The 72,089-nt window shown below is 32.4% G+C and overlaps 2 protein-coding genes and 1 long non-coding RNA gene across 4 annotated transcripts; 1 reads left to right on the top strand and 2 right to left on the bottom strand.

The window, feature by feature from the left end:
• Positions 1-361: 361 nt before the first annotated feature.
• Positions 362-1,965, bottom strand: LOC11435531 (uncharacterized). Its single transcript, XM_003620331.4, has 3 exons — positions 1,826-1,965; positions 1,648-1,726; positions 362-1,061 (listed from the first exon to the last, which is right to left on the bottom strand). Exons 1-3 carry the CDS (start codon positions 1,829-1,831, stop codon positions 583-585), a joined length of 564 nt encoding a protein of 187 aa, XP_003620379.2. The 5' UTR covers positions 1,832-1,965; the 3' UTR covers positions 362-582.
• A 31,033-nt stretch (positions 1,966-32,998) lies between these two features.
• On the bottom strand, positions 32,999-42,603 carry LOC11437150 (DEAD-box ATP-dependent RNA helicase 10). 2 transcript variants are annotated; one of them, XM_003620325.4, is made up of 14 exons: positions 42,364-42,603; positions 41,040-41,189; positions 40,505-40,634; positions 40,321-40,390; positions 40,097-40,159; positions 38,616-38,690; positions 37,380-37,499; positions 36,924-36,965; positions 36,303-36,377; positions 35,093-35,239; positions 34,765-34,902; positions 34,449-34,560; positions 34,259-34,347; positions 32,999-33,322 (listed from the first exon to the last, which is right to left on the bottom strand). In XM_003620325.4, the coding sequence occupies exons 2-14, from the start codon at positions 41,173-41,175 to the stop codon at positions 33,203-33,205; spliced, it is 1,317 nt and encodes a 438-aa protein (XP_003620373.2). In that variant the 5' UTR covers positions 41,176-41,189; positions 42,364-42,603; the 3' UTR covers positions 32,999-33,202. The 2 variants fall into 2 exon arrangements, with proteins under 2 accessions (XP_003620373.2, XP_024642406.1); XM_024786638.2 differs by having other exon boundaries at positions 42,368-42,602.
• Positions 42,604-66,400: 23,797 nt separating this feature from the next.
• Positions 66,401-68,590, top strand: LOC112422570 (uncharacterized). Its single transcript, XR_003012993.2, has 2 exons — positions 66,401-67,386; positions 68,137-68,590. It is a non-coding gene; the product is annotated as an uncharacterized lncRNA (long non-coding RNA).
• Positions 68,591-72,089: the final 3,499 nt, after the last annotated feature.

Genomic DNA, 72,089 nt, shown 5'->3' with positions numbered 1-72,089 from the left:
AACAAACTTTCTTGTATTCTTTTCTTTCTTATCTTTGTTGTTTTTGTTATACTTATGGTATTGCTTCGCACTTAACTCTAGGTCTATTTGTTGTTGCTACTATTTGAGATTATTTGGTCATTGATTACTACTTTTTTTTGCTCCACACATCTAAATTTATGGGTGTGATTTTATTATTCGTATTCACAAAATATTTAATGACATTAATGACAAGAGAGGAGATAAAGATATCCTCCTACAGTTTATTCTCGCTTAAATATGAAGAAAACAACAAAGTATATTCCTTAAAAAAAATAAAGGAGTATGTAAAATTTACATGATAAATGAATACGAACAAACCAAGAACACCACATTCTTAATAGTTTAAACGGGAATAGAAGAAACAAAAACAATTAAATTCTTCACTAATTCTTTGATCATTATATTTAATGACAAAAACTAAAGAGATGCATTTCACATCTTTTCCTCTCTAAATTTTCGTCACTAATTTACATTTATTTTACTTGCAAGATATCCTTACTCTTGGATATCATATACATGACGCAGCAAGTATTAGGGTTTGGATCATAAACAACCGTACAATTAGGTCCAATAGGGTTTACAATAAGGTTGATATGGAGCACAACACTTAGAGCATGTGCACCATTGAGGACATCGTTGGAAGCATGGTGAAGTAACCTTAGGTGTGCAACCATTGCACTTATTTCCATCACACTTTGAATTTCCACACTTAAAGCTGCAAATAGTAACACAATTTGTGCCATCACATTTTGAACTTTCACACTTTGTGCATGAATTACACTTACCATGACAATTGAAATTGTTGCACTTGCAAGAACCGTGTAAAACAGCATGGCATGCCTCTATCATCTTTTTCTTTTCTTCTTCTTTTTCCTTTTTCTTCTCTGCCTCCGTTTTCTTTTTCACCTCCTCCGTCGTTAGAATGGTGACATTGTTGAACTTCTTCTTCAGCTGGTTTGCTAAGCAAACTATGTCCACATTATCACCGGTCACACATACACGATCCTTATCATCTCCTTCCAATGACACCGAAGTTACACCTATATATATATATATATGCATTGGTTTGGATTTCGGTCATATGATTCACACCAAATAAAAAAAAAAAAAATATGACTCGTTAATTTCATTGTATAGAATTAAAGACAAAAATTGAAGACAACTTCATTTACTTAATTTTTTCAAACTCCAGTATTGCAACAAAACTTAATAGCGATAATTTGGTTATCTCCTTTGAAATTGTTTTGTCGAGAATTTGTACTAACACACCTACTCTTGTAAACATTTCTTGACGAGACCTACTGTCGCGCCACTAAGACAACTCATTTGAGTTACCATGCGAGTGTGCCCGCATGCGCACACACATATATAATCAAACTAGACTCAAAATTATGCTCAAACACGCTTATTTTTTTAGAGGGTGCGAAGGTGACAAGAAAGAAAGAGTGAGAGTTTACAAATATAATTTGTTTTTTTGGCACAACAATGAGAGTTTACAATTTAATAAACAAAAAACATGAGATATAAGGGTGAAACATTGAAAAAATAACATACACGAGAGAAGAAAATAAATTATGGTAATCAAGTTAAGGTAATCAAGTCCCCTTAAACATGAGATTGGCATACCTTTGACCTCAGCAGCAGTTTTGAGGGCTTTGGTTCTGCATTTCTCATTGTCCATTGACAACTTTATAACTATTTTTTGCTGTATTTGTCATTTCACATATAGCTTACTAAGAAAATTATGACAAAGAAAAAGACAAAAAATAAAAGAAAACCTCAAAATAATGTGGTCAGAACATACCTTCATTCTTGCTTAATAATTGAAACAAACAATAACTTTTTGCTTTTTGTTTTTGTGATTGGAAACAAGTAAAGTGGTTGTTGAATAAGTACTTAGTATTTGTACGTTTTATTTGTGGACTTTGACTCATAAATTAGCTACTAAGTCACTGTTATGTGAAAGATTCAATAAGTTGAAAACAGAAATAAAAAGATAAAACTAATAATAATGACAAAAATCTTTGCATAATTGAGGTTGTTGGATTCAACTTTCTTCATAGTCGACTTGTCTTTTAACTTTTTGTTGTTGTATATAACGAATCAAGGTGTTATTAATTATTACTAGAGTTTTGAATGTTTTGTTTTGTTGTTCAAATAAATTAAAACACTTAGAGTATGCAAGAAATACCAAAATGCAAGTAGTACTCATTCACTAAGGTACAAGATTTTTATACTTTCTTTGCTCAAAAAAAAAATGATTTTTATACTTTTTTTTGTGTGTTGCCAAATTTGTTGATTGGCTTTTTTTATGAAAGCAACACGAAGAGATTGGAGAAGACTTTCAATTGATGATAAGTTCTGGAAATGCCAAATTCTACCGTACTATCATACAAGAGACTTTAAAATCGTTATTTAAAAAACAAAAACACCAAAACCAATTAATACACACACATTCAATTTTGTTAAAGAAAAACTAAGAATGAACTAAAATAACATTAACTATTTTTTTCTTGCTAAAAAAATCACTTTAACTATTTTGTTTCTTCTGAATTGATCATAAACCAATCTCACGTTGACACGTGGCCCAAACTTACACCATCTTAAGGTTTCACGCCTGAAGAAACACGCCAACTTTAGTGCATTGCATCGCATACGAGCAAGCCCCCGTGCGAGGATCATTGTACACGTGTCTTTTAACCTTTTCTAATCACACGCCGCAAAACTCGGAGGCGGTTATTCTCAACGCGCGCCTATCTAAAGGTGACATTGCTTCATCCTCAAGGTATGATTCACTTTTCACAATACATTCTACACGCTCTTTATCAGTTTCATTACTGACTTGAGCGTTGGAGTGCTAACGTGATTGCAGACACCTTTCGTCCCACCGCGAAGACTCATCTCCACCTTACCGGAGCACCTCCCGCCACCGTTGTTTCTTATCCATCCTCACTGGACATATCATTTTTATTGTGCATATTATAGCTAAATAAATATAAATTATGCATAAACAAATAAGTAAATTTCCAAAGAATTTTTTTTAGTTTTAATTTTTTTTTTTTAAATATCAAAAAAATCAAGAAAATGCTTAAAGTTGATTTTAAAAGTCATAAAAAGGTAGCTTGTGTTATTTTAATTCATTCTTAATTTCCTTAAAAAAAATTAAAAAACATATTTTAAATGTTTTTTAATGTTTTTCTTAAAAATGACGGTTTTAAAAGCGTTTTTTTAGACAGCTTAATATAGAAGCTCCCTCTAGAAATTCCATCATTTGTGGAGATGATTATCTGAGATTTGACTCATCTAAAAAGGATCGGTTAGAAAGGAGATAAAGTATCTGAAGTGTGGACTACATGTGTTTTTTTTTTTAAGGAAATTGCAATAACATTTATTTTAATTTTATTACATACTTACTTGCAGTTGGGGTCCTTTTCCTCCATCTTTTCTCATTCAAAAGCTTCTCAATAATATACTAAATCTTATCTTATAATCTAAATGTCAAACAAGTTGTTCTAGGTGTAAAACATTGGGGGTTGGTACCCCACGAACTTATTTAGTTTGTTTTGAGTAAATGAACTAACTTTTAATTTGTTTTTTCATCGCTAAAAATTAAGTACTATTGTCTCGTACAAAAATAATTAAATAATTTTACCAGTAAGGAATCAAATATGAAGTTAGTTAGTGGATGCGTTAAGGAATCAAATAATTAAATAATTAAGTACTATTGTTGAATGAATGTTTGATCATGTACAGGCATTCATATTACGTTGAAAATGAAAAAACTCAAACAACTATTTTAAACTGTGAAGACTCAAAGAGAATTGAAATTCATAGAACTGGCAAAGAGAAAAAGAATAAAACTAATGATAAGAAGTTGGCGAAGAGAAGTTGAAGTTGGCAATGAAAATTGTTTCCTCACTTGTTCTATTTTCTTTTCTTTATTATGTACTTTTGTATTGAGTCATCTCGAGTTGAAAGTGTTGTGAACACATTCTAACCAGCACAAGGCTATTTGAAGATATTGTTAGCCAGTTATTATGGGTTTTAGTTAGTGGATGCGTATAAATATGTTTTGATGTTACTATTTTGCATCAACTTTCACATTTGTAAAATTGTTTACTATTATCAATACAACGACTTTTTTGAACTTTTTCACTATTTTGTCCAAGGATGTCTGTTTCTCAACAACAACAACCAAGTCTTATCCCATTAAGTGGGATCGGCTACATAGATCAAATGACGTTATAATGTTCTATCATAGACCGAATTTGGATCCAACTTATTGACTTCTAAATCCTTTTTAATGGTTTCTCTAATAGTCTTCCTATACCTCTTATAACTTGACTCTACTCCATTTGATCTACTATTCTTACGACGACATCTACGGGTCTCCTCTCTACATGCCCAAATCATCTAAGCCTATTTTCTACCAACTTTTCTACTATATAGGTGTAACCCCCCCCCCCTGCTACACTTACTTGATTCTCGTGTTGATTCTTAACTGTCCAACATTATGCACCATACAACATCGTCGGTCTGACTGTTGTCTGATAGAACTTTCCTTTCAACTTATGTGGTACTTTCTTATCGCTCAAAACACCTGAGCCTCTTCTCTATTTCAACCACCCAACTTGAATACGATAAAGGCTGTCTTCTGCATATCCTCATCCGTCACTTTAATCTGATGATAGCCTGATCTCAAATCAATCTTGCTAAACACACGTGTACCCACTAACTGATCCATCAAATCATCAATTCTTGGAAGTAGATACCTATTCTTTATTGTCACTTTGTTCAACTGCCGGTAATCTATACACAACCTTATGCTACCATCTTTCTTCTTAACTAACAACCCGGCGCTCCCCAAGGTGAGACACTCGGTCTTATAAACTTCTTATCAAGCAAATCTTCCAACTGCTTTTTCAACTCATCTAATTCAGAAGCCGACATACAGTAAAGCGCCATAGACACATGCTTTGTACCCGGAACAAGATCAATCGAAAATTCAACTTCCCTCTCCGGCGGAACATCAGGAATCTCATCAAGAAAAACTTCTGGAAATTCGCACACAACTTGCAACTTATCAATTACTGCTTGATTCTCAACAAACAAAGACATCGAAACTCCATCACGCGTTAACTGCTTCAGCTGCGTAGTAGTCAAGAACTCAGCTTCACTCTCTTCTTCAGCAGAAGAAAAATGCATTTCTTACTAAAACAATTAATGTGAACATGGTTATACTCCAACCAATTCATACCAAGTATTACATCCATTCCACTCAAAGGAAAACAGACTAAATCAACTTCAAAGTCTCGACCAAACATCGACAACGAACACTTCAGACACACTAGAGAAGTAGTAACCAAACCCTTAGCTGGAGTTTCGACAACCATTTCCCCATCCATACATGACATAACAAGACCCAACTTAGAAGCACAATCAGTAGCAATAAAACAACGCGTAGCACAAATATCAATAATAGCAATTAAAGAAGTACTATTAAAGAAACATGTACCTCTGATCAACCGATCCTCATTCACTGTTTGTGTACCAGTCAAAGCAAACGTTTTCCCACTAGCCTGAGCCTTCTTAGGCTTCTTGCACTGCGAACCAATGTGACCTTCTTCATTACAGTTGAAACACATCATATCATCATGCTTGCACTCTGTAATAATTTGCCCTTTCTTACCACAACAAAAACACCGTTTCGCATCACCAAGACAAACATTACTCTTGTGGCTCTTCTCACCACACTTGTAGCAAACAACCTCAGCAGGAGTATCTTTCTTTCTAGGCCTCCTCTCATCATTCACCCTTTGCTTACATTTATCAGCAGGAGCGTTGTAAGGCTTTGGACGATTCTGCTGACTCTTACCCCTCCGCTCACTCATAACCTTGTAATTAGCTTTGGTATCTTCCTCATAGATCCTGCAACTGCTCACTAATTCAGAAAATTGACGGATCTTCTGATATCCAATGGCCCGCTTGATCTCAGCACGCAAGCCATTATCAAACTTAATACACTTGGAGAATTTAGCAGTGTAGTGTGGATAAAACTTAGCCAATTCCACAAACTTAGCAGCATACTCGGTCACCGACATGTCACCCTACTTCAACTGAAGAAATTCAATCTCCTTCTTCCTGCGAACATCTTCCGGAAAGTACATGTTCAAGAACTCTACAACCCAGGTAACAACTTCACCTCTGTAACACCCCGTTTTCCCAACGTAAAAATTTCATTTATTTAATCAGAGTAATTCATATAAACGGAATGTCACACTTCTTTTCTTAAAATCATAAACGGAATAATAAACTAATCATCCTTCAAAATTCAATAACATAATATTTAATACTTCGCAGCGGAATTTATTCGAACATCTAAAATAATTTTTGGCACAAGGGTCTCAACATAAAATCTTTTAAAATTCTTCCAACAACATGTTCATGATAATTCATAAAATAATACGTAAGGAATAGAAAGCAACAACAAAATTCTCATCCTGTTACGTATCAGAGCACCTAAGACACACAAGAGAGAAACCTCATACGACATCAACTATTCTTGGTTACCTGCAAGTTATCCATGGTGGGCAACATTTAGAAGGGGTGAGATTTCACATAACAATAATATTAAGCATATAATTCAGCAATTATATTTAACAACCTAAAATCATCATAATAATCATCATAGACAATAATATATCATTTATCACATCTTTAATAGTTCATATAAAGAATCACAGCTTCAACAACTTGGTAACTTAAACATCTTTGACTCGACAAATGCGACTCCAACTTGACTATACAACTTAGACCTCTTATATGCATGTGGTACCAATACGGGGCATCAAGTCTCAATCGCTATTTGAGTATTATTATACTTACGGAGCATCAAGCCCCAATCGCTGGATGCTAATGCATGGACTCGACCTCTTAAACATCTTAATTCAACGACCTCTTAAATAGTCCAATAATTTGGAACATCATCATCAACATCTTAATCAACTTAGACCGACTCATGCAGCTTAGTTAAATAACAACAGCAACACAGCAGTATACAAAAACAGCATGATATAATAATATCAAATGCAAGTCAACAACGTCTCAATTATTCACATATAATTCAAGTAATGCATATATAATTATATCACAATATAACAACATCAAATGGTAATCAACATCTTAAAACATCATATATACATATAACACTTCATCAATCATGAACAATATCGTATTCACAAACATATACATACATATACTAATTCATCAATCATATTCAATTATTCACTGTGACCTACGTGAAGTAATTTTACCATAACTCAAGTTCTATAAATTATTTTGAAGTCAAACCAACGGCATTAGAAAGCTAACATCCATACCTACAACTTTCGTGTTTACACCTAAGACCAATTATGTACCAATCAATACCAGTTTTCATTTCAAATTCGGACAAAGTTGTGCTGAAATTCATAAAAATTCACTGTGACCTACGTGCAGTAATTTGACCATAACTCAAGTTCTATAAATCGTTTTGACGTCAGAGCAACGGAATTAGAAAGCTAACATCCATACCTACAACTTTAGTCTTATCACCTAAGACCAATTATGTACCATTCAATACCAGTTTTCATTTCAAATTCGGGGCAGAGATGAAAAGAAAAAGCAACCTATATTATTCAACTTCACTTTCATTCAAAATCATCACAATCATCACTCTTAACTCTAATTCTCAAATTCTCAAAAACTAAACCTACAACATGTTAAATACAATTTTCAGAATCATAGACTCAAGATTATTGCATGTTAGTCTCACCCTTACCTTAACAATGAAAATCGCAGCTTTCTAGGTTGTTCTCCCTTCTCTTGGCTTTTTCTGCCTTTTCTCCAAAATTGATCGTACGTTATGTTTTTCTAAACTTGGTCTCTCCTATTTATAACTTTTCTTTTCTATTTTATCTTATTTCTCTTTCTCCCCCAAAACTCTCTAAAATCTCATAACAACCCCTAAACTCAATATTCTATTCTAATATATATATATATATATATTATAAAATATTTCTATAACAAATAACAAATAACAAATATATCTCTATAACAAATATATTTCTATAACATATATATTTCTAAACCAAATAGCATATATATTATACTAATAAATACCAACATATAACATAACAAAATATCACTCATCAAAATAAATCATATAAATCACACAAATCATATAAGTATATTCTAAATTCATTAAATTAATCAAATAATTAAAGAGGGCGTTACAACCTCCGTTCTCTAGGATTGGTTGAACACTCACCCACCAATCATCAGCTTCTTCCGCTAATATGTGCGTACCAAAGCACACCATCTGAACCTCACTGCATTGCATGACCCGGAAAGTTCTTTCAACTTCTTTGAGCCACGTCTGAGCTCCATCAGGATCATACCTTCCCTTGAAAGTAGGTGGATGATTCCTCAGAAAAGTTTCTAACATCCTAACTTCGTTATTACCACCAGCATTAGGTTGTTGCCCTACAGCTTGAGCCACAACTTCCAATGCAGCAGCAATAGCAGCATCATTCCTTCTAGCCATCTTAGTTCACTACACAACAACCATTAATTAGAAAAGAAAACACAATGACAATATGCAATCGTCACACGACACAACCGACTCAACTACTTGGCTGGACGGACCGACCTTCTCTGATACCAATTGTAACACCCCATTTTCCCAACATATAATTAATATAAAATAAATCAGAGTTCATCGCAAACAAGATGTCACATTTCGTTCTTCAAAATAATATTTAACACAAATAGAGTTAAAATCCACTCTTTATTTAAAACATCTGCTTCCAATAATTTTCAGCAATGTCGCAGCGGAAAATAATTATTCTTTCAACAAAATTGGCACTAAGGCTTCATCATAGACAACGTCATTAAGTCAAACAAAATTGGTCCAACAATAAATTCATAAAGAAAAATACGTAGCAAAGGAAATGAAAATCAAAAGTCACCATCTTGTTACGTATCAGAGCGACCATAAGACGACGCGTGAGAGAGTCAACTCACATTAGCAGCTAATCATTGTTATCTGCACGTTACCCACATAGAGGGCAACATTCAAACAGAATGGGTGAAATTCACATTCAATAATAATAGGCATATAATTCATCAACGGAATTTAACAACATAAACAACAACAATTAAACAATGTTAATGCTTCATATAGTTTCTAACTCATTAATTATTCGGCAACTTGACAACACGATGACAACACTGACAACTCGACATCAACGACAATGCAACGACAACAACATCAACTTGACAATGAATTATGCATGTGGTACCAATCAGGGCATCAAGCCCCCAACTTATAGAGCATAGGCTCTCAATGTGGTATGAATGATCAAGCATTCAATAGAGCATCAAGCCCCCAACTTTATATAAATGATTATACATTCAACAGCGCATCAAGCCCCCAACTTTAAGGAATATGCATGGACTCAGCAACAAATGCAACAACAACCAACAACTTCAGCAACATCGACAACAACTTACAACTTTAACGACATTGACGACAATAATGGCAATGACAATAACAATGACTTTGCATCATGATATCATAATTCATCAATCAAGGATATTCATATAATAGTTCAACGATCATAATTCATCATACATCTTCGTAAAAACATATTAAATTATCCACAAAAGATTTTCATGTCAAACCAAGGCTACTGGAAAGATAACACAATTATCAACAACTTCCATGTTTATAGCAAAGACCAATTCAAAACAGAAATGTGTGAAAAAAAAAAAAAGCAAGAACGCGAAACAGTGGATGTTGTCACTGTGCAGCTCGCGAGACGAGCCATTCTACTCGCTACGGCGAGTTTAACTTTTGGACCACTCGCCATGGCGACCAAGGTACTCGCCGTGGCGAGCTAAAACTGATGGCTCTCGGGAACTTTGATATTTTTCACTCAAAAATCCCATTTTTAACTTCCCTATGTCCAAATTTGATTCCAAAACTTGCCTAAACATTTCTAAACATGAAAAGGTACTCAAAACCATATAAAACACGACCCAAAACAACGTTTACAAAAATCATAATTTTTCTACTAAGTCACTCGCTATGGTGAGCAACCCCTCGCTGTGGCGAGCGATGAATGTGGCTACTCGCCATGGCGAGTTGTGTTAGATCAAACTACGAGAACAGGGCAGTTTTTCATCAAGAACCCCAGTTTTCATCAACCAAAACCCCAAAACTGATTGGAACATTGTGCTATGAATAACCTATGATCTGAACACCAATTGTACACAAATTCAATGAATTTTCTACTCTATTAACAACCAAATTACTAATTCAAAACCTAATTCCAAAATTCACAAACAACATCATGCTAAACTCAATTTCAAAATTATACAACCTAAAATTAGAGAAAGTTAATCCCACCCTTACCTTAGATTGGTTGATTACAAGGTTCTACAAGCTTTCTCTTCTAGGACTCTTCTCTTATCTTGGTTTCTCCTTTTTCTCCCAAAAACTTGTTTTTACGTGAAAACTCTCTGACTCTTAGTTTTCCTATTCTTATTTCCTTAACCAATTCTCTTAATTCCACTAAACTCCTCTAAACTCTAATTCAGCCCCTCAAGTCTAATTATTCTATTTTTAATCATATTCTACTAAATAATAAAATAAAACCATTTAATAAAATAACAACATACCACATAATCAATTAAATCATATAATTAAACTCTAAACCCAATAAAATAATTAAATAGATAAATAGGGCGTTACACAAACTGAGGTTGAGAGGATAAGAATCGAGCAACAAAGGAAAGGTGTTGAATTATCCGGGCTAGGAAATGATGTCCTAAGAGGCAACCACATATCCGAAGTGAATAATCAAATGTTTCGGAACATGATGCACATTTCCACCTCCAAGGTCCTCCTTATGGGCCTCAATGATAATGTGAGCTTTCCTCTTCCTCTCTTCCCTTATCTCTTCTCTCTTTCTCCTCCTCCTCCTACTCCTACTTCTTCTTCTTCTTCCCTTTTATATTTCTTGTTTTGAATCATTGAGGACAATGCTTCTCCCAAGTGTAAGTTTGTGTGTGTGTGTGGGGGGGTCTAATAAAGTGTCTTGAGTCGTAATGTTCCAAACTCCCTTGAACTTTATTCTTTTGTTTTGTTTAATTGCGAAAGACATGATTAAGTAGCTTGTTTTTATTGAGAATTATGACATAAATTTTTAGTTGTCTCCTCTAAATTGGTTGTTTCTTGTACATGAAAGTAAACTCTTGTGTTTTAAGTTTTCTTGATATACACATATCTTGTTTTATTGTGAATAATTCTCCAATGAGAAAAACACAAGTTGCATCCCTTGAGAAATTGTATGAATAGGTATTTTAAGGAGCACGTTCTGACTCTTAAGGTAAATTAACCCTCAAAAAATTTCAGAGTAAAAGTAGTATAAGTTAGTGTGGGGGAGTTTATAAAAAAACAAAATAATTTCAAGGTTACATCATTGAATCTAGATTGGGGAAGGAGGTAGGCCCTCCGACTTCCTACGTGCAGGTGATGTTTTAAGGGGCACCATTGAATCTAGATTGGGGAAGGGGGTAGACCCTCTGACTTCCTACATGAAGATGTTGTCTCCATAAATTAATAAAAATTCTACTGAAATTCCAAACATGTGCAAATGGCAAATAACAAATCATCATAAATACTCCCATCTCTCTTATATGAAATGAAGAAAGAATTTTTCTCGGTTGATTTAGTCTTAAAGTTAGAACGTGTTTCCTCATAAAATCTATTTTATACAGGCGCAATAAAAGGGTTGGACGATATAGACACACTCAATTAGAACTTGATTGTTGGGTTGAATAAAGATTACAAGAAATGCTTGAGTTTGTGATTAGTGTACGCTTGAAATAAAAGCCTTTGGGGAAACACAAATTTTAATTGAATTGTCATATGTTAAGTCTTGCTTATGCTACTATGTCTATGCCTTTTGCTTGAGGACAAGCAAAGATTCAAGTGTGGGGGAGTTTGATGAGTCAATAATTAGTTATTTTAGTATAATATTTGGTTTCGTTTTATTTAGATTTAAGTTTATTTTATTTAAATATTATTTCCTTTTAGAGCATTTTACTTCAATTGCATATTATTATATTTCAGGAATGAATATTTGATGGATTGAATCTTGGAGCAAAAGAAAGGGGTTTGGAGCTGATTCGGAGCAAAAATACGAAGATTTGGAGACAAAAATATGTCTCCCCCAAGTCAGAAGCTTGGCACGACACTTGCTAACATTGGCACGGCCGTGGCACCTCCCAGGATCTCCTTTTGCTGCTTTTGCTTAGATTTTCAGCTACTCTATTTTAGTTTTACCAAAAAGCCCGTCGTTTCTTGTGGAACATTCTAGTGATGTAATTGCTTAGATTTCAAGTCGACTGTAAACTATAAATAGAGTAGCTAGCATCACAAATATTCATCTTTTAATTTTGGAATTCAATAAGTGACAATTGTCTTTCTTAATAAAAGTTCTTTTCGTTTCTTTTATTTTCTTGTTATTTTACTTTATGATTTTCTTCTTCTTCTCCATGTCTACGATGAACATGAGTGAGTAGACTCTTCTTGTCTTGGGATTGTTGGATAAGTCTAATTACATAATCCAAATCAAACCAAGATTTAAACCTTAATTTTATGTAATCCTAATTTCTAATCTAAATTCACCGTTTTAACATGAATTAACCATTATCAAACTGTAGAAGCGAAAGTGAAGAGTTTGATAATTGTTAATCCATCATCTCAAATATCAATTCATAAAACGGAAGTGGATTTTTGATATTCAAACAAGTGAATTTAGACAAGGATTGTAAAGGCAACGAAATAGTATTTGCAATCATTGAGACATATAAGTTTCGAACTTCAAGGAATCTAATAGTATTCAAGTCATCGAAATAGGCTTGGTTGATAGAGGAACCAAAATCTAATCATAATCAAGTCAGCAAAATAGGCTTGATTGCTAGAGGAACATAAGAGAAACTTGTCTTTAGAAGTTAGGTCTAACATAAGGTTCTAGGTTTAATAGTTTGGATTGTAAAGGGTTTGTCACCATGACGGACTAATGATCTCAATGCTCTCTTTTATTATTATTCTCAACCGTTAAAAACCCCAACTTTGCAAATTGAACTCTCTCTAATCATCAACTAAAGTTAATTGAATTAAACAACTCCCTGTCGGAACGATACTCACTTTTTACTACTTCGATTGAACCGTGCACTTGCGGTTTTATCCCATCAATATGATCTCCAACTTTCACCTCCAAGGTATACCTACTTCTCCTTTTGCTAAAGATACATTCTATATACTCCGTCTTGCTTCTTCTCAAGCGAAAACCATACGCTTATAAGGCTTGCCTCTAGGTCTCTAACCTCCCGTTCAATTCCTCCCTCGACTCACCAAGCAAGACTACATCATCTGCAAAAAGCATACATCTCAATGCTAACTCTTGGATGTATTCCGTCAGTACACCCAAAACTAAAGTAAAAAGACAAGGATTTATGGTTGACCCTTGGTGCAATCTTATTGTTATGGGAAAATCTTAGGTAACCTCATCATGCATCCTCACACTAGTCAAAACTCCCTTATACATATCCTGGATAGCTCTAATATAGGCAATCTTAACCTCTTTCTTCTTCAGGACTTTCCACAAAATCTCTCTAGTATCAAACGCCTTCTCCAAATCAATGAAAACTAAGTGTAAGTCTTTTTTCTCTGTCCGATATCGCTCCATCACACGTCGAAGTAAGTAGATTGCTTCCATAGTCGACCTCCTGGCATAAAACCAAATTGGTTATCCGTAACTTGAGTCTCATTTCTTAGTCTTCGTTCAATCATCCTTTGCCATAACTTCATGGTATGACTCATTAGCTTAATTCCCCTATAATTTGCGCATTTTTGTATATCCCACTTGATTTTCAAAATATGGATCTACGTTAATTTCACCTAATAAAAAATGAGTTTTCAAAGAGAGTATTTTGGTTTTTTCTACATTATCACTTGTTGAATTTGATGTAATCTATCCATATTAAAGAAAAATTCATTTTTCTTCATCTTTATTCTTACAATCAGTCATTTTTATCCGAAAAACATCAAACTTCTTTATTTTCTTCATTCTACATTTAATATTCATCTCTTTCGTTTTAGAGTCGAATCCTATCATTAAAGGTAAATTACCACCCACAATTCATCAAAGAAGTAAGGTAGATCTCACATAGTGTTTCACATTCGCCTTATGTCAGTTTGCATTGCACGGTAATATCGTCGGCACATAACATATTATATTAAGGGAAATTGCTTTTGATCATTTCTTCTCCTCAACTATATGGGCTATATTTATTATTTTTTTCCACGATTACAGCACCATCTTAATTATTATCTTCAATATTTTAATTTTTAGTCTTATGATATACGTATTACAACGCCGTTTCCATTTTCTCATTTCATATTTCTTGGCATTAAATTACTTCTTCAGTCACGAGAATTCTTTGCTCAAAAAAAAAAAATCACGAGAATTCTTCGATAGGATAAATTTAAAATCCTAGTTGCAGGATTGAAATTTTCTTGTTAATCTTAGTCACGAGTTATTAATATATTCCCTCCATTTCTAATTATGAGCAAAATTGATTTTTTAGGTTCATATGTGATTTAATATGAACCACATACATCATTAATTAAATGAATCTAAAAAATCAATTTTGTTTATAATTAAACAAAGGAAGTAATATGTAACTCAACTAACTAATGTTAGTGGTGTCTTTTTTTATATGAAAGTTTATTGAAATTTCGAAGGAAAATAATAAGCACCATGACACTATAAATTGTCTTGAAAAATAGCTAAATTGGCACATCATCATCATCATCGCTCTCTAAATAGTCCCAAAATAGCTTATCTTTTCAATTTTTAATACAAACTTTTTTTTTTCATTCTAATTATACCCTCTAAACACTATCGCTTACATTGCTCTCAACTCAACATCTTTTATATTAGGATCTTACTAATCAGTGCCCTCAAATTTGTATTAAGAATTGACTATTTTCAAAATTGAAAAGATCAACTATTTTGGGACAAATTTTCTTTAAGAAAAGGTCAATCATTTTCGGGATTGAGGGAATAATTCATGAATTTGTTTTCAAATCACGGTGTGGACAATGAGGTTGAATTCGTTTCAAACCATGGTGTGGACTATGAAGATGTTATTCTAAGTTATATTACTTTTGTCTCAAATTATAAATTATTTTGGAAAAAAATTACAAATGATAAATCATTTTACAATACAAATAAAACATTAATGTTTTTTTTTCTATTGCACCATTTACTATTTATTACTCTCTTCTATCAACTCTTTTTAATTTTCCCCCTATCATTATAAAGAATAATTTTGCAAATAGTCTTATAAAAAACTATTTATAAACATTAATGAATGATATATTTAAAAAAAGAGTAATAATTGCATCTAGAAATTTGTAAATATATAAAACATTTTTTGTAAAATAGTCTTATAAAAAAGGTCTCCGTGAGCATAACTCAGTTGGCATAGACATGCATTATTATATGCAGGGGTCAGAGTTCGAACCACGAACACCCCACTTATTCACCTTAAAAAATGTGAATTATAGTCACTAGACTACTTGTCAAAAAAAAGGGCGGTGTGAGTACTAATTAATGTTACTAATGGGTTTCTCTGTATGAAATTTCATGGAAAGTTCGTAGGAGAACACGACTATAAATTGTCTTAGGTAGACTACTAGCATATCATATGTTAATTCTCAATATTGTGGGATGGCTTATATCTTCAACCTATTCTCTATTTCGTTGCGTTTTCTCATTCTTATGATAATCGCCTTTGCCTTGTTTGTCCAGTTGGCTCCATTTGTTAGCGCAGGTTTGTCTTTGTCCTCATTGAAAACGTACAAAAGCATGCATGCATGCATGCATGATAGTAATGTTTAGAAAGTAATTAAATTTGTTTAACCTAGAATTATGTACTTTGATTTGTTGATTACATAATATGCATATAATGTATAATTGAATTTGTAGATATGAAGATCAGGAAATTGGGAAACTCGCCAAGTCCACCTCCTCCTCCAATACAAAACGAACACCAAGGCCATCCTTAGAAAACTTACAAAAGATTGGCGTCTCTTGGGAGAGAGACTAGAGTTTTTAAGGGTTAAATGTTGAGAGTTTTTAGGTGAGAAAATAGGGTTGTGAGTTCCCAAGACCATCACGGTTAATAGAAGACAAATTTGAGTTTATTTCCTCTTCCGTTTGTATTTTATTTATTGATTATTTATAAATATTAATACAATCAAATTGTTATAGAGGGAATTTGATTGATGTAAGTAGCATAGTTTTGCATAAAATCTTATTGTGGAGTTGGTTACTAGGCCAAAAGGGAATTTCTAAAATGTTCATAGATCAATTTTATCAATTTTAGAGAATGGAAAAAATGATTGACCATAAATAAAATTGATTTGCAAACATTTTAGAAATTATGCATTGCATAGTAGTATGAAAAGAGATAAAATTAATTTAAGTAAAACTTCAAAATTGAAGGATAGAGGGTAAATAGTCAGCAAGTGAATTTCTATGAACTAATCTAATCTCAACCATTTGTATTGATCGAACGGTTAAGATTAAACCTCACTCATCTCGCATAGTAGAAGTTTCTCTTACATGATACGCTTCCACATATATATATAAAATAAATAAAACTATGTTAAATTTGTTGTAAACTTATAATCTTTTAATAATAATAATAATAATAATAATAATAATAATGATAATAATAATAATAATAATAATAATAATAATAATAATAATAATAATAATAATAATAATAATTTAACAATAAGTGTTGATTTCTATTCATTTGTCTTCTTTTTAATAATAATTGTAGAACAACTCTTTAATCCACTATCAATGAATATTTAAAAGATATAGAAATTAGTTTTAACAATAAGTGTTAATTACTACTCATTTGTGTTCTTTCTGTCAACTGTCAACTCACAAGAAGATCTCTCAAAAAGAAAGGAGAGAAAACTTGAATCTTTCCTCTAGGGAAATCTCTCCACCCAACGTGTGCTTAGAATGTGTTTCACAACCTTTTTTTCTCACCTAAAAACTCTCAACATTTAACCTTAAATTCTTCTAATGCTTTCCTCTTTTGGTGATACTCTAGTCTCTCTCCCAAGAGACACCAATCTTTTGCCTTTAAGTTTTCTAAGGATTGCCTCGTTTGAAATTATCGAGAAATGAGCTAAAAATAGATATTTATAGGTAACTTATAAATAGAATAAAGTCAATATATCACCATAATTCTCCACCTTGACTTTAAAATAGTAATGATGTCAATTTAAGCATAAATCACCTTTGTTACTAATCATTGCTTCCAAATACACTTTGTAATCCGACAAGATTTACCCTTACCTCTTCAACCATTGATATGTATTCCACCCTCTTAAAGATTTTGCATCCAACTATCCTAGGATTTTTAGGCTGCTCTAAAAGTTGCAAAATCTAACTTTTGTTGCATTCAATTACCATTTGTAGTCCCATTAGTTTTCAAACATGATTTTACTTGATTTCAACTAATTCCTTGAAGATACTTGGTTCCAAATCTTACACTTGTTGTTGTGAATTTGAACCTTCGTGAAAAACTAAAGATAGAACATGTGGAGAAAATAATAATGGCAACAAACAAACAAACCAACCAAGTAGCAATATTCTATCTAGAAAAATATATACCAACTTGCGTGTATAGAAAATCCACAACCAAAACAAAGAACAAAGATAAATATAGTAAAAGAAAAAACTCACTAAGACTCTTACAAGTTCATCCCATATTGACCTACATTTAGGGATATAGCAGCTCTTCAACCCACCATAAATGAGAATTTTCAAGAGATACAATGAAGGTACAAGAAATTGACTTCAGCAATATACCATAATTTCTACCCTTTTGAGTTTCTTCTCTCAACCTGTGAGAAGATCTCTCAAGAAGATAAGAGGGAAACCTTGAATTCTTCCTTTAATGAAATATCTTTAACCATTGTATTTAGAAAGTGTTTCTTAGCCATAACTTCTCACCCAAAATCTCTAAGACCACGATCCTTAGTTTTTTTTTTTTTTTGAAGGTCCCCTCTTTTGAAGATACTTTAGTTTGTTGTAATGATATTAAATAGAGAATGCCATGTCATCAAATGAAGCTAGCAAACTGTCATTGCAGTAAAGACACGTGGGCAAGTATTGGATGAAAAGTGTACATCAAGGAGTGAACAATGCATATATAAGGGAAAGAAGGCATTGAATATGTGATGAAATTCTGATTCTCCTTCTCCTCTGATAGTTCTTATTCCCCTTTATCCTTTTTTATCTTTCAATTTCACTTCTATCATCTACTTGAGGATTATTTCTCTTGTGTTGCTTAGTTCTCTATAATAGAATATCGAATCCATTACATTTGTCTCCCCTAAGACATTGACCATTCTTTAATTTTCCTAATGATCCCCTATTTGTTGCCATCAAGACATGAGGTAAAAATCTCTATTTGTAGGAAATGATTCTAAACGATTCTGAACGAGTTCGATCAATTTAGAGCATGATCGATCGATTCTGAGCTTGAACGACCATTTTGAGCGTGGACGATTCAGAGACGAATGATTGATGCAGTAAGCAATTTGAAGATCAATGCAGTTTGTGAGGGTTGAGTTCGATGGAGTTCGATTCAAACCTTGAGATCAATGATGTTTGCGAGATATAAGGTCGATGAAGATTGAGATTTATGAAAGTGATGAGTAAGTTTGAAATCAATGAAATGAATGTGTCAAGTTTGAATTTGATCAAAAGAAAATGAAGTGTGTGACTCTGATCTTTTTTTTTTTTTTGAAGGAAGTGTGTGACTCTGGTCTGTTTGTCAGAAATATAACAATAATAATAATTAATTAATTAATTAATAATATTACAATAAATAAAATAGAGTTTTAGTGACGGTTTTCTATATGTCTGTTGGTAAGAATTGTTCCGCTTTGGAAAATGGCCTTAGGGATAGAGCACTTTTTTTGCATGATCTTAATTTGCTAGTTTGAAATTCAAAGTTGGAAATTTAAAGTCAAAAATCATGTATTATAGAGGCACTTGAATGTTTCATACTTGTGCAAGCATATAAGGTGGGAACTCGTTGAAAAGTAAATCGACTTTGTTGAAATTTGTATGGCTCATCGATATAAACTTTTGACAAAATGCTTTGGAATATTTCATGTTTGGCTTAAGCTTGGCTCCCTCCACTTGTAATGAAATGTAAGTAAGAATGAATTGAAGAAAATTTATGTGTATATATATATATATATATATATATATATATATATATATATATATATATATATATATATATATATATATATATAACTTTTCATAATACATTTTGGTTTAAATTTATGTATCATTGAAGTAGTGAATATTTTGAATGTGGCATTGAACGTTTGTCTTGAATCATTTTTTATCATTATTGAAATGTATAATTCTAGTTTTTTAAATGGTTGCTCGAGCTATTCTCTTTCAAATGTTTATCCCAAAATCATATTGGGGTGAAGTGGTTTTAACAGTTGCTTATCTAATTAATCGTGTTATATTGGGGAAAAAATCGTCCTTTCCACTATGGTGGCGTGCCACAAAACAAAAACAACATATTATACTCACAAAATTTCAACGTACTTCAAATAAACACAACAAATCACATCATCAAACTCAAAAGAACAGACCTTGATCAAAATCTTTGTTCTCCTCAATTTGATGATACTTTTTTTGTCTCCAACTATGTTTCAGTTTCGACAACATCATAGACATTTTATATAACTACACTTACAATGGCACTCAATATTTACCTAAAAAATATCTGTGTGGATCTCACAATCCTTCTTTCCGTTGTTACGGCAATGATATGTTACGGCAATGATAGGTCTGAAGAGATGTGAGAAAGATATTGAAGTGCCGATAGGACCAGATTTTCTTGAAGATATAGATTATTTTGATCATGACGATCTTGATAGAGGTTTGGATAAGGGATTTGAGGTGGAATACGGTGTGAATGAGGAATGTTTAAATTGTTTGGGAAATGAATTCAAACTATCCATCAATAATAAGTTTGTTTTTTTTTTTTTGAGTCAATAGTAACTTATCTTGGCATAGTTTGAATTCTTTCAATCCAATCTTTCTTGAACTCCCTGTGCTTCCTAAATAGTACTCCTTCAATCTCGAATTAATTGATCTAGTTCGTCGTTTCACACATAATAATATAATTGTATAAATGAAAGAGAGAATAAAATTTTATTCAAGCTTGGCGGTAGAGGATGGGGGTTCTTCGAGGTATCATTTTAGTTGGGATGTTGTTGATTCCCCTTGATGCATATCCTTGCTCCTGGCTTAGCGAGAAAAAAAATAGAGAATAATATTTTTACTAAAATACCATAATCAAATATTGATGTATTTATCATTGTCATAAATGTAAAATAAAAGACATTGAGTTGAGAGTGACGTAAGTGATGCTATAAATAGAGCATACAATAGAAGGAAGAAAAAGAATTTAAGTTTATATTAAAAAATGAAAAGATCAACTATTTTGGGACAAGTTTTCTTAAAAAAAAAAAGGTCAATCATTTTCGGCGTTGAGGAATAATTCATGAATTTGTTTTCAAATCATGGTGTTGACAGTGAGTTTGAATTGGTTTCAAATCATGGTGTGGACAATGTGGTTGAATATGTGAAGATGTTATTCTAAGTTATACTTCCTCTGTCTCAAATTATAAATTATTTTACAAAAAAATATCAGAAATGATAAATTATTTTAAAATACAAATAAAACTTTAATGTTTCTTTTTTTATTACATCATTTACTATTTATTACTCCATTTTATCAACTCTTTTTAATTTTTCCCCATACATACAGAATAATTTTGTAAAGTCATAACTAGTATTTCAATTACCCATAAAATAAATAACTACATTTCTTAATTTATATAAAATGACTAATTTAACTTATAATTTATGACGAAAGCAGTAGAATTATTATTTTTTCAATATTTTCTCAACTTTTTGATAGAGTTTTCTATGAGAAATAAAATTAGAGTTAGTTTTGAAGATCTCATTGATTATGGTGTGAAATTAAATTTAAAAAAGCAACTGCAAAAAAAAAAAAAAAGACCCTACTAAAATACTTCAAGCGTCCTTAAAAAAATTCTTACCCTTAAAAAAATTCAAAAATTATAAATTGTTTTACAATACCCCTAAAAAACATATCAATGAAACTTAAAAGTTATTTTTCCTATCATATCTTTAACTATTTATTACTCTCTCCTCTTTTAATTTTATTTATTTTATCTTTCGTATGTCATTTATTAAGGATAATTTTGTAAAACAACTCATAATATATCTTTCTCATGCAAAATTAATTATATTTCTTAACATGGAAACGACTAAAGCCACATATAATTTAGGATCAAATTTAAATAGTTATTAGCAGTTAACTTTAAATTCTCTTTTCCTTAAAAAAAAAAAAAAACTTTAAATTCTCTTTATATAATTAATGTTAGTAATTGGTGTCATTTTCTGTATGAAGTTTCATTGAAAGTTCGTATAGGAGAAAATTAATTAATCACCACAACTATAAATTGTCTTAGCTAGACTACTAGCATATCATATGTTAATTCAATATTTTGGGATGGCTTATATCTTCAACCTATCCTCAATTTCTTTGAATTTTCTCATTCTTTTGATAATCTCCTTTACCTTGTTTGTGCAGTTGGCTCCAGTTATTAGCGCAGGTTTGTCTTTGTCCACTTTGAAATTAAGAAACTAAAAATGTATAAAGGCATGCATAATAGTAATGTTGTGAAAGTAATTAAATTAGTTTAATCTTGAAATATGTACTTTGATTTGTTGATTACATATGTATATAATGTATATAATTGAATTTGTAGATATGAAGATGAGGAAATTGGGACACTTGCTAAGTTCACCTCCTTCTCCAAAGCTTAACCCAAGCGATCATGTACACCATTAATGAAAGACAAATCCGAGTTTATTTCTTCTTCTGTTTGTATTTTATTTCTTGATATTTCTTAGACTGAGTTTGAATGTGTATTGTATTTAGTTGGATGAGAAGAGTTAGAAACACTCTTTTTCCAACACTATATATCATTGTTTTAATGCGTCAAATCAACTTAGATTTCATACTTTGAAAATGGATCTTATATAAAATGGTGGGATTTATGAATTTCAGCTATTAGAAGAGTAAATGGTAAAAAAAAAAAAAAAAAAGTGAATGGTAAAGAAAATGTGGAAAGTACAGTGTTGTTTGTATTTCTCATGGTTTGATTGAATCAAATAATAAATGTTATATTTTATAAATAATTAATACAGTCAAATTATTTTAGAGGGAATTTGATTGATTTAAGTAGCATTGTTTTGCATAAAATCTTGTTGTGGAGTTGGTTATACTAGGCCAAAAGAGAATTTCTAAAATGTTCGTAAATCAATTTTATTTATGATCAATTTTAGAGAGTGGAAAAAATGATTGACCATAAATAAAAGGGTTAAATATGTTCATAGTCTCTATAAAATTACGAACTTTTAAGTTTAGTCCTTACTTAATTTTAATAGGTTTTTTAGTTCCTGCAAAAAAAATTACTTCTAATTTTAGTCCCTGTTACAACAAATTTTGTTTAATTATACTTAAACTCTTAAATTTTTGAACGATTTTTTTGAGACAAGTTTAGAACACTATGAAAGGTTCATTTACTAAAATTTAGAATTTTTTAACATAAAACGAATTAAATATGAATTTTTTTAAAACGACAAAAGTTAATGATAAAATTAACAAAATCTGGATGTAGAAATCAAATTTTGCGACAATTTTTTGCAGATGAACTTTTAGTAATATTCTTAACATGTCTGCAAAAAATTGTTCAAAAACTCAAGAGTTTAAGCATAAATTAAACAAATTTAAATTGAGGAGAGACTAATTCTGGGTGTAAATTTTTTTTTAGGGACTAAAAGAATTATTAAAATTAAGCAAGGACTAAACTTAAAAAGTCTCAATTTTATAGGGACCAAAAACATATTTAATCCTAAATAAAATTAATTTGTCAACATTTTAGAAATTGTGCATTAATAGTAGTATGGAAAGAGATAAAATACAAATTTAAGTAAAACTTCAAAATTGAAGGATAAAGGGTGAATGGTGAGCAAGTGAATTTCTATGAACTAATCTAATCTCAACCGTTTGTATTGATCCAACGGTTAAGATTAAACCTCACTCATCTTGCATAGTAGAAGTTTCTCTTACATGATACGCTTCCACATATATATAAAATAAATAAAACTATGTTAAATTTGTTGTAAACTTATAATCTAATAAAAATAAAAAAATAATAATAATAATAATTTAACAATAAATGTTGATTTCTATTCATTTGTCTTCTTTTTAATAATAATTGTAGAATAACTTTTTAATCCACTATCGATGAATATTTACAAGATATAGAAATTAGTTTTAACAATAAGTGTTGATTTCTACTCATTTGTGTTCTTTTTGTCAACTGTCAACTCACAAGAAGATCTCTCAAAAAGAAAGGAAAGAAAACTTGAATCTTTCCTCCAGGGAAATCTCTCCACCCAACATGTGCTTAGAATGTGTTTCACAACCCTTTTTTCTCACCTAAAAACTCTCAACATTTAACCCTAAATTCTTCTAATGCTTTCCTCTTTTGGTGATACTAGGCCAAAAGAGAATTTCTAAAATGTTGGTAATCCAATTTTATTTATGATCAATTTAGAGAATGAAGAAAATGATTGACAATAAATAAAACTGATTTGCAAACAGTTTAGAAATTATGCATTACATAGTAGTATCGAAAGAGATAAAATAAATTTATCTCTTTTCCATAGGATATTTGTATCCAACTACCTTAAGACTTTTAGGCGGCTCTAAAAGTTGCAAAATCTAACTTTTGTTACATTCAATTACCATGTGTAGTCCCATGAGTTTTCATGCATGATTTTCCTTGATTTCAACTGATTCCTTGAAGATATTTGGTTCCAAATCTTACGGTTCTTGTTAAATTAACTTATAAGCAACATGAAAAATTATATACGTGTAAATTAAAACAACATATAAAAAAAATGACACTTACTACCTATGTTGAGTTCAACAATGTTTAAAGGAGATAAATTTATCTATAATTGATTTTGTACTGTACATGTAAGTAATGTCTCCCTCAAAAAAAAAAAAGTAATGTCTCAATCAATGCAAACAAATAAGCCATTAATTTACAAGAAACTTGTTGCTAACAAAACTCTCTTTTTCTTTTTGACAAAATTCTCTTTGTAGTTGTTAACGAGATTAGAAGTGTCAAAATAAGATGAAATAAATTAAGCAATCATATGATAATCTTTTAAAACTCATGTCTCTACCAATTTTTTACAAATAAATTTATTTGGAGTAACTAAATAATTATTATTGGGGTAGCAAAATAGAAAACATATATATATTTATAATAAGAATCGGAAAGAAATACTTCAATTTGATTGAATCATTAATAACATCAATCGGAGTATATATGATACTCCCTCTGTTCACACTAGATGTCATGTTTCCTTTTTTTCTCAAAATATTTGTTCCTTTATAATATCATTATAATATCAATATAACATTTATTAATTTTTTTTCACTAACATACTATTATTTATTGTATTTCAATCATCTCTAACTACCTCACTAACTATAATTAATAACAATGTTTTAGTAATTGATACATATTTTGTCATTAACATCAACATTATCATTTGCTTAATAACTGTGTAAAACTCAAATAAGACGCCTACTGTGAGACGGAGGGAGTATTGTTGAGGCAAAATTCCTAATTAATTTTAAAGATAATAAAATTTAATGATTAAGGATTAAAGGGACTTTGATTAATTCCTTGGTATTTAATTTGTGCTCTTGAGTGTTTTACTAAGACAGAAACAAGGTTTGAATAATACCAAGATACATGAAATCAAAGGACATTGAATCCATGAACTAATTCTGAAGTTCAGAAAGTTAGTTCAGAAAGTTGATCAGTGAAGTTGATCAGAACGTTCTGATGATAATTCAGAAGGTTGTTCATAAGCAAACCCAGAATCATCAAGAACATGAAGAACATGCAAACTACAACGTGACATAAATATATGTCCAGGAAAGTACAATTGCATGGATGTATCAGCAATAAAGGCTTGGGCAAGCAAAAGTGTCAAAAAGGTCTTCAAGGTTCATTCAAGACTATGAACACTTGAAGTTCTAGGAATATTTCATAGAGGATATTATCCTAGAGGTTACTTTACCGCACTTCAGTTGTGTCTCTACTATTAGGATTGATTACATCAAAAGTAGTCTTACAAATCATCCTAAAGTAAGAGCAAATGAAACATTCTGATGGTCAGAATGTTCACTTCTGCACATGCTTCCAGCTACGAACAGTGTAGTTGGTAGAAAGAAAAAGGTAAAAAAAAAAAAAAAAAAAAAAGGAGATCTTGCATCAGAGATAACGTGTACTCTGAACAAAATCAAGCAAATCTCCTAGAAGCATGGACCTGAAGATTGCAGATCCACTATCTCTCTCCTGCACCAAGTCCAAGACAGATTTGGTAACTTTATCCTACTTTATCCATCAACTTTTGATGCATATGGAGAAGTTACTTTTTGGTGGATAAAGCCCAACAAATCTCATGTCACGTATTGGATAAACTCAGAAACTCATCAAACATTCATCATGAACATCAACATTCTGATGAAGAACACAGCAACATTCTGATGTTCATCCTGGGAACACAACAACATTCTGATGGTCAGAATGTTCACCCAGATTTTCAAGTAAAAGCTTGTGGGGTCCAGCACGTGGCATAACACCATTGGGCCCTTACAACGACTATATGAGCCCAAAGACTCTATAAATAGAGATCAAGGCCTTAGCAAAACTTGCACCATTGCAAAGCATACAAGAAAACAACTTGATTTTGTTTGAAGCTCTTGCAATTGAAATTGATCAATCTCTAAGACTCTTGTTTCCTTAGTGCACATCAATACTCTTTGTTATCTCGTGCAAAGATAACTTTCTTCTTCCTCCTCCTCTGTTTGATTCTCAAACATTCAAACTCCACACAAATTGCAAAGCATACAAGAAAAACAACTTAAGGTTGTTTTGAAGCTTTAGCATCTGAATTGATCATCACTGAAGATTCTTTATATCTTCTTGTAGTGTAAATCAATTCTTTCTGTTATCTCTTTAAAGATAACTTTTCCTTCCTTTCTTCTCTTGTCTGATTTCAATCATTCAAGCTTCAAACATCTTGTAAAGTCTCATCTAGCTTTAGGGGTACTAAAGTGTTAGTTTGAGCTAAAGGTGCAAAAGTCTAAGTGGGTAACTTAGCAAGAAGAAAAACAAATCTCATCTAGCTTTAGGGGTACTAAAGTGTTAGTTTGAGCTGAGTTTGTAAAAGTCTAAGTGGTTAACTTAGCAACAAGGTGCAAGCGTGCTGAGGCTTAGAGAATACAGGGTTGTAAGTGTTCAGGTGAACACATATTGTAAGGTGCAGGATTTGAGAGGTTATCTCAAGCATCATAGTGGAAACTCTCACAAGATTGTGAGGAGTGGACTAACCCACATTGAGGGAACCACTATAAATTCTCTGTGTGTTGATTCTCTCTTCCCTATACTCTTTACTTACTGCATACACAACACACACAAACACATTTATTTTATTAAATTTTTTTTGCACTCAGACATCAGAACGTTCTGAAGTCTGCTTTTAACTTAACTATTCCAAGTTTCAACTTGAGAATCAATTTTAAGTTACAAGTTTAATTTTTAAAGGGTCACAATTCAAACTCCCCTTCCTTGTGACTATTTTATCTACTTCAAGTATATCATATATTTATATTATTGATTGACATATTTTAATTTCAGCTCCTAAACCGTATTTTAATTTAATTAGTCTTGTTATTAAAGAGTATCACTTTGGATAAGAGATGACATGACACAATATGTTTATAAGTGAAGGTAATTCTCACCTCACAATCCGGTTTTGGAGAATTGTGTTAGATCCAACCACGGTTTTTAAGATGATACGTGAGCCTCTCTAAAATCTATTGGGTCACCTGCTATCATGTTTTCGCTATCGGGTCACACACGATCTATGTCCATGAACCAAGCTAATAGTGCATGTCGTGAGAGTGCATGTTAAAGAGTCTCACATCTGATAAGAGATGGTCTGACAATAAATTTATAAGTGAGACAATCTTCACTTCATAGATCAATTTTGTGCAACTATGTTAAGTCCAACCACATTTTCTAAGAAGAGTTCGGGATACGCATAACCAGACGCTGAAATTTAATGCTAGCCGCATTCCTTGATGAAATTTTGAATGGAATGGCATTGGATCAAAGTCAATGCCAGCGTGATTTTCCATCAACTTGAATGTGAACCACATGTGCAAGAACCTTAGGATGGAGGAAGATTTCGGTGCTTGCACAGTGTCATGAAAATTCCAATATAACACGGCAGGGAATATGCTAGTCAACCAAGATGAAGAATCCATGTCATATAGCTAGTCAGCATTTTTTTATTAGTAACATTTCTCCCTTCCTACTAATATTATATTAAAATATATTAATGTTCCGAACTGGCTAAAAAGTCAGTCCAATAAAGACACATGAACATGAAACCCTCGGAGAAAAACATTATGGCTTGGGTAAACACACTAGTTCCCATGCACGTGACCGCACTTATGCTCGCCTCCGACTACCTGCACCGTACAACCTCAAATCCTTGATGAGGCGCCGCATTTCACGGAATTCTTTAGCATCTCCTTCTTGTATATAAGGGTGATTCCGCATCACCCTCAAGGTACAATTCATTTCCCAAACGCTTTTACATATTGATAGATATTTTAGCAAGTGTACTAAATACTATCGAAGTAATAAAAATATCGTTCCCACAAGGACTGTGTTAATCTCAATTTAGAAATAAAGTAAATATTTAGGATGTATAAATTATTTTGTTTAGATTTTGTTTGATTGCAAAAAATTAAATAACATAAAATAAAGATTGATTTAAAAAAAAATATAGATTTGGTTAGAAAATATGAAGAGAGATGAGATCAGGTCTTTCGAATCATCTATGTTCCCCTAATTGGTATACTGCACTTATTCTTATGAATGATTCTCTAGTTCCATAATAGTTAACAAAATAGTCCTAATCAATCCCTTGAATTAGGACCCTCTTCTCAAACTACAGCCCCTAATTCCTTAGGTGGTCTAATAATCTTTGAAGGTTTTAAGAACGTTAACCTAATATCACTAACAAACGATTATCCATTCCTAGACTAACCCTGTTTATTAGAACAATTCAATTCTGTCTAAGTAGAAAGTTATGGTCAGTAGTCATTCATTCTCACTAAATCATGTTTATATTTGATCGGGATATAAAAAGCATTAAGAACAATTGAATTGAATAAAAACTAGATTGTCATTCACAATAAATAGAGTTTCACAACAATATGGTTCAATTAGGGTTACAAAGAATCATCTCAGACCTAATCTCTAAGAGATTTAGCTACTCATAATTGAGTTTACAAATAGCATAATCAATAGTGGAATTAAAACATACATAAACTGATAGAAGGTTGAAGAAATCGCCCTCCTAGCCGTCTTTAGGTCTCAAAATCGCACTTTGCTCTCTCCAAATCGTAACCCCCGTTTTCATAATAGTCTTCAGCTTAAATAGGCACAGAATTTCGCCTAAAATCGTGGCACGATTTAAGTAAATCGTGGCACGATTCTCCTTGAATCGCAAATCACTGAATTAGGGTTTCCTCAGATCGTGCCACGATTATGCCATCGTGACACGATTTCTTCAATGTCGAAGCTTGATTTTGGTTTTCTAAAATCGTGTCACATTTTTATCAAATCGTGGCACGATTCTCTTCTTTGTATTTTCTTCAGTTTTCTACTCTTTTGCTGCATAAGTTGCCTTGTGAACTCCAATTTGTGATCAAAATACATATAAAAAAGACTCTAGAAATAGCGAATGACGGACTGTCATCACATATTCAACCTCATTTTCTACACTCACTTGAGCATTGGAGTATTAACGTGTCTGCAGGCACCCTTCTATCCACCGTGAAGACTGAATCGCCACAGTGTCGGAGCACCGCACCATGATTGTTGCATTCATCCGTCATTACCAGACAAATCATTTGGCTCTAGAAGGAGGGGGTCGTTCGCTAACCGCCACAATCCAACGATATTCCTCCACTGTAACCATTTTCTGTTACACGATCCTCCGCTGTAACTGTTTTCAGTTACACGTTTCTTAATCTCAACGGTTAACAGTTACTACTCCTCTTCTGAAGATATGGCTGGAACTCGCAAGAGAAACCCCGAGAGTCGATTCTCTAACCCTCAAAACTCACGTTATGTAGTTCAGATTCTCCAAGATCGATCGTCACTGATCCTAGAACCAGTTATGATACTTCAGCGTACCTCGATGATGTCGCCTCCCTTCCAGTGCAAATCCTCCGCAAAGGCGGTGGAAAACCTCTATATGATTTAGACAAAGGAAGCAGTAGTCACTCTCTTCACCGCCATCGCCTCGATGGTTCTCTTGATCATCACCAAAGGAAGAAATCTTCGCTCTGCCGTAGTCACCGAAGAGAAGACAATTATTCTCGAAAACATCATCGTATGAGCCATTGAAAGGTCCATTCACCAGGAGGATTACATATTTTCCTATCCCACGCTCCTTCGAGAAACCGACATAGTTAGAGTCATATGACGGAGCTACTGACCCTGGCGAACAAATGGAGCATATAGACGCCGTCCTCAACTATCTCTAGGCCAAAGGAGCGATAAAGTGTAAGTTGTTCGTTTTGACATTGAAGGGTGACGCCATGACATGGTTCGAGGGCCTACAAGACAATTATATTGATTCTTGGAAAGAACTTTGTGAAGAATTTACCTCCCACTTCACCGCTAGACGGAAACAGCCAAATACGATGGCGCCACTGAACGTCGTCATTCAAGGGAAAAAGGAAGAAGCCTTTTTTTTTGTTCTGATCAGTGGTTAAAGGATGATGTTTTGCATGACAGATTTAGAAGGTTGTTTGACTCAGTGGATAATAAGTTTGTGACGGTGGCTGAGATGAATGCTTCAGTTTGGGGTGGAGGGGAAGATGGGTGGAAGTGACAAATAGGTTGTTAGCTTGGGAGAAGGAGTAGGTTGGGAAGTGTAGTCTCATGTTGTCTAACTTTTTTTTGCAGAATGGTGTCCATGACATCTAAAAATGGAAGTTAGATTTGGACAAAGGGTACTTAGTTTGTGGTGTTTATCAATTGTTAGCACGAAAACGTCAAGGGATATATTATTTCTCTATGATATTGTTTGGATAAAAGCGATACTATTAAAGGTCTCATTGTTTGCGTCGAGGTTGCTGCAAAATAGGTTACCAACAAAAGATAATTTGATTCATCATGAATGTATTCAGGCTAATTCATGTTTTTGTGTGAATGGGTGTGGGAAGGAGGAAAATACAAATCATCTTTTTATGGGTTATGACTTGTTTGGCTTCATATGGCCTCTTATTCGCCAATGGTTCATCATTTGCTCAACCGACAGTATGTATATACTTGATCATTTTCAATATTTTGTTCATTTAGGATGCGATTCTAGGAAGAGTCTTTTTTTGCTTCATCTGATTTGGTTGGCTATGAATTTAACCTATGATGAGATGGCTTCTTATATCTTCAACGTATCTAATTCAATTTCTTTGCGTTTTCTCATTTGGTTGATAATCACCTTTACTTTGTTTATGCTGTTGGCTTCGGTTAGTACAGATTTGTCTTTGTTCACCTTTGAAATTAACACACTAAAAATGGACAAAATCATGCATGCACAGTAATGTTTAGAAATTAGTACACTTTTCTTAGATGAAGCTAAATGTCTTGGAATTCCTTTGATTCTTGCAATAACAGACTCCTGTCAATTTTGTTAGGTTGCCTTTCTTGAAAAGGGAGATGTTTCTTCAAGTTGAAGGAAATCAAATTGTACTTCATAGTCATGGAGAGTCTTTATTTCAAATGAAAAAAAAAAAAAAAAAAAAACTTAAGTTCATTGTTGTGAAAGACACGGCCCAACCCAAGTCCCCAATATCCGTCTGACACACGAAAAGACACTGCCGAAAGAAGATGAAGAAGACGATGAAGAAACTCTTGTAATGGTTTCTACGGTAACTCAAATTGGGCTTAGCTTAAAGCCCATTATATTAACCTCGTTTATATTTATGTTGTGAATTTACTTTATACACCCCCTCTGTGCTACATGTGGGTTTAGGTGGCTTTGAAGTAATTAACAAAGCTAAGCTAAGACACAAATAGAGGCCGCATGTCCTAAAACTGTCTTGTGTGCAGACATTCTTTTTTTCAAGCTCGAGACAGTACTCGCAAAGTTAGTGGTAGCGACATAGACTACTCAGTAGCATCAGTACATAGAGATGGTCGAACCTCTATCTTTGACGAAGCAACACAAAATCTACCATCGTGATATTCCAACGTGTAGGAACTTATCAATCGTTTTGCTAGAAAAGGTCTGTTAGCGGATGAAAATTGAAATGGTTACACTTTCCGGAGCTCGTTCTATTGGAGTCTCGCATTGTTCTTTCTCAAATTGGTTATACTCTTTCATTGAAACCTTTTCTCAAGATCCTCCAATGGACCATAGCTTTTCTCCAAATCCTTCAATGTGTTAGACCAAATTTGGTTAAAAGAACAAAGCCTTAGGTTTGCTATGTTGTTAAAATCCAAGTGTTTGCCACCAAAGTCACAACCTATAAAGCACGAGCATCGGACACAACATGGACACCGACATGCCAACATGGATAATAATTTGGAAAAAATGTCATGATTCAGTGTAATCATATGTGTCACATTCAAAATACACCAAAATACACCTAATTTAAGAAGTGTATGTGCTTCATAGATCACAACAGTCACATCCCTAGTAGCCAAGATTTCATCCCTTAGGATTAAATTAAGGAAAAATTGCATTAACCTCCCTTGAGGAAATACTTCGATTCATGAACAAACGAAATAAAAAGAAATAGTGAACAACCAATATAACACACCGAGTCTGACAAGAATGATGAAAACTGACAAGTGAAACCTTGGGAGCAATACAAGAACAATGAGAACAACGGTAAACAACAATGAGAAATATGAAAACAATGACTAGAACAATGAGAACAGCACCGTGAGCGGAATGAACAACGATCCAAAAGAAAAGAAAAACCTGACGAGAACAGAGATTGATTGTCAACAAAAAAACATGAACTTCGACAATAACAATGAGAAGTAAGGAAGATAAGATCGTAATAAATGTCCAAGAAAATGTATAATAGGACAAGAATGAAGAGATTTCCGTTTGAGTGTGTGTTGTGAAAGGAGGATGAAAATTAGAAAGAATGTTTTCTCCTCTAACGGCAAACTAACAGAGTGTAATAGGGCGGGTTGGTGATGATTGGAAAAATAGCAGGGAGGTTTATTACAATTAGATTAGAACTTAGGGGAGGTCATTTCCCTTAAATTAATTGTATGTTTTGAATTTAATAGGTAATTAATACCTTGTGATATCCACAAAGTATTTCAACTGATTAATCATCCAAATTAATGATTAAACTTGTCTCATTTTATTACATTATGTCATATACTATCTTCTACATTACCTTTTTTTGAATAAATTTTCTACAATACCTATACAAATATTAAAATCAAGAGGAAAAAAAACTATATTTTTTAAATCGTGTAATCAAACAAATAAGGCAATAGAGAGAGAGAGAAGAATGTTTTTGTATTTATAACTTAAGACAACGTACTCAAATCCTAATTTGAAAACCTATTCCTATAACCAAATAAATAATTTGACTCTCTCCATACTTGTTTTGAAAATCTCAAAGAAAAGAAATTGACAACAAAAAAAACTTAGACAAAAATGAACATAATATTTTTTTTCGGAAACAAATAACATATTTATCTTCTAAACTTCTTAGACGATTTTCTGTCTTTCAGACCAAAGTATTTGTCAACATCATCATCCTCTCCTACATCTCCTTCGCCCCTCCGTTTCTTCCCTCCGGATTCCTTCATTTTCTACACGAACAAAAAAAAAAAACGAATAGTTAAATATTAAGAAAGTAATTAAATTAACGCATTCATTATTTTCATATCTCCATGTTGGTAATCCTAAGCTGTAAAGTGATATATGGCTTGAATTGTGGTATGGGGCAACCCTCAAGCAATGAGCTGGTTGAATTATGCTCAAACCCAAATTCTAAGATAGTATAGACTATAGAGTTCATCCTAAAGATGTCTAACAATGAGTGCACTGTTGCAACTTTCTGCCACGGTTGCATCAAAGCATTATAGCATGACAGATTTAGTGCTAGTAGCCATAGGCTGCAACAGCTTCTATATCAGCCATGTTTCTTCCATAGGCCGCAACATCGTGTTATACGGCAGATTCTTTGGCTTGGCCCCTATCCGCCATTGGACAGTAATATGGCCTACATAATCGTTATAAGTGATGGTCATCCCTCAATTCATAAGTTGATTATGTGGCTGAGTTAGGCCCAACTCAAATTCTATAACTCCATAATTTACTAAATCCGATAATATAATCACAATGAAGATGAGATCATCTCTATTTCTCAAAATAAAGAGGCCTTCATTTGGAGAATGAAAAACACAGTATATAATGTATCAAAACATTTTTTATCATTTAATTCTTTTTTTGAAAATTAATCTGTGTCTTTCTCTCTAATTAAAACCCTCATATATGGAGAGAATCTTAGCTCGTCATAACCTATGCATCTTTTCATTCATTTGTTTTTTTTAAATAAGCTATAAGAAACAATGCTTATACCCAAACCCAATGAAGACAAAAATTGAATGGGCGGGCAAGTTACAAGGGAGTCAATTTTCAATTCCCACAAAATTTCCCGAACTTACTTTATCTATTTAAAACAGAAATAGATAGAAGACTAGAAATAGCCAAAAATATAGCTAAAGCTCAATGCAAAAATTTACCGTGGCTGCTAATCTTTTGGCTTCGCCAACACGCTCTTCCAAAAGCAAAACTTCCTCTTCATTTGCAGGATATTCTGGTAGCTTCTTGCCTGAAAAACATTTGCATTTGTTATTTGTAAAGAATTAAGACTAAGAATAAGAATTTCTTGCTTCTTAAAATGTCACCGCCAAGGCAGAATATGCTTCTCACCTATAAGTTTCTCTATCTGAACGTACCACTCCAGCTCATATTGGTTAACAAGGGAAATGGCAACCCCAGAGCGCCCTGCACGAGCAGTCCTTCCAACACGATGTATATAATCCTGCAGGTCACACAAGGTCAGGAAACCAGTGAATACAAAAATTCTCGTTGCATGATTTATGGATTTCTGTTAGTTTAGATCTATCTTCCTAAAATAGCCATGAAAATACTAATAAATTACTACCATTACATTAAGCTAACAGTGAACTTCTGATCAACTATTATTGTAATAAAACATGTCAATGTATTGCATAACACAACTTACTTTGGAGTTTGTAGGAATATCATAGTTAATCACCATATCTACTGCTGGAATATCCAGTCCCCTACTAGCTACGTCAGTACAAAGGAGAATATTGCAATCCCCAGACTTGAACTTATTCAAGGCTCCAAGTCGCTTTGGCTGTTAAAAGAAAGATATTAAATATAAATTAGAGATATTTTGTTGTCATTGGCACACCTACAAACACAAATAATGGAGGGAGATGACAAAGAATCACTCCATCTACAACAGCATGACTTCCAGCAAGGAAAGAGAAAAGGAAATTTTAGAACAAATTACAATTATAATGCATGATATCCAACACAAATACCTGACTCATATGACCATTAATTGGGATGGCTTTTAAACCGAGATTCCTGAGAATCAAAGCAAGAAGCCGGGTTGAATCACATGTCCGAGTGAACACCATTGATGTACTTCCAGCCATTTCAGTGAGAATGTATACAAGGTAGCAATCCTAGGAAAGAAGCAAGCAATTGACAAACACAATAATCAAAGGTAAAAAAAGATAATAGTTGTGATTTAATGAAACCCAACCCAAAATGAATGAAATTTTGTTAGTTTCACTCCACATAGGCAATTTGTAAGACCTGTTCAATACAACCATTTCCTTTATACTATTTACCAAAAAAAAAATATTTTGCTTTATAGTCAAAACACTCGTCTTTCCTCTGCATCTAACACCATAACTCAATCTTAAGTTGTGCTAGAATAAATCAAACACTTTTATTTTGCTAATTCTAGGCCCGTTTGTTTTAGATTTAAAAAAAAATAAAAAATATATCATTTTTTACGTTGTAGTTTTGTTTGTGTGTTAGCTTCTTCCAAAAATCATTTTTAAAAAAATGATTTTTATGATGAAAATGAAATAGCTACTTTGATTAGCTTTTAAAGCCAACTATTCTTAATAGAAGATTGAGAAAAATATAATTTATGGCATCTACGTTTTTCAACCATATTAATGAAAATCATAGTTTTACAACTTGAATACTTTTCCAATCATAATTTATGCTTTTCTTAAAAACTCTCCAAAGAATATCATATTTATATCAAAATCACTTTTATTTTAACCTATAACAAACGGGCCTTCTATCGTATTTGTCCTATGTAACCTAGAATGTATGTCTTCAGTCTACAACAATAGAAAGCAGCTGATATTTTCTAAAGGGAAACTATGCCAACTTATGAGATTTTCACTTAGATAGCCTAAGCCAAAGGGTACTACTTTTTAAGTCATGTTCTGATCTACTTCTAATATACACACCAAAATAAATAAAATATATGTATATAAAATAAAAAATAATAAAAAATAAAAACTGTAACTATGCCCTCGTTTAAACCAGGGCCCTGATACACGTTTTAAAAAACAAAAATTTATTTGGCATGACATTTCAAACAATTTTTCCCTCAACAAGAGTAGTATGGAATAGCTTAAACAACCTAATATTAAGAAGTTGAATGAAAAATTGATACGAAAATAATTGAAATACAATAATTTTTGGACAAGGGAGAACAGATACCTTATGTTTTGCTGGCAAGAAGCGATATTGTTGCTTCAGCGTGTCGACCGTAGAATACTTGGATGATGTTTCGATCTAAATTGGATATAAAATTGTGAAAAATCGGTGTGTATAGGTAAACCACAGCTCTTTTCCAATGAAGATTTTTATATTAAATTGCAAATGTCAAAATATAATAATATTTCCCTCCCCTAAGAGATGAAATATGTTTCACTATAGTCCCCCCTTTTAATGCAAATGAACCGATAAATGGTGGTGCTGGTATTGGCGAGCAAACCACCAAAGGACACTTTTCTTTGTGATTTTCAATGTCATAAACAGCGCTCACTTTGAACACACTATTTTTTATTTTAAGACAGATGAAATGAATTTTAAAAACCATTAGTATCAGAGCTTTGGAATTTCACTCAAAACCTTCATTTTATTCTCTACCAATCTATGTCCCTAAAGTCCATGATTGCGGTTCAAAGAGCTAACCGCCATTTACAATAAATACGGGAGAAGTAATGTCCCTAAGGCGGCAATAAAAATTGACTAAACTGCAATACATATTAATCTTTCAAGGGAAAGAAGTATAAATTTCCATATGCATAAACATATTTGTAAGTATTATGGCTGTACCTTCACAGGATTCCTTAAACAAACCCTTTGGAGCTTCTCGACCTGAAATAGCAAAAGTGCAACTTCTTCTATTACAACAGAAACTTCAAAAATTAATAGATTACACAATCAATCATCTTGTACCATAAGATCCTTAACGGAGCAATTGTGTCTGATAATAACAAAATATAAGAGATTTGACCAAGAATAATTTGATCAATTACTTTTTAAAATATATTCAAAAGTTTATAAATTATATTAACTAACAACTGTAATTTATGTTCATTAGAGAGTTTGAATAATGTTAATTTATGTTCAACTAGAATTTAAGCATACAAATAAACTACAATACGGCTATACAAAAGATGTTACTTTAATAATTTTAGATGCAGAAAAGCTTTCTCTAACGGCCAAGGGAGAAAAGGGATAAAAATAAATAATATATTAAGTTTACAGAAAATAAACTGAAGAATTTACCTTCTTTGTCATCGTAGCAGAAAAAAGGAATGTCCTCCGCTCGCGAGGGATCATTCCTAAAATCTCATTAAGTGATTCCTCAAAATCCTCATTCAACAGCCTGTCTGCCTCGTCTAAGACCTGCTCAGAAGGAAGAGAAATCAAACAAATCCAACCACAGCTAAGAAACATTTCATTTTTTTAAGTCGGCAAGCAACTGTAAAAGCAAAACACATTTATCTCTATGACATGTTGAAATTCAGCTGCTAATCTTATTTAAACACAACTGCACAACCTTGGAAGACATATAAGTTATAACTATATCAACGCTGAAACATATATGTTTCAATTTCAACAATAATTCAACTGATATGATACTTTTTTTTAAAAAGGAAAATATAGTATAATGCTATAAGCCAAGTACGAGGCATGCAAAACTAGAACACAAAGAAATCAACTGGTATCAATTAAAAAACCAAGTTCAAGTTCTCAAATCAGCTCATCAGTTCTAAATAGCATATTGTAGTAATATAGACTTACTCGTTGAAACAAAAAAGGTGTGATGAACTTATCACGGCAAGAAGCAAATTGGGTAGGCCGATTATGCAGAAATTGATCATAACTTATGTTGGGCTTTTTGGAAGAGCAAGGGGATTATTGTGATAAGTTTTTCTCTTAACAATAATAAATATATTTAGTGTAAAACTAATGATAACATTTTTAAAAAGTGCTTGTATTTTTATTTTTGTCTGAGTGTCTTATTACGTATTTGTCCAAATTTGGTCATAATAAGAGACACAGCATAATTCAGATCCCATAGAACAATTTTTCACTTGTGCCTGTCTGCTTTGCCGTAGTCAATTAAACAGGAAAACTAGCCCTTAACAAATATAATTGAAGTATGGTCAATCTAGCAACATGCTCTCATTTCACAAGAAAACTAATATTTAATTAATTTAATTATAATCAAGGAAAATCAGTCTCATGAGAAATTCCTAGTTTTGCATGCAAAACAATAGTATTTATGACAATAAAAAAAAAGTTTCATATTAATACACTAAGGAAACAAATAAAATAAAAATAAAGCATGTTACAGGACAAACACATGAATAGTGAAACCCCTTATTACGCAGAAAATAATATCATCAGTATATACAGACATAAAATATGGTTCATACTACACATGCATTCACCACTTAATTACTGAATGTAAAAATTGAAATTCCTGATTAAGTCAAAATTGTGAAGAAATCATACCAAGTATTTTAATCTAGCAAGAGAAAATCCTTTGGTGTTTTTTAGGTGATCCAAGACACGTCCAGGAGTCCCAACCTTAAAGAGAAAGAAATAGGCTTAAATAAATGGTAAACAAAATATAAGACTAATGAAGTTAGCAGACTAATAGTAGAGTACTAAATCAATATACAATCTCAACAGTCAATCTTGTACACGCAAAACCTGCATAAGTTCAGTTATCTCATATCATCGGTATTAATCATTATTTTAACGGCAAATATATATATATATATATATATATAGGATAAAGAGAAATAATCAACAATGCAAAGATACTAGAGTACCAGAAGTACCGAGCGGTTGCTCGGCAAAACAAAACTCCCAAGAGGGCACCCAAAAAAGAAAACCAGACACCAATATAACACCCACCCGCAGAGAAGGTGGAAGGAAACACCTCACACCTGCACCACACCCTGCCTACCCTGCCTAGAAACCCCCCATCGGAAGAGCTAGCCCCAAAGGGAGGTGAACCAAGCCTACTACCCCAAGATCAGAGACACAGAGACCAAACTCAGGACCCCGCTCAAAGGCACCCGAACACGATCCCTCCCCAGCCAACTACCGGTCCCAGCAGATAGTTGGTTCCACCACCCACTCATAATGGGAGAAAGATGACCATAGTGTCTCTTAAAAAATCGATGCCAAGAGGTAAACTAGATTTTATCAACCAACTGCTCAACATCCAATGTCCTAGCAGAGAAGACAAGATCCTTGTGAGACCAGATGGACCATACAATTGAATGCCAAATCAACAAAAAACCATACCTAAACCTCTCTCTCTCCCAGGAAACATACAACACCCCTTAAAAAAATCCTACCAAGTCGCTCGGAAGAACCAACTCCCAACCTAACCACCTATTAATCATTTTTTGCATCATTCATGTGCAATGTTGATAGGACATCCAAGGCATGGTATTTGATCCATCATTTACTTCATGTATACAAGTTAAATTTTAGCATAGACAATAACTATACTCGGCAAGTAAATGTTAAAACAACATTAAACAGCTCCATAATATTTGAATACAGATATCATGCTAATTTCCTTCAAAAAAACATAAACGATACCATGCTAACAACAATATGAAGGAAAAACTAACAGAAAGGAATATGTGTTTCCAGAATAGTACTTTGATTTTTAATATATTATCACAGATAAATCCCACCGCTATGCAAGATAAATCAAATATTCAACAGAAAGTTGATTATAATTCCTGAATTCAGATGACTATAGAGTTACAAAGGCTGATAAACAATCAAGAATTTAACACATCAATGACAACAAAAACAGAGAACATTTATTTAGTGAAACATGAGTTAATTTTTTATCCACACAAGCAAGACAAGATTTTACGCCTCCCTCACCTATTACCCTAATGCTCTTGATGTACAAGAATAAACATATGAAATCAAAGCATGCCTACAGCAGTAGTAACACTTACAATAATGTGTGGTAGCTTTGCTATCTTTACGGATTGTTGTACCATGTCAATCCCTCCGACAAGCTATAGAAAAAGGAAAAGATAACAACAATCAAATAAATTGTTTAGTATGCATGTAAATAACCACCATATGATAAGAGGAAAGAAGCTTAAGCTATATGGTGAACATGAAGACATAAAATTCAAGCACAATGAATCACGTCAGAAAAAATATTATAACTCACCACAGCGCACTTGACACCGATTTCAGAACCTAGAGCTTCAAACTGTTCAGAAATTTGAATTGCAAGCTCCCTAGATCACGAAATAGGTTAGAAGAGAAGAAATTGTATTAGTTAAATATCAGTGAGATTGAGAATCTGAATTATATGAATATTAAATCCATGATCAGTTATCGAAGTATCTAACCTTGTGGGAGACATCACGCATGCAAAGAAATGGTTTGGGCGCGGTGCTTCTAAGAGTGCATGCAATATCGGAAGAGCAAAAGCTCCAGTTTTACCAGAACCCGTTTCAGCAAGTCCAATCAAATCTTTTCCTGTGAATAAAAAAATATATAAAAAAAAAAAAAAGCAATTTAATACAGTTTAACTTTAACCATCATTAACTATGCCACTGTCAAGAACTGAAGCAGTAAATATGGGGGAAAATTGTGTGGTTGAAATAGAATACTTTTGAAAACAATAATACAATAAATTTGAAAATATAAAAACTATAATACTACAACAACAACAACCAAGCCTTAACCCGCTAAGTGGGGTCGGCTACATAGATCAAATTACTCCATAATGTTCTATAAAATTGACATGTAGAAATTCATGTTCAAAATCGGATTTCGTTGGGATTATATAACAAGGATTATCATTTTTTGCAATCATTCTTCCTGTCTATCTCTATTTTACAAGAAAAAAATGTTATATTTCAAGCATAGATCATATCAAACCTTCCAGTGCAGGAGGAATTGCTTCTATTTGAATCTTCAGCGGATTCTTCCAACCCATTTTTTCACAAGCTTCCACCAATGACTCGGGTAAGCCGAGATCCTTAAATGATTTCATTTCTTTGTTCTCTTCCTCCATTCTCAGTTTCTAACCTGTAATAAATAAATTTCAATATCAAATTTAAAATTACTTGTATGAGGGAAAATTTAAAAGTTAAAACCATCAAAAGTAATAAAACATAGGACTAATACATACATATCAACCTACAATCTAAACAATAAAAATAGGAAATGTCTTTGTATGGCAACAATTTCTAATAATTTTCTGATATTACAACAAGTTTAAAAAATAACTTGAACTTCCATGTATCTACTACATCAGTGTTATTAAACTCAGATTGACATCGACTCGGTCATGGCACTTGGTCACTGGATCAACAATCGAACTAGTGGACCACAAGTTGAACCATATGACCTTGTCTGATAAAAAATGTCACAAAATTCATATGATAACATGGACATTTCATACTTGAGAAAATACTACAAAAAACTCATACCATGTCTTAAAAAATCCCACAAAAAAAAAATCACCTTAATGCGCGGCAGCAGACAGAATTGTTGTGCAAAGCAAACAGAATAAATCACCTTTATATTCTTAGACCACAATGTAAGCTCTCGACACTTTAAATAAGAAGTATACAGTGTATACCCCATTTTAAATTAGAAAATTAACTCACAATAGAAATCACATTGTTGTATAAATAAATGCTCATAAACATAAGCAGTGCCACTAAGGGCCTGTTTGGATTCGCTTATTTGATCCTTACGAAGACTCTCAAGTTTGACAAACATCATGGTTCACACCTTCATTGTTTTAAGATAAACACCTTATTGCTTAAGGGTTGTTTTTATATCAACAGACAAAATAAAGTTAAGGGCCTGTTTGAATTGGCTTATTTGAGTTTATCTATATGCATGCATTTTGTGAGATTGTGTGAGAGAACTTATGAAAACAGTTTACAACATTTTTCATAAGCTGTTTCCTAGTTATATTCATAAGCTCTCCAAGATAGCTTATACAAAAATAAGTTAGGCCCTATTTGGATAAATAGCTTATTTGCAGCTTATAGTTATAAGCACTTATGTATATTCTTGTGCTTAGGTTTCAAAATACCGGGATTGCGGCCGTTACAAAACGAACTTTTCACGTCGAGAACAAAAATCACAGGAAAATTCAGAAATTTGAACAGGAGAAAAGGAATCGAATCTCATATTAAAAAAAAGCACAAGAATACAAGAACAGGCGAAGAAGGAATCTGAATCTTACTTACTTCTCTTCCTGCTTGCGATTTCCGATTCTGGTGTTGCCGTTTCTTCTCCTTGTTCAGGTTTCTTCTCTTCTTTTGAGTGAATAACACACGTATACGCAGCTTCACTCTTCGTTCAATAATCGACTGAACCTTCAACTTCTTCTCTGAATTAATTTTCACGGGTCGGTCAAATTCATCCCTGTTTTAATGTCCATCAAAACCTTCCGTCCAAGGACTAATTTTCTTGTACGTATAGCAAGAAGAAAGCCACATGTTCGAGGACTAATTTGATTGAATTTGAAAAAGTTAAGTTTTCACATTTCAGATTTTTTTTCCCTATTTTTCCCATTTTGCCCCTGCATTACTCATACCTCCTTCACATATAAGTGAGAAACATCAAAAACGTCCTTGACCCTTCTCCTTCCCACTAAAACTTTCCGTTCTCGCCCCTCCAAAATCATCATCATCTCTGAGATTCTGACGTTTTTGAAGTTTCAGTGTTCTGCTGTTTAAAAAAGGTAACGTCTTTCCTGTTGTTCGTATTCACCCTATTTTTGTCTGTTTTTTTGTATTTTCGTTTTAAGTTTTGATCATTTTGTTTACCGCATTTATGTGATCGTTGATGCTTTCCTTGTTCTTTGTTTGTGTTTATTGCGTTTTTGAGACAGTTGTTTTGATTATTCGTTTTAGAGTTTTGGGTCTTAAAAATGTTGTGCCTGGAAATGCAGAAAGTGCAGGAAATATTGTTGCAAATGTTGGACAGGTATAACACTTACATTTTAAGGATCGATTTGACAATTATTTAATTAATTGAAGGACTTATATGATTGATTATGTCATAGTCTATGGACTAATTAGATTGAATTTGCAATTTCAGGGTGTTGCACCAAAGAGGTATGGCCTTAGAAGACCAGTTTTTTCAGCTGATAGGCCTAAGCAAACACAAATGAGGGGTCCTGCACCAGGTCATCCAACTCCTCCTGGCATAATTAGAGTTTCATATCCAACCTATGGTCCATCCGGTTCGAATCAACCTCAATTCATGGAGTTTATACCAACCCCCGGATTTCCAATGAAGTGAAGCTTCATGAAGTTCAAAATATGATTTTGGGCTTATTTGAATTATGCCCCATAGTTGGGTTTCCTTCTACTTATCTTTATTTAAGACTCATGACTTGTTAATGTCCCATAGTTAGGTTTCTTTTGCATATGTAATGTCTCGGACTTTTAACTTATGACCTATGACTTTTGCCTAAGTAATATTTCATTTTCAATTTGTGTGTTCTAGCTTTTTTACTTCATTTTGTACATATATGCTTCAAGGATCAATTTGATATCTGACTAAACAATTCATGAACTTATTTGATGGGTTTTTAGTATAACGTATGAATCTATTTGATAAATAGAAAAATAATTCAGGGACTAATTTGATGGAAATATTATTACAGAAAGGTTACATTTCTGAATCATCTTCACCCTCTTTTCATCATCCATTAAACTTGAAGTTTTTTGAATTATGGAAGAACTGGACCACTTATTATTGGAGGAAATTTAGGTGATTTTAGAGTGTAGATTGCAGATTGTGTAATTATGGTTCCAATTTTATACAATTAAGGAAGAAAGAACCGTTGGGGAAGAAGAGAGCAGTTTGGGAAGAAACCAACAAAATTTCTGCAAATCAATCAATTTAGTCATTCGAAATGTTTGTTATTATCGGCCAAATTACTCCCTGCCTACGTGGCGTTTGACATGTGAGAGGTTAACGGCCACGTCAGCCCCGTTAATGCTCCGTTTGAACATAAGGGCTAAGTTGATTGACATTTAACAAATTCATAGATTAAATTGATATTTTGCATAATTGAGGGACTAATTTGGCCGACCCGTGAAAATTCAGGGACGAAGTTGATGATTCACTCTTCAATAATAATAATAATTAATAGCAATTACTTTTAGATGGTTTATTTGTTTATTCATATATTTATTTATTAAACTCAAACAAAAAAAAGTGTGCATTCATCTCTTATTTATTAAGTATTCCCGTGAGTTTAGCTCAGTTGGTAGGAATAATGCATAATATATGCAAGGTCTGAGGTTCGAATCTCGGACACCATAAAAAAAAAAAATCTCTTATTTATTAAGTTCAAGGTAATTTTAAATTGACACTCTTAATTTGAGTATTTAGGTAACAAATACTAGATGAAGTTTTAGAGAAAAAGTTGGGACTTTGATGTTAGAACTTTGAACTTTTATTGTATATGTTGTTGTGATTGTGATTTTGTTGGTGAATTACCACCATGACTCATCAACAAATTCTTCATATGACTACTAACAAATAGAACCACCAAGAAGTTTTGGATTGTTTGATTATGTCTTTGGATGAAGTGGAAATAATAATGATGAAGGTGGTAGTGGAAGTTATGATCCTGCACGTCGTTCTACCTGTAACACCCCGTTTTCCCAATATACAAATTTCTTAAACAATTATCAGAGTAAAAACCATAAACGGGATATCACATAGAAAACGTAATCCAAAAACAGTTAAATGATAATTTAACCTTCGCAAATATCTTTCACATAGCAGCGGAAAATCATAAACATAAATCATAAACGTTCCTGGCACGCAGGCCCAATAAGTATCTCAAAAGAGTTTATCAAAACATAAGCAGTTCACGTAAAAGAATGAAGCATGTTATAGCATATAACCCCATCCCGTTACGTATCAGAGCGACCTAGACGACACAGTGAAGGCAAGGCCAACTCACGAAGCAACTGCACACTAAGCACGATCACCTGCAAGTTACCCATACGAAGGGCAACATTTTCAAGCAGAAGGGGTGAGATTTCATAATAAAATAACATTAATCAATGTAATTGCGAATCATAAATTAACATCATAATCATTCCATTATTAACTTTGCATAAATGCTAAACAGTTATCACGTAATCATATATCCAATTCATTATGAACAACGTAACATAATCAATAAACACTTATCACGTAATCACATATCCATTCATCATCAACAAGGCATCTTAATCATGACAATGTGACAATGCTCCTAGACTCCTTATATGCATGTGGTACCAATCGTCATCATAAGTATTAATATACTTTAATCGTGCGGAGGACAAAGCTCCTATAAAACGTGCGGAGGACAAAGCTCCTAATTTTCGTGGTGAGGACTAAGCTCAATGATATGCTATGCATGGACACAGATGAACAAAACATCATAATCATCGTAATCATGTGCATTCAATAACTTGATGCAAAACGTCATCATTTTCATTATATTCATATATAAACATTGCTTACTCAGTTAAATAACAGCAACAGCATAGTCAAGTCGCATAACAGCAAGGAGATATCAATATATCAACAACAATTTACTAGAATCATAATCATTTCAATTATATCTTACATATTGCACAATACCTAAATCATGCTCAAATAATATCAACTTAACTCAAAAGCTTTACAGACTGCATTAAACGTTATCATAAGGTTTCATTACCAATTAGGGGTTCACTCTGGGCCAAAAAGTGCGACACAGATCGCACAAACACATACTCAAGTTCATCCTGGTTGTACTCGCGAGGCGAGAGTACTTACTCGCCATGGCGAGCACCACTCAACTCACAACTAAGCTTGTTCTGGGTTCCCTCTGATCCTACATTCATTCCTAATCAATACTAGGTAAGTTCAGGTACTCAAAGGCATACAAGATTCAACTAAAAAGGTCGAAACACAAAATATGACATGCACTCTGCCTAAGCTCGCGAGGCGAGGAAGGTTGCTCGCCATGGCGAGTTGAACCAAACAACTCGCGAGGCGAAGGAAAGGGGCTCGCGTGGCGAGCGATGAAGTTCATCACTCGCGAGGCGAGGATCATCACTCGCCGTGGCGAGCGATGAACAGAAGCACGGGCAGACTAGGGTTTTTCTCAAAAATCCCTCACACAACATGGTTCAAAGCCTAATTTTGGTTCCAGAATTCATCCTAAACATATTCTAAGGTTATAGGACGGTTCTTACATCAATCTAAACAAGTTTTACCGTTTGATCATCAATTTTTAGGGATTTGACCTAATTCCAAAACTTCTCTAAATCAATCCTAACTTGGTCAACTAATCATCAGAATTACAGTAATTAACATTATTGAATTATTAGTCTCACCCTTACCTGGTTATGAAGAAATCGCAGCTCTCTCTATGCTCTTCTCCCTTCTAAGCTTTTTCTCCCTTTTCCAAAAGTTTTCACGTACAATGAGTTTCTAAAATATTAGGTCTTCTCCTATTTATACCTCTTTCTAATAACTTATCTTATCTCACTTTCTCCCCCAAAACTATCTAAAATATCAAAACAGCCCTCAACTAAATATTTTTCAAATCTTTATTTTATTTAACAATAAAATAAATTCTCTAATCTTATCAATTCCTCCAAAACTCATAACCTAACACGTCATCAATCAAATCACCAAAATCACCACAATTTATCAAAACATATCAAAATCATACATATATTATATAAATATAATATAATCACCTAAACTCGATTAAATAACGATTAAACGAAAGTGGGCGTTACACTACCTGAAGTGGAAGAAATAGTCACAAGAAAGGGGGTTTGAATTGTGACCCTTTTAAAAATTATTTCTGAAACTTAAATAAATTTATATACTCAAGAAAGTTCTTGGTAAGAGTTAAACAAATAAAAATATTTGTTAATTAATAAATAAAAGGATCGGAGAACTCTGGATTGTATATTTAAAATAAATTAAATAAAAGGACCAGATAATTATGGAATATATGACTGAAATAAATAAAGTAATAAAGGGACCAGAAAAAATGTTCATATTGAAAGACATTGAATATGAATTATGAAAAATATTCACGTGAGAGAGAGAGATTGAATTCTTTTGTATTGTAAGCTCTTGCCAATTGCCTTGATATGTTGCTATATTTATAGATGGCTAGAGTCTGAAGTTCACTTGAAATATACATAAACATACGGTTGTTGTTTGTACGTTCCAAAACAATCCATGTGCATTTGCTTTGTTGCTTGATGCGCAAAGTTGCAAAAAATGTGTTATTCCAAGTGAAGAATGTTCTGTAGAACATTCTCTTGTATAATTTAAATGGCAAAAGCATCTTTTTTTTTTGTGTATAAATTGCTGCATGAGAGAAACGATTTCATGCAACACAAATTCTAAAGTTCATAAAAAACAAACAATTGTAGTTGGTTCTTTCTTGATATCAAACAATGGCTTATGCTAAGCTAGCTCCTTTGGTTGTATTCTTGTTTGCAACATTTTGTATGTATTTTAACCATCTTTGTCATTAATATATAACATGCATTGCTAATTACATTTTGTTTCAATTTTAACTAACTAAATTTACAGTAATGTTCCCAATGGAGAACGTAGAAGCACAAAGTTGTCTTAGTGCCTGTACAATATTTGGTAGTAAACCGTTATGTGTTAGTAGTCGTTGTCGTCATTGTTGTAAGATGCCTTTAAATTCATTTGTAGGCTTATGTGAACGTCGGCTATCTACAGATTCTGAGAGATGGAAGAGGAATATCCTAACTACTTCTGTGAGTCTCATATGGATTGCACAAAAAAAAGGAATTGGGAGCTTTTGCGCTCGTTATTCTAATTTTGATAACGAACATGGTTGGTGTTTTGCATCGATCTCTGAGGCGGAACACATCTTCAAGATTGCCTCCCAGTATTTGGTTGGAAGGGGTGGTCCTAAAGAACCAGTTGGATATTTGGGTATGGAAATCGGATAAAGAGAGAGTTTTTCCATTAATTCTTGTTATTTGGTACTTCAAAATTTGAGGCCATTAGAAGATCGGTTTAGCTATGAGGAGGAAGTTATTTTTCAGGAGTTGTGGAATAGTAAGGCGCCATCAAAGGTGTTGGCTTTTTAGTGGACTTTATTTCTTGATAGGATCCTGACTAAGTGAACCTTGTGGAGAGAAGGCTTTTGGGGGTTGAAGATTCTATGAGGTGTGTGTTTTGCGGGTGTCAAGACGAAATGGTGGTGCACCTATTCCTTCATTGTGATGTCATTTCTAAAGGTTAGAGGGAGGTGATGAGGTGGTTGACTTTTAATCATATTTATTCTCCAAATATATTCATTCATGCGATTTGTTGGTCTAGATAAGTAAGAGCTAAGAAACTTAGACAAGGGGCGTGGTTGATTTGGCATGCGGTGGTTTGGTTGTCTAATAATTGTATTTTTAATAATAAGATTATTGAGGTGGAGGATATGGTGGATCAAATCAAAGTGTTGGCGTGGCAATGAAGCTTGGCTAGATTGAACATTGCGACGTGTTTATTCTACGAGTGGTATTGGAACCCTCGTTTTTGCCTTGTTGGTTGATTCGGGGTTATGGTTTTGGTCTGGGCATAACTGTACAGGGTTGTTTATGTTCTTCTGTTTTTTGGTTTTGTTGGGTGTTGATAGCAATAGTTCATGCGGCATGTTTTATGTGGTTTTGCTATTCTGTTGTTGTTTTTTTGTTCCCTGCTTGTTTATTCAGGTGCAGGGCATGGTTTTGGTTCATGTTTGCCCCGTGTTCTATTCCTAAGAATGCTTTATTGGCTTAATAAAATTTTTGGTTGTTCAAAAAAAAAAATGACAACTTTCTCTCTCATACTCATGTTATGTTTTTACTTTCTCTCTCTACTGCTTTAGTTTTCATGTTAATAACTATCTTTCTTTGGAAATCTCTCACTATTCCATAAGTTGTCAAGTAAATGATTGTTCTTGTTCAAATAACACTCCTCATATTTAATTCCTTACCATAATTTCTTAACTAAAATAGGTAACGGGCTCCACTAAAGGAAGAACCTGAGTTTGATCCCTAGATTAAACAGTTCTTGATTAGGTTATACTTACCTTACGGTCAAACTTCGGATTATCAATGTACCCTTCATCTATAAACCATGTTTTCAAAAAAAATAAAAAATAAAATAGGCAGCATAAAGATGGAACATGGTTTTCTCTCATTCTGTAAGTTCACTAATTCCCAAACAGGGTCGGCCCTAGGCATAGGTCGGGGGTAAGACGGCCTAGGGCCCATTAATTTTAGAGGAGGGATGCATATAGCAAGAGTTGGTTTATTGGGGGTATATTTAGCAAATTTCATCAGGAGGCCCAAACAGTCATTTTCTGTATGAAATTTCATTGAAAGTTCGAAAGAAAAGAATTTTGCTCTTCACCCAATACATTTCGCTCGCGCCCTGCACATTTTCCAAATATAACCCTGCGTGAGTTAAGTCACGCAGCGAGACTTAACTCACGCACCTCACAAGCTCTACGTGACTTAAGTCACGCACCACTGAGCCTCTACGTGAGTTAACTTGCGCAAGTTGGCCGGTGGTAAAAACTGAAGCACAAACGTTTTTGGGACGGTGGCCAATGCTTTTGATTGATTTTTACACGTTTTTCTTAAGTTTTTCACACGTTTTTGGACCTCATTAAGTGTTATATACCTTATACCATCTATAAAAACCCTCACATACTTCCTCTTTTCCTCACATTTTCTCCTCCCACTCCTCTTCTTCCTCTTCCTCTTCTTCTTCTTCCCCAACATAACGGATCACTATTTTCTCCAAGAGCTATTGGCATATACCGAAGAGGGTAAAATATATGTATTATATATTGTAATGTTTGAATCATATTAATAAAATCAGAGTTATATTTATTAATTTTGCTTTTTATTTGTATTTATTTTCCCATTTATTTTATGTTTATGTTTATGTATTGAATGATTAAATATTGAATAAATAAAATCGAATTTATTTTCTAATTTTGTATTTAATGAATAAATAAATTAGAATGAAAATTGAATTAGTATAAAATCGAATTTATTTTAAGTGCATAAATAAATTAGAATAAAGTGACCAAATAAATAATTTAGAATAAAGTAAATAAAATATTTTAGAATAAATAAAAAAAAAAGTAGTCACTTTGCGCCACTTAACGTGCGCACTAGTTTACACTTGCATCACTTAACGTGCGCAACGCTATTTTGGGCATGGCTGCAAAGTGCGAGCGAAATGTGCTGGATGAAGAGCAAAATTCGAAAGAAAATACGTAAACACCGTGACACATACCATATAAGTTGTCTTAGCTAACAGCTACATTGTCATATCATAGGTTATTTACCATACCGTGACACATACCATATAAGAAAATACTCCACCAGCACCTGGGCCATGACCAAAAACATTTGGGAGATTCATTTCCCTTAGTTCTGGCCTCTGGGATATTAATTAGAATTAGTTTAATATTGATTTAAGTATAGAAGTTTGTTATGTTTAAACGTATTAGAAGTTTGTTATGATGATTAATCAAAAGTTGGTTGTATGTATCAGTAAGGTGAATCTTATTACGCTTATTATTATATCAACTATTTATCATACTATCAATTCAATCTTTTTAATAATTTTATTTTTCCTTTTTTGTATTTTAACATGCTTCTCAACTTACAATGCAGGTACGGAGTTAGAAGGGGGACCAGCAATAGACCAGAGTCCTCTAAATTTTTATAATTTTTTTAATACTAATATATGTTATTATACTTTTTTTTGTCTCTCTGTTTGTTTTTTGTGAACTATAAACACTTGAACTTTTAGGCTTAATTATACTAATTATTAACTATATATAATCCTTAACAGGAAAAAAGAAAGCGAAGTTTTGTCTACAATTTACAGATGAATTTAAATCTTTAACTAGAATTTCAATTTATGATTTCTTGTTGTTATTATGCTAAGAATTTTGATTCATTACATGCGATTATGTTTGTGCGCTCTCTGCGACCGCCCAACGATTCACTACTCACTATTACATTGTCAATTCATTCTCATATGCTTGTATTCATTTTTAATATTTTATTTATCCACTATCCAAAAAAAAAATTAGTCCCGTCATTTTTTAAAAAGCCTCGAAGTCCTCATCTTTCTTATATCTTGAAATTTCTTTAAAATTTTGAATATATATTAACTTTAATTATATCTTATAGTTTTTTTGTATATGTTATGCATTTGAAAATTTATTTTTCCTTATTAAATTATACTTTAAAACCTGGTCCCCCAAAAGTTTAATTTATGGCTCCGGCCCAGTCAACATGATACTACTTACTAGAGTCATGACATCCATCTTGAAGAGATCCTAACTCTAGTTTTGTTCTTTCCTATCCACCTCTTTTTTCTTTGTTTCATTTTCTCTTTTAATTTTCTTTTTGTTCAAGAATTACACAAATTTAGATGTGAAATATTTTCCTTTTAATTTTCTTTTCTCGGGAAAATCCAAGAAGTTCTATAAGACACTACCATTATTTTACTCCGAAAGGTGTTAGTAGCAAATCTTAATTAAAAATACTACTAAAATACACCGGATAGTAAAAAATAATTTACTACATATTATTATTATTTTTATTATATTCTTAGAGCTTATATTTCCTTTGATAAAAAATCACAATTCTTCTCATGTTAGTTTCAACGGTTAATAGTTTCAATGGCGGTGAAGTTGAGTATGTGTGGTCATTTGTTAGAAATTTGTATAGTGTTTTGACCATTTCCAATTTGCAAGCTTCATATTTTGTGTGGGCACGTGAGATACTAGTTCCCAATATTTGGTTTTATTGGTTCTACAAAATAAATGAAGAATTTTGATTTCATACCTTTAGATAATCAATTATTTAACATTTTTTTTACCATCAAATCAAAATTGGATAACTCACGCTTCTACTTTGTTTATTTTAACTTGATATACCAGAAATTGTGAATCGTCTGATTTTAAATTGATGGTTTGTGTTGGGTTTTTTATGGGTTGGTTGTATTTTGTTAAAACAAGAATTTTAGCAAAATGTTGTATCAGATGTCCTCGACATGTAAGTACGACATCTTAGTTTATGATGAAGTACTTTATTTCGCATTCTCGGATGATTGTGTGTTTTCGTGTGAGATCATTGAAGATTTGATTCACGTATCTTGTGCTCCAAGAGACGTGTGTTTCTAGAAGCTTAATGTCCTAAACATTTTAGGAAATAATATATTTTGCTCCTAGAAGATTGTGAAGACCGAATATACGTTTTGGTCAGCTGAATTGTTTAGCCCCTGAAGAAAAGCCCATGCATTCTCTGACTATATAAAAGAAGACTCGAACCCTTGTGAGTCGTCATATTGAGAAAGAGTCTTAAGGTTTCATGTCTTGTCTTTGTTATTTGTATACCTCTCTATGTGTTGCTTTGATGCAAAGAGCTTATTTGTTTTAGTTGAGTTGTATTTTGTTATTTGTAAACCGTTCAAGTGCATCTTGCAAGAGTTGATTTTGTTTATTGGAGTTGTTCTCTTAGTTAGATTGTAAATGTGATTCAGCCGATCACCGGGGATACTGGTTGAGAGAAAGTGAGATGAGATCTCATATCTAGGGGGAGTCTTAGATAGATATACACTGGTAGTTATTAGATGTCAAGGCAGTGAACAAGGTTAGTTCACATAAGACTACAAACCAGTACTATAAGAGTGAATTTTCTTTGTTGACATGAATGCCTCCAAATGTAGGTGACGTTGCACCAAATGAGATTACCAAATCTCATGTGTTATTTCTTTATCGCACTTTACTTTAATTGTTGTTTATTATTTATTGTGCTGCATTGTCGTACATATTGTCGAGGACATCATTCTTGTTGAACCTGATGTCCAGAACATCAGGTAAGACATCTGTCCAGCAAGCGCCAAAATTTCAGTTTGGATCACATAATTAGTATATGTGTCTAATACTTGCCAAAATGAGCTTAAACTCTAAAAGAATAATCTTTCATGCCAAAATGAGCTTAAACTCTAAAAGAATAATCTTTCATTACCATGATCTTCTCATTATTCACCTCTCTTTCCGTCATTCGTTTTGTGTCCTTTCTCTACATTGCACATGCATATATTCTACTATATACTATAATATATTATCCTTGAAAAGTTTATTCTGAATGCCACTTCAAATTTACATCCCAATTCACAAGTCCTTAGTCTAAAACCTATCAATGATAAACTTTTTTAGATTTTTTTTTCAAAGATACCAATCATAATTCAAAAACTCATCAAAAGCCATAAAGATATTTGCATCAATAATGTTGATGCTGTTTGGTTAAATTTTGATTAATAATATTGATTCCTCTCACACTTTTTCAAGAGTGATCCTTATATTGGCCAACCAAGTTGGTATGTGGTACCCAAAATAAATGTGCAATAATCAAGTTAGAACTGACTACACACAAGAAGAATAGACTTGAGCCCAAAAAGGAAAGTCCAAAAGGTTGTAAATATACACATTCTTTAACCAATGGCAGACCAAGAGTGTCCACATTATGTGGCAGTTTCAATAGTATTATCTATGATTCTCACTCCCAGTCAATGAAGTGGGTCTACTAAGGCATAATGCAGAATGGTGGTATGGGGTACTGACAGGTGTTGGGGATAAATTAGGTCTCCATCTTCTTTATTCACCACTAAGTTCTTTTGAGCAATGGTCTTTCACCTTTTATTATAATTAATGTATTGTAGCAAAAAAAAAAAATGTATTTGATTACATTAGTTATTTGTACTTGCAGTCAGCACAATAATTGTATGTAAGGTTGGACTGTTTATGTGATACCTTAAGAATGATCTCAAGGATGGTATTTATAGACATTTGTGAGCTTGTTTTAGCGTGATTTAAACCCCAAGCGCTTTAGGTCTCTCATCCGGTTCTAGGTGCTTCTAGAAGCTGATTGAGGCGGCACTCTAGGAAGGGTGCCTAGGCTTCAGGGGTCCTTTTGGAGGAGGCCTGAGTCTTTCCATAAGGCTTTTAGGTCCTTAGGAATATATTGATGGTCCATTATTCAATCTATCTAAAAAGTGAAATTTTGTTTATAATAGTGACGGGCAAGTATTTACAATCTTCTATATTGGTATATTTACTTATCACCAAAACTATTGTCTAAAAACCGATTTTGCAAGGTACATAAACATACGTTATTATAGTTAAGTACAATCCTGAATTAGAATTTCAACAGTATATACCATCGCAGATGTAAAACAAGATGAACAAAAAAATGAGAACAAACAAAATCATTCACTGAAATACAGAAATTCACTTACATAATAGGTTAAAAAAGACCTTATCGTTCAATCTTTAATCTTTAATCTTTGATTCAAGTGGTTAATGCGTATCACCAAAGCACGAATCGTCCGAGAGAATCCGAGTTCGATTCTTAGATAAAACTATTCTTGTTCAGACTATACTACCTCGCGGTCGGACTCTGTATTACTAGGACTACCTTACCCTACGAACCCGAAAGTTAGCACAATTAAAAAAGAGGTGAAGATTTATGGTGAAAGATGGAAAAAAAAGTTTTTTGAATGAGGGCAATTTTTGCATTATGATTAAGTTTTAATTAAATTTTGGATGCAATTGATATTTATCGGGTGTGATTAGAAAAGTCCTACTCTTTTTCATAAACTTAATTTCCTCTTATTTTTTTATATTTCAATTCATTTAGTTGTTCGTAAAAAAAAAAAAAAATTACCTAATTTATTTAGAAAATTGCTCTTCTCCCAATAAAAATTGTTCACTCTCACCTGAACTTTCCAAAATACCAACACGTAACTTAACTCACGTAGGTATCTAATTTATGTGACTTAAATCACGTTGAACTATACAGCTACGTGACTTAAGTCACTTTGAATCACATTCGAACATCAACGTAAATTAACTTACATTGGCGTACTCATAAAAAAAAATTGTATGTTTTTCTCACATGGTGAATCCCTACCTACAAATAACATTATTCATTGCTTCTCACTAGTTGTCAACACCTGGTGAATCATCTATATGATCTTTTCCTCCATGGTAGTTAGGTACTAACACATTCTAGGCAACCAATGTTTTAAGAGAAATATTAACCGGTGTTTTTGAAATATTCTTTAAAATTTTTAAATAATAATTTTTTTTAAAATTTATGTAATCAATACATCAGAAATTTAAATATTTTAACTTTTTTATAAAATAATTTATTTTTTTTAGTATTCTCAAAGAATATCCTAAAAGCATTTGTTAACAAAACCAATGTTTTAATTATATTCATATGTTCAATTTTCAAATGTATATAGTGAGACACCAGATTTTGTTTTATCCTTGATTTTAATAGGTACTTGTTCCGAAGTTAGTTGTACCAATACTTAGTGTTTCACTCTCTGTCGATAGATATCAAAGACATCCAATGTTTTTATGAGTAAATATACTAAAAACTTTAATGACTAAATCAACGTGAGTTAACTTACGTTAATGTTCGAAACATGATTCAACGTGATTTAAGTTATGTAGGTGTATAGTCCAACATGACATAAGTCATGTAGGTTATACACTTACGTGAGTTAAGTCACATTTAAGAATTTTGGGAAGTTCATGCGGGAATGAGCAATTCTTGTTGGAAGAAGAGCAATTTTCATTTATTTATTTTGTAATCGAGGCAATTATGGTCTTGGATTTTCAATGGTTGCTCTAATATATACTTCGGTTCTATTTATAAGAAACATTTGACTTTTCTGATTCATTGCATAAATGATGTATTTGGTCTATATTTTAGACAAGATACATCAATTACTCAATAAATATAAAAAATCAAATTTTTCTTATAAATAAGACCGGAGTGAGTAGGTTAGATTTGTTAATGAGGATTTTTTTTTATATGGATTTGGTGTGTCTTTCAAATGGACAACTTTTTTTTTTTTAATCATCTCTTTCGACAAAAAAAAAAACTCAAATTCTTATTTAAGTAGAGAGTTATGTTATTAATTTTTCAACATCATATTGATTTACTAATTACATTAATAAAACTTTAATCCACGTGAATTAGTGCAGCTCGTCCTTCGAACCTTGTGTAACTCAAATGACCAACAATCTTCATTAAATGATTTAATATTGTATGTCAAAGTTTGGGATCAAACCAAGACATTCATTAAACTACAAGAGATTCATGTCATTTTACAAATCGCACTTAGGTAGTAAATAGAGTTAATTTTATCATAAAATCCATATACTTATCCATTTGTTTAAATAATTACATTAAATATAAAATAGAGAGTTTGACCCCGACTCCTCTATTTACGTGAATTATCGATGGATATTGTCATTTATCTATCTACCAAAAAATAATACTTCCTCCGTTTTAAAATGAGTGTCGTTTTAGATAATTGCACACAAATTAATGAATGAAATGAAATAATCATTAGATATAACACTTTTACTAAAGTGTCCAAGAAAAAAACAAATTTAAAGTTGCATTGAAAATTGTTTGAGAGAAAAGTTTGAGTATTTATTGAGGGTAAAGTTGAGAGAAAAAAATTAAAGTTGTATTGAAAATATAAAGTGACATTTATTTTGAAACAAATTTTTTAGCTAAAGTGACACTCATTATGAAACAGAATGAGTATAAAGCAAGGAGGGTATTTTTTGTTCGAACTTACACTGAAAATACCTTATGGAAACTGTTTAGATGAAAAGTAGCTTGGTAAAGGGATAAGAAAAGTTTGAGTATTTTATTGAGAATAAAGTTGAGAGAAAAAATTAAAGTTGTATTGAAAATGTAAAGTAATATTTATTTTGAAACAATTTTTTTTAGCTAAAGTGACATTAATTAAAAAATATCCATTTGTTTATGGAACTGTTTAGATGAAACAGAAGATTGTTCTTAATTTCTTCTCCATGCTTCCAGGCATGTTGCATAGCAAGCACCCTTCCTTCTCTGTCACGCATGAGCATGATTGATAAATATTTTCCTTTTCCTAAGTAAAGCCATATCTCGAGAAGTAGCTAGATTTAGTTCCGATTAGATTTGTTTTTAAATTAATAAAATTTCAAAAAAGTATCCATCGTAAACTTAACTCAATTGATAGGGATATATAGGGGTCAGAGTTCGAATCTCAGACATCCCACTTGTTCATATTTAAAATGTGTGAACTCTTACCACTATAGTAAACAATCAAAGTGTGACATATTTGAATATTTAAATTTCACCATTAACAAACAAACATGTAGTTGAGTGTCTTTTATTTATTTTTTCATCAGAATAGTTTTCCTATTTCGCAATTGAAATTTTTAGCAATTTCATTGATCTTCTATTTTTTTTATCAGATATATACTGTATTTCCATGGATCCAGCAGGTAACAAAATTTGTTGAAAAAACAAACTTCCATAAACATAACATTGATTAGTTTTATTAAAAATTCATTGGTAAAAATTAATTGAAAAAAGTATAATTGATAAATTATATTATTAAATTATCAAAAACGACAGTTAAAAATATGCGAAGAGAATATTAGACGAACAAAAGAATTATATTTTATATTTGTCAAAAAATAATTATTGTCAAAACGTGCCAAGTATGAGACAATGTACCGAAGCACAAGTCCGGAACACTAGGAGACATTTTTCCCAGAATTTATGTGCCCTCTGTGTGTGATGTCTGCCCAACATCTAAAGAAATGAGTATAATTGTATTATTTTCATGAATATTTAAAAAATAATATTATTGTATCTTTTCGTAAATCCAAAATTATTTAACTCATTCATGAAATTAAGTACAAGCACTTACCCAAAAAGGGAAGGCCCCCTCTGGGTATGGTGGTTCTGTTAACATAAAAGGGGTTGGTTACTAATTAACGTTTTTTATTCATGATCTGAATCCTCACATGTATGGTTGAAATTTGTTGTGTTTGGTAGCCTGACTATTTTGACTCTCTAATGTTTGTAGATATGTTGAGATTTTTAGGTTTTTATCTTCTTGTCTACTTACACTTGGGTATTGGATGCTCGAAAGAGCTTTTATGTTTGATGTATTTGTAGGGAGTAGTTGACACTTGAATTTTGTTACCGTGTTGGCGGTCGATCCATTCGCCAAACTTAAACCCTAATTAATATCATAAATGTTCACTTTTTATATATTTTTTTAAACTTGGTTTCGGACTCATAAGCGGGTTTGTTGGACTGCGTCCGTGATCAGTGAATTTTTTAAAAAGAGATTAGGGTTGAACCACCAGATCTGATTTATATCGTTGCATCTCTATTTAAGTTTTACCTAAGTCAGGTATAATGTTCCCTTAGTCTTTGCATTTCTTTATTTTTATTTCATATAATCTTCCTTTTGATTAAAAAAAAAGTATAATGAAAACTTGTATCATTTATAGTAGATACATGGAGTAGCCCTCTTAATTACTCCCCAAAAGCCATTCTCAATATCTCACTAACACACAAAGACAGACGCGACGTTGATACTATTTGTTGGCGAGCGTCGAGAGCAACAACGAGCCAATAATCCAGGACCATCAAGAGATAGGCACGTCTCTAACCAAAACCTTAGCCCTTTAACTATATGAGTCACAGCAATATATATCCAACATTTGATTATTTATAGTCAATACGAGACTAATCACTCATATAAGGGATTTTATTTACACATTCACATAGAAAATTCGAATTGGATGATTCTATACGGATATTGTTTTTCTGCCGCACTATATTATGGGACGGAAGTAATAAATTATTATTTTTCTAATTGCTCAATTGATCCATTAAGTTGTTTCTGTAATGATACATGGACATCCACTTTTGTTTGGTGACTTGACACATGGTTAATTACTTTAAAAAATGTGGTTAATTCAGTTAAGAAGATGATTAATTCCAATTCACAACCAATGTTGTGGTTTTTTTTTTTTTTTTTTTTTCTATCAATGGAAAAAGGAAAGACAAACAAACTAAGCAACTTATTGCCTAAAGATCTAGAGGAGTCGACTAATAGTGAGAACTCATTGTTGTGGAGAGAAGTCCAAATAGTCAATGTAGTCAATGGATCAAAATTTGTAGTCTCAAACTTAACTAGTCAATTAGGCATGGCAACAGAACCCGTACCCGCGGGTACCCACCCGAACCCGTCCCGATTTTGACGGGGAAAATCCGCTTTGACTGGGTTTGGGTTTGGGTTTGGGTTTTCCCCGATTTTAAAGGATGGGGGTGGGGCGGGTAATGGGGAAACATGTACCCACCCCGAACCCGTCCCCGAACCCACCCCGATTTCAATGAACAATGATTTTTATCTACTTGTGTTAGCAATTTCAATGAACAATGATGTAGTTTTGGAATATTGGTTTGGTTATGTGGTTGTTTTGATGGTAGTTTGGAATACTCTTATCTACTAGTACTATATTATTTGGTTTTGATAAATTTGATATTGGTTTTGATAATTTGGATTACGAGTTATATGGTCGCTACATTACTTTATTTGAAATAATTTTATTGTATGTTCAGATGAATTTTGGGTTCATGATATATGTTCTAGTTTTGGTCAAGGGATTATATTTATTAAAAATCTGAATCCACTGCGGGTATGGGGGCGGGGCGAGGATACCCGAACCCATTTGGGATGGGGTTTGGGTTCAATTATTCATCCCCGTCGGGGTACGGGGCGGGGAACGGGGTTTTATCAGGGAATTGGGTTTGGGGATGGGGTAGGTAAAAACCGTCCCCGCTCCGCCCCAGTGCCATGCCTGTAGTCAATCAACACCTTTATTGTCTTCTCTCATGGTATGGGAATAGTCCTACGAGGATGAAGATTAAAATTATGAACATCTTCAATCAAATCCAGAGTCACTTTAGAGTTTGATTCCCAAGTAACTAGATTTTAGAATCACAATTTTTGTTGTGGTTAACTCAACTACATAAATAAATCACAATTTTCTTGAATTGAATTAGCCATTCACTCAATTAAATTATCTATATTTTGGATTAAATGGGTGTTCATGAAATATTTTTGAAGTTGTTTAAGGGCAATCCGACATACTTCTATGTATTGTTAAAGTTGTGTTAAACTTTGTACCAAAAGAAAATGTTGTGTACGTCATCTTTTTGTATTGAAACACAACTTTATTAAACTTCCGATTAGAGAATGTTGTGTTAAACTTTGTTAAAGTTCATGAAACATTATTTTTATAGGTTTTTCTATCATATGTTAAGAAGTTTAAAATAGAAATTTTGTATTGAAACTTGTACATTTGATATTAAATATAAAACTTTTGAATAAATAATTGTTGTTTTTCAAGAAAAAGTTACTACTATTAGTTGTTTTAACATGTGTAATGTTGCACATGTTAGACAAACCCTTTATTATATAGAGAATTATACGAATCAAATACTCCAATTTGAAAGCCATTGATTTAACTAATTTTTTTTTTAGGGATTTGATTTAACTAATTGCATACATTGTCTGCTCAATGCAATCATTGTGGTCCCTAATTATAGTTCCTTCCTTTTTTTAAAGGACTTATTTTGCATATCTTCTACATTCTTGGATAAAATTAATAATAACTCCCATGGATCAACAAAATACATGATGGGGTCAACACATCACAATTCACAGACATACACATGCTCAGTTCGGAATCCAAATGTGTAGTTACATCCAAGATTTCTTTTAGAAGTGATATCTGAAATCTATAAAAATATTGGATATTAATATGAATAAGATAAGATAAAATTAACTCAAAAATTAAATTTAATTACCAATTAATAATTACATATAAAAAATTGATGTGATGTCAAATATTTTGGTGCTAATTATGAACTGTATCCAACAAATTAAACACTACAATAGAGAAGTTATCACCTTTTTAGTTCAAAATAGTTTCTGTAGCAAAACTCAAGATAACAGAAAATGTAAACTCAGAAAACCCTAGAGTTTTGTGAATTAAGTCATGCTCTCTTCTTTTCTATGAGTGCAAGGAATGGGCAAGCTAACTTCTAATAAACTAACTAATAATCTAACTAAAAGGAAAAAGTGAAACCAGTATAAAACTAAGTATTAACAATTAATTAAAGAAATCTTAGACTTAACAATTTAATCTCTTATATTTGTAAAAAAAAATATACTTTATCTCTTATACTTTAATACAAAACATTTAAATAAGTGAAGAGTAAATCTAGAAAGGAATAACATGGAAAGAAAAGCACAATGTTATTTGAACATCCAAAAGAACAACTAACCGATATAAAAATACACAATTTATAACTAATGATGTGATTATAAGAAAGAGAAAATAAGTAATTAAAAAATGAAATAGTATTTATCCAGTATAAATATATGTTTGACAGCCAAAAGGTTGTCAAGATAACATTTCTCGAAAGAAAAATGAGAAAAGAAAAAGAATTAGTGTACAACTCTATGTGGTGTATACATCTTGAAAAAGAGACAAAAAATGAGTGATGTGATTATAGATGATAGAGTAGTGATATATGTACAACTATTTGGGACAACTTTGATGACAACTTTCATTTTTTCTCTTCTTATTGGTCCAAAACAATGGAGAGAGAAAAAGAAAGAGAGAGAATAAGAATATAATATGAGTATGAGAGAGTAAGTTGTTAAAAAATTGTAATAAAGTAGTTGTACAAATATCATTTCTCTAGATGATAATATGATAGAACAAAAAAATATAAATAAAATAAGGTGTTAAATATGTGTATGAAAAGGTACGATGTTCAAATATCATTGTTGTAGATTTAAAAGATATGTTATTTGAACAACCATTTGATTGATAACTTATGGAATAACCATATATTTACAAAGAAAAAGTAGATATTGACACGAAAACTAAAGCAATAAAGGGATAAAGTAAAAAATAATATAAAAAAGAAAATTGTCACAAAAAAATTCACAAATATATTTCTCAAGACAAGCACCAATTATTGAGTACTAAACTACTATGGAGAAATCATATAGACATGACAGTTTATACCGTTAGCGGGGGTTCCAGTGAGAACCGCCACATTTGGGATTTCCGAAGGCGAGGAATTTTTTCCCACGTGGATGGGGATGAGGAAGAGATTTTACCCCTTGCATCCACCTATTATGTGGTTGTGTGTATATTCAAGTCTTTTATATGTTATATCTATTTGTACTTTAATTTCACTCAATAATTGTATAAATCTTGTATATATCTTATGCTTAGTGGCGGAGCTAGGAATTTTATCGAGTTTGGGCAAAGTTTTGATCGCAAATTCACATGCGACATAATATATAAATAGTCATAAATCAAAATAAAAAGAGGCTCGTCATTTTGTCGATAAAAGTACAATTTGAAATAAGAGAGATGAAACATACTTGTGTGTTAAATAAAATTAGGAGGTAAATGTCCTTTCCGAGACCTCTTTCGATGAATGTTCGAATAATATCAACATCATCAAGTGACTTGATTATCTCCCACTCAATGGAGTATATATATATATAGATTTTGATTTATGTAAGTATTGAGTATTGGTTTGAGTGAATGGTATAATAGTTCATAGTTAGGGAGAATTATTCTAATTAAGTCACTTCAACAATTTATTCTAAAAATTGATTATAGTAATCGATTTAAAATTCCAATGATATTGATTAAATTAATTTTAGTGATAATTTTATGAATTATTCATATTTAGAATTTATAGTAGAATAGAAAATATATATATATAAAAAAAACAATGATAAGTTTTAGTGACAGTCGAACCGTAGGTAGAGGTCCATAATGTATTTTAAAATGATTTTCTTATAATTACCTAAGTTTTTTTTGCATAGGTAAATGTGGAAAACATGTAGTGACATCCATTTAGCAACGACAGACAGATTTAGCTACAGAAATTTGCCCTATAGTGACGGATTTTGGTTGTCACTATAGGTCAATTTTTTTTGCAAATTTCTTGTAGCTATACAAAGAAAGTATCGGTTGAGCCCGGGCGTGTGCCAAGGCTAGTTGGGCGGTAAAAACACCCCTGCTTATGCTTATTGTTGTTACTTGACTCAAAACAATGTCTTAATTTTTTATTTATTTCATGATTTAAATTTAATTTTTTTTACTTCTAAGTCATTTAAAAATAATATAAATTTGATATTTTTAATGTTGATGGGGCTCCGTAGAAACTAAGGGAAACCGTGAAAATGAAGATGGGGAGAGAGTACTCTTTGTGGCGGGTAATAGGGTCTACAAGAATGAGAAACATTTTAAATGACGGGAAAGAGGGTAGAAAAATACTCTTGCCCTGCCTTGTTGACATTCCTAAATCATGTGTCAAAAAGAGTTGAATTTTCACAACCAACTATGAGATTATCATATTTATCTTTATAACACATATTTCGTCTTGATTTTTCATCCAACCCATACTCATTAACGAGTGTAAACATTATAGCTTCAAAAAAGTGTGAATCACCTTATTGATGTTCAAATATGAAGTAATCGCGTCATAATTAGGATATTTGACTTCTATTAAATGTTCTAAGATATCATCACAACTTAGAATCATTAGACATGCATGCTATGGGACTAATTTGTGTCAACAACGAGTGTTGGATTGACTCTCAAATGGATGACATATAAGAATCAAACTCGTGTTATTTTAAAAAGAGTCATGTCAACGACTCTCTGAATACTTTATTGCTAGATGATTAACATTTATTTATATCATTAAAAAAAGTTTGATATGTATTAATATTCCAAGAATAATTAATTATCTCACACTATAGTCTTGTCCTAATTAAGTCCTTCTATATTTCTCTCTTTTCTTTTCTCCAACTCTCACATCACATCCCTCAACTAAAATGTGATACAATCTTTATCCTTACAATATATGGACACAAATTGAAGGGACATGAAGAGAAAAACATCCCTACAGCTAGCAATACCCTCAATATTTACCAATCCTTTTAGCCTGCTTGTTGATTGTGACTTCCTAACTATGCATGAGTACATATCATCATCACAACGTTTCAACATTTGTGTGGTTAGGTTCTTTAAAGAGCCATATACCTCTAAATAGGTAAAATCAATTGACACATCCTAGCCATCCAAGTCTAGAAGGAAAAAAAAAAGTATATATATATACATAGACATGAGATAAAGATTTATTTGTCACCATATATTATAACTTTATTACATGTTCAAAAATAAGTCTTAAACCACTAGACAGCTTCACTTGCCTAAGGTCCTACATAAAAAACTGGTTTGTATTTTCAAAATTTGTGGGGCTCACAGACCACTCATGGTAAGTGAATGAGATGGAAGAAAATCACAACAACTCGATCATTATATATGGCATCTGGATTGCTAAGTTAGAAGGAAAAAATTGTGTGATATTTGATGATGATCTCACACAAGATTTACAGCAATCCCATTGCACATGGGTGCATATCAATATCAATAACTACTACTCTTGCATAAATGTATGATATGGACCCTGTAGTACACTACAACCACTTGCATTGTACAATTTGTGAATAGATCACACATTAGTGCCTTTATAATAACCACACCACGTGAGTATTAAGAATTTAGGGGGTTTAAATAGTAAAATATTTTTACACATATACGGGAATAGTGGTGGATTAACAACTTGAGTTAGTAGAGGCAATTTATTTCAACGAGGAGTGCTATGAACACTCATTTCAATTCTCTCTGATACTCATTCTTTTATAAGGTAAAACTCATATGAATCTCACACTTTGAAAATGGAGCTCATATGAAGTGGAAAGACTCATGTGAATAGACTCACACTTTAGAACTTAGAAAGAGAGTGTTAAAAGTTCTCTAAAGTTATTATCAATACCAAGGAAAGACGTCGGTTCGTCATAATTGGTGATTAATTGACTCACATTATGACTTCAACAAATGGGACATTTTGTTGTGTAGCAAGTGAGTTAGAAGTCCTACATCGGTTGAAAAAGTGGAGGATGAACACTTTATAAGTAAGATGACCATAAACCGTTGTCTTAAGGTTATGGGTAAAAATGTGGTGTCTCTCTTACTTATGTGGTTGCTCTTGCCTAATGTGGGTGGTCCCCAAGGCTCCCCTCGTGACCCAACAGTGGTATCAGATCTAAGGTTTGACGAAGGGTTCGATCGGCTCCCTGTATCGAAAGTCTTCTGAATCAAAGGTGTTTAGGCAAACACTTTATAAATGAGAGAACCCATAAAATCATCACTCTCACTTATGTAGTTGATCTTACTTGATGTGGGCGGGCTTTCGGTCTCCCCTCCCTAATGATAGAGCACATTCTAATATGGATATAAAAAAGATGGTCAAAAAGTGGACTCTTACCCAACTTTATTAAGATTTGTGGATTTTAAAATGGTTTCGTCCCTCTAATATTAGCGAATTTCGATTTTAGTTCTTGTAAAAAAAAAATATTTAGATTTTGTCCCTGTAATTTTAGATTCTTCCACTTTTTGTCTCTTATTCCACCACGTCAGCAGAATCTACATACATGGCACGTAAAATGAGGGACCAAAAGTGGAGGAATTTGAAATTACAGTGATCAAAAGTGGGAGAATCTGAAATTACAGGGACGTAATTTATGCAGATTCTGCTGACGTGATAAAAGGAGGGACCAAAAGTGGAACAATATGAAATTACAGGGACAAAATCTAAATTTTTTTAAAGGACTAAAATCAGAATTCACTAATATTACAGGGACGAAAAGAGGTATTTACCCTTTTAAAATTATAAATAAAAAAAAGGAAGGAGATATAACATTTAATTAAAATATTTACTAAAAATGATGATAATAATGGTTAACCTTTTGACCTATTTTGTGGAGGTCCAATTTGTAATGCTCCTCAACCACTTAGAAACTAAAAATCTCATATTTTTTTATCCACGGTGGAGAGACATTACCCTCCAATATATGTGTATGAGCCACATGAGTAACCAAATTGGCATGCATGGTTTTACATGGAGTACGTGTGATATGTGGGTTAGGAAGTTACCAAGCTATAGGGCAGTGTACTTTTTGAAAGGATATTATTTTCTCTCGTGAAAAGCGGTTACAAAATTGATATGGGTACATATTGGAAAAAGGGCCAATGAAATATTTGTACTATATTTTCTCTTGGTGGAATAATTTCATGACCTTTTTCACCCATTGTTAGTTTCAAATACACCCTTCCACCTTTCCATTTTCTCCTATAAATAGGTTCTCTTGGCTTGTTACAAACACACCAAACACTTCAAAACACCATACACACAACTCTCTGTTCTCTCTTATAATAAATTAAGTCTCTTCTTCTATTTAATATTATAATTAATTAATTAATTTTCTTATGCACTTTTCTTCTTTTTATAGATACATATCTTTTGTATAAAAATTTAATATGAGAATATTGGAGAAAATGAAGAGGGAGAGGGAGGAACTACTAGCTAGTTAAGTAAGGTTGTTGACAGAAGATAGAGGGCACTAAGGATGATATGCATACACATATATATACAACATGGAGGAGGAGCTTAATTGCATTTCATTTCCTTTGTGCTCTCTAGACTTCTGTCATCACCTCATCTTTCTCACCTTTTTATTAACTCCAATTAATGATCATATATTTATATCTGCAATTTTTTTTCTTGATAAACCTAGAATGGAGTTTGTTATTATAGTTTGATCATCATATTTAATTATTTATTTATTGTTTTTGATGAAAATCATCATATATATGTTTAGACACACAAACACACTTGTTTTTATTTTTATTTTTATTTTTATATAAATCATAATAATACAACTTTTTTCTTTTGTTGATAAGTGTCCTCTTTAATTTTTCATCTCAAATTAATGCATTATGATCATAATTTATGACCTTCTCCTAAGATAATTCTAAGTATTTGTTGGCATTGATATATATTTGCATTTTGAATTTTTTGTCATAATTAAAAGGAAAAGTTTAATTCTAATTTGAGTACAAGGATACTAGCCATTAAACAGCATCATACAAAAAGATGAAACATAAATAATATAATAGTACTAAGATTGTGATTGTTGTTGTTTTTATGATCAAAACTAATTTTTTGATTAAGAAAGATGTATCAAAGTTTTAGATTGTTATTGTTTGTTGTTTGAAATTTGCATTTTGCAGTTTGACATGGAGAAACCAAGCAGGAACCATAACACTATGGCTGCAAAAAGATAACGATACTTCATATTGGTATTTTCTTTCTTTTCTTTTTGCAAGCTTAAGTACTAAAAAGATTTCTTAATTTGGAAATATATATATATATATATATATATATATATATATATATATATGCTAATTAAATAAGTAATTAGATTTAACATAGGTTGTATTTTCATTTATGTTTGATCCTTCCATTTCCATAGAAAAAATATATTAATATTTTTCTAATTAGTTTTTTTCTTTTTGTCTTTTGAGTTTGGTATATATATATATATTAAATTTCAAATTGGTTTTTACTTTCTTCTACTAGCTAGCTAAAGAACTAAGTATATCATTTTGAAAATGGGTTTCTAGTACCTCTTAAGAACTAATTATTCATGCTTTATAATGAGTTTCAAGTACCCTTTAATATAAGTTTTGCTTATAGATAAAAATATCAATTAATTTATATATATATATATATATATATATATATTTTTTTTTTAGAATATAGGTAGTATTTTTTTTAGTAGCAAAAAAATATTTACTTCCATAAGAAGAAAAAAAATTCTTAAATTTATATTTGTAGGGCTTATGTATAGTTAAATTTCATATGGGTCTTTTTTCCTTTTGCTAGCTAAATTACTAAGTGGATACTTTAATTTAGAAACACTTTTTTCTTTGAAGGGTAGAAACACATATTTATTAGGCCTTTATATATAGGGGATATGTACTTTAATTTTTAATTGCTCATTCCATAAGAAAAAAAACATGACACTAATTTTTCTTTTTCCGATTTAGGTTTACATGTGAAATGCTAAGAAGGGTATAGCTAGAACTACCACTACAAATCTATCTACTACCTTCTTGGTGGAGGAAGGACCAAATGGAAATTAATAGGAAAGCATGTGGGAAGATTAGAGAAGGACCAAAGTGAAAAATAAATAGGAATATCTGGCATGCAGAGAACAGGGTCCAAAATGATCAGTATGACATATTGTAGGGCATATACTCTGCAGGATATTTTTTTTCAAAGTCAGTACCCCACCCACATTTGTTCACGTATTGGAAGAGGCTAGCTATGTGACCACTCTATCTAGTCAATGGTGTACGGAATATTACTACAAGATTGTGTCTTTTAATTTCTAGGTGACCACTCTAGATAGGTCTTCTAATATACAGTAATTATTTGAGGCTTAATTATAAGTCCCAATGTAATTTATCAAAAATATTATATTTACCATTTACTCATGAATTTCGTAAAAAAAAAGCACTTACTCATGAATAAGACCAAGCTCTGATATAATTATCATATGATTATGATCCAATTGTATAGGTATGATCAATGCGGGAAAAAAATGTTATTCCAATTTATGTTTTATGGGCATTGTTAAGGAACAAATAGAGATAACTAATGTAAATTATATATATATATTAAAAAAAAAAAACACATCGTTGTATGTTTCTTTGTTTTCTAAGAATAAAAAAAAATATTCAGAAGTCCTAGTTCAATTGGCAAAATGTCGAAATTGTTAGGCTGGATGCCATGACTGGGGTTCGAATTCCGATACCTCCACTTGTGTGTGAGTTTATAATGACTTTGTCATTTCGTCTATTAAAAAAAAAAAAAAAAAGTTATCCCTCTTTATATAATATATCCATCTCAAAGCCCATTCAACAAGTTTATAAGCCTAAAGTGAGATCTTTTAAAAGCTACCAACAACAAATTAAAGGAATTCTATTAAAAAAACAAAATTAAAGGAATTTTAAGTTTTGTTTTGTTTACCTGAGATTTTGCAATATTAAAATTAAACAATACAAAATAAATATTTAATTCATTCACATAATTTTTACTCGAACCAAGTTAACTTATTTCATTGTAAGAACTATAAGAGATAGAGTAAAAAATAAGTTATATTTAATTCATTCACATATTTTTTACTCTAACCAAGTTATCTTATTTCATTGTAAGATAAGTTAACTGATAGACACCCTTTTCAAAGACAGTGCTACTATTAGATTGTCGTCTAACAAAAATAACTATCGTAAGTTCCTGTTAGCACTAAAATGGCCCTACAACCCTCACTAATAGAATCATATTCTGATCTATTAAGTTTTACATTAAGAAAATTATCAAATATCAATTACTTGTTTACGATCAAGCTCAAATATGATGTTCATCATACCACAAGTTATATAATTCATCGAAGAGAATGTAACTTAAGAAAACAACCCGAAGAATCTCATTTCCACATTTCTATGCCTAGACACTGATATGGGAATAATGCACCATCATCATTACATGTTTCTGTTTCGCTGTCTCTGTTATTCTTGTATAGGGACTTTTTTTCAAAGAATATTGCGCAGAGATTTGGTTATTAATAAACTTTTCTGTTAATAAAATATTAACAGGTAGGCGACGTTCCTCTTCAGGTTCGTTTTTGTCGGTTATTTGATTTATCAGAAAATAAATATGCAACACGGTGGCGCAAATATTTAACTTGGGGTGGGACGAGGGGGGAGGCGTGGAAGTGGAGAGAAGTTTACGGGTGTGGGAGGAGGAGTTGGTAGTAGAATGTAGGTTGTTATTATTATATGTGGTGTTGCATATTGATGTTGATGATGTCTGGATTTGGATACGTGATCCGATGGTAGGTTATTTAGTTAGAGAGGCTTACCACACTCTCATAGATGGGTCTCAGTCCATCCCTACTGGCTCTGCAGCATCTACAACTTTCCTTTGGAGGAAAGAGGTTCCTCTCAAGGTCTCGATATTTGATTGACATCTTTTTAGAAATAGATTGTCTACGAGGGTGGATTTATTCTGAAGGGGGATAATTCAGCAGGACGCTCAATTGTGTGTTACAGGTTTCGGGTTGCTAGAGTCGGATGACCATCTTTTTTTGTTATGCGGTGTGTTTGGTCAGGTTTGGCAGGTCGTTCGGCTTTGATTGGGTGTTCATTCAGCAGAGCCCTCAACCATAGTCGACCACTTTACTCAGTTTGTTACTTCATCATTTCTTGCAAAATCGCGTTGTTCTTTTATAAATTTAATTTGGTTTGCAAGCTCTTGGGTGATCGATAAGGAAAGGAATGCTAGAATTTTCCGTGCTAAAGAAGCTACTCCTTATCAGCTTGTAGAGAACATAAAGCTACTTTTCATTTTATGTTTGGGTGCTGGCTAACTGTTATTATTACTGTTTGAAACTCTGTTGTAATTATTGGTTATTCTCTTTGGCACACCTTGTGCTGGAGGGATAAGCCATTGGTTTTTTTTTTTTTTTTTGTGGTGTTCGGAGTTCGAACCTCAAACCTTGTATATAATATATATTGTTCTTACCAACTGAGCTTAGGTCACGGGGACAAGCGTTGGTTTTCTAATATATCCCATTGTGATTTGTTAAAAAAAATAAAATATTAAATTTAGAGAAACCAATAGGAGGCGGTTCACGATAATTTATGAACGAAGTGTAACATTGTTTGTGTCTTTATATTTGTGTCTGCAAGGTAACCATGAATGGAGAAGATCTCTAACATGAAGAATAGTGTCATCCACACAATTTCATCTTTACTATTCTAAAGTTCAAGAAATGCTTCAAGCTATCATAGCAAATAAAGATATTTGAATAGTTGATTATCATCAAAATGACACCAAACTTGCAAAAAAGTTCATCAAAGCCCATCATAGATGAGTGTAAATTTGGCCACGATTGCATTTCTGTCAACAACCAACTGACGCTTTTAGGACAAATTATTAAGGAACAAGCTACAATATTTATAAAATGTTAAGGTAAACTCCATAACCTAAGTCATTCACCAGAAATTTTCAGATCATCTTTATTTAGAAATGTTCACCATAAACACTATAAGCACTTTTACTGCATAGGCCCCTAGTATCAAATCTCTACATAATCTCACAAGTATATTGTATCCCTATACTATCATATTATAGACGCTAAAAGATGAGTCATTCCAATTCTTCAATATTATCATTCTCTCAACACCATCTGAGAAAACCGAATACTACGCCAAACATAACTTAAGCTATTGCCTAATAGCCCCCAATATTCCATCGTCGAAAATATTTTTCTTTGAAAACTCTAGAAATCATAGAATTTGGGTTGCTTAAGAATTTACAACTTTTGTTCCCAACATTGTTAGATTGAACACCTACAAGTCATGAAATTTTCCATGCCTACCCATTCAATTTATTTCTCTTGGTTCGCTTTAACATAATATCATCTTTTGAATAACTTCTACAATAGAATTAGGAAGCAAGATAGAACTAATGCAATATGAAACAATCACAACCTTGTAGGTAAGGAAAATTTCCTCACAATATTGTTCTCACCATGAATCGAAATCCGATTCTTTCGAACGATTCATTCTAGAGGAAGCTCATTAATCACTTGAATCTAATCGCTTGGTTAAAAAAATATATAGAATTTATGTAAGTGAAAAATAATTTTACATTTCCATTCAATTATAATTTGTTATATTATTTTTTTAAAATTTTCTCTAAAAAAATTTATGTGGTGATATGTAATTATAATCTTTAATGGAAAAACAAAGTATATGTAATTATGATCAAATTACCCATCAATGAGGTTGTAATGCCAACAACGAAAATTGAACTCACACTCTTGTGGGATATGAATCAACTACTTATCAATTCAACAAATCAACCTTATTAAAGGACACTTTTGTAGGATATGAATCAACTACTTCTTTCAATTACATTTTATTATGATCAA

This window comes from Medicago truncatula, chromosome 6 (genome assembly GCF_003473485.1).
Source record: "Medicago truncatula cultivar Jemalong A17 chromosome 6, MtrunA17r5.0-ANR, whole genome shotgun sequence".
Classification (NCBI taxonomy): domain Eukaryota; kingdom Viridiplantae; phylum Streptophyta; class Magnoliopsida; order Fabales; family Fabaceae; genus Medicago; species Medicago truncatula.
This window is presented reverse-complemented; position numbering and strand designations above follow the sequence as displayed.

Bases quoted from the DNA above. Each gene is read 5' to 3' on its own strand.
- LOC11435531 (XM_003620331.4), bottom strand. The intron at 1,062-1,647 runs GTATGCCAATCT...ATATATATATAG, and splicing joins AACTGCTGCTGAGGTCAAAG to GTGTAACTTCGGTGTCATTG.
- LOC11437150 (XM_003620325.4), bottom strand. From the start codon at position 41,175: ATGGAGGAAGAGAACAAAGAAATGAAATCATTTAAGGATCTCGGCTTA. The intron at 34,903-35,092 runs GTATTTGTGTTG...TTCTTTTAACAG, and splicing joins TTAATGGTCATATGAGTCAG to CCAAAGCGACTTGGAGCCTT. The intron at 33,323-34,258 runs GTAAATTTTTGC...TTGTTCGTGTAG, and splicing joins CCAAAAGATTAGCAGCCACG to AAAATGAAGGAATCCGGAGG.